At 42.7% G+C, this 72,089-nt stretch overlaps 1 protein-coding gene across 3 annotated transcripts; it reads left to right on the forward strand.

Moving 5' to 3' along the window:
- Positions 1-3,719: 3,719 nt before the first annotated feature.
- On the forward strand, positions 3,720-31,865 carry ccnd1 (cyclin D1). 3 transcript variants are annotated; one of them, XM_072272769.1, is made up of 5 exons: positions 3,720-4,025; positions 5,396-5,611; positions 7,573-7,732; positions 15,066-15,214; positions 28,267-31,865. In XM_072272769.1, the coding sequence occupies exons 1-5, from the start codon at positions 3,828-3,830 to the stop codon at positions 28,420-28,422; spliced, it is 879 nt and encodes a 292-aa protein (XP_072128870.1). In that variant the 5' UTR covers positions 3,720-3,827; the 3' UTR covers positions 28,423-31,865. The 3 variants fall into 3 exon arrangements, with proteins under 3 accessions (XP_072128870.1, XP_072128871.1, XP_072128872.1); XM_072272770.1 differs by lacking the exon at positions 28,267-31,865 and adding an exon at positions 20,160-20,440; XM_072272771.1 differs by lacking the exon at positions 3,720-4,025 and adding an exon at positions 4,662-4,852.
- Positions 31,866-72,089: the final 40,224 nt, after the last annotated feature.

Consider the following 72,089-nt stretch of genomic DNA (forward strand, 5'->3'; position numbering starts at 1 on the left):
ACACAAAAGAAATAAAGTCATTGTTGTAAACTGAGAGCAACAAATAAAGCACTGGAGGGGTGAGGCAGCCCGGATGAAGGGCCTCAATCGGAAGGCCAATTATCCATTCTCCTTCGTAGTTGCTGCCCGACCCGCAGTGTACCCCGGCAGTTTGTCGTCCAGATTTCCAGCAACTCCAATCGCTTGTGTCTCCATTGTGTAAGCCTAGGATAAGCTTGTGGAAACCACCCGCAATCTCTTTGGTTGAATATTATTAAGGATATATAAAGCAATGAACAGTGAGAAAGGTGGCAGCAAGGCAGTGTTGCAGTTAGCACAATGCTTTACAGTACCAGCGACCCAGGTTCAATTCCCACTTGCTGCCTCCCTCTAAGGAGTTTGTCCGTTCTCCCATGACCACATGAGTTTCCTCCGGGTGCTCCGATTTTTTCTCACGGTCTAAAGACGTACTAGTAGATAGGTTAATTATAAATTATAAATTATCTCATGATAAGGCTAGGATTAATTTAGGGGATCGCAGCTCACAGAGCTGGGAGGGCCCGTTCCACACTGTATCTCAATAAATAAATGAAGATTGGACTATTATGATCGACTAACAGCCTCAGTGACTTGGCTTCCAGCTTCTCCTACAGTGTTCACTGTATAGAGTTTGTACATTTTCCCTCAGGCAGGGTCGCTTTCCCCTGGCTGCTCAAGGTCCCGCCTCTGTCCCAAAAGTGTGCTCAGGAAAGATTAAAGATTAGCTTTGTTTGTCACATAGACATCAAAACTTGCAGTGAAATGTGTCATTTGCATCAAATCAGGTTATTTGTATTTGCCGGGTTAATTGGTTACTATACCAAGTGGGAATGGGATGATTAGGAGTGATGGGAATGTGAGATAGAACAGGTTACAAGGAAACAGGTTAGGAATGTGACTGATGAGGTTGCCCAGTGGGCGAGTATTGACTTGACAGGATAAATGACCCCTGCTAGAAATATAAGAGAAAAAGTCCTTAAATTGCAATTGAAATAACAGTTGTATATTTTCAAGTTAATCTCTATATTGGACTTGAATTATTCATGACTTAGTATCATAATTTTTATTTACAAAAATCTATAATTTCCATTGAAGTAGCTGATAAAAAAAATGAAAGGACTGTTCCCGTAATAGGAAAGGCCGCAGCAGATCAAAGTATGTTTTATTCCAGTAATATTTGCTATATTGAATTTTTTGGTTAGATTCCTGAGCCTAAATATCCAAATGAATCTTTCATCTTCCAATAAATGTCTCCAAATGACTCTTGGAGCCGCTTCAGTTATTTTCCATTCACCTGGAGCGATGTCTGCCTACCTGTCCGTCAAACACACCCAGTACCGTATTATCCCGAGTATCAGGCGAAGACCCTCCTCTGCCCGCTGCCACTTTACCGTATTACACGTTGTACACCGCCAGTCCCCCGGGAGAGAGAAAAATCTCACTGCCCAGGCAGTCTTCTTCGCGTTTAAGCACAAAGGTAGATAATGCATTAAAAAAGTGATTAAAACAATATAATCAGTGAATTGCAAGCAGAATTGGAGACGCATTTTAAGTGCTCGCGCTCCAACATTTTCTTATTCCGATGTTTATAATGGCGATTCTTTTTTTTTGGATTCATTTCCTGTAATAATTGGGTCACCAAACCAAAAAAAAAGTGTTGAATCCTAAACTGGACTGCTGCTCAGATGTAAACAAAACTGAATAAATCTGCAATAACTAAGCCATCCCAGCCAAGTTACCAGTTAGTTACTTGTTTAATCGCCCAGCCCGCTGCACTAAAGAATAGCCGGGGTGTAATTCACAACATCGCGGCTGTAAAAGGAAAGTTAAAGCTGTTTTCCTATTTTTTCTCGCGGGAATATCTGCATCAGACCCCAGGAGGAGGGGGCTGAACCCCAGTGAAATTCACTGACTCCCTCCCATTCCGCCTCCTAATCGACTGTGTCCATAAATACGCCGAAGTTCCGTCCCAAAGTCCGAATAATCGGTTTATTTAATTTGAAACGTTTGCTAATAATTATTCACATACAAAGGAATGCTAGGGTCAAAGCAGGACTGGCTGTCGGAATCCGAAGGCACTGGCTCCGTTTGTGTGCGTGTTAAGTAAAATACATAGATTCTTCCTCACATCCGCTTTGACAGATATCTGGGTGGCTTGGCAAGAGCCGGGTTTCTTGGGGAACAATAGCTTAGCTGTATTACGGTAATTAGATGCAAGCGGACCATGTGGACTCGTTAATGTGGGCGGCGCAGACTGGAATGTGAGGAATTTTCCGGCTCACATTAATGATCATGCGACAAGATTCACAGAGAAGGGGGGAAAATTACTTAAGACCCAAGGAGCAACTGGGGGAAAAATATCTTCTTTGCAAAATAACATATAACGGAGCAGGCACACAGTCAAAGAAAAACCCTGCCTTATTTTTTTTTATTTCGTGAAAGTGCAATCACTTACAAAAGCAAACCGGTTTATAAATAAGTCCCAGGCTTAACGTCGCTATAATAAAAAAACTGTGCTTCTATAAGAAGGCAAAAAAAAAGGTGATCCCTCTTTCCGATTGCTTCGCCCCTCAAAATAAAAGCATTAAAGTGCTTTCACATTCCAAAGAACAAAAGGGATGAATTTAGATGCCTGAGTGATCGATGAGAATCCACAGTGAGGGCTCCCTGATCTGCCTAGTAACAATCTTTCCCGTCATTGGTTATGCTAATACCTTAGCCTCTTATTTCTACCGGCATAAGGAGTTCCTCTGACAGATCGAGGAAATTTTGCCAATTTAACTTTCTTTCCTGCCCCTTCCCCTCCCCGCGAGTGAGAGAGAGAGAGAGAGAGCGAGAGAGAGAGGGGGAGAGAGGGAGGGAGAGAGAGAGCGAAACTTTCCACTTAATGTCTTAGTTTTATATATGGATTTGTACCACAGGCGGGCTAAAATGTTTCAGGAAGCCTCGGATAAACTGAGATGACCTCTTGTGAAAAGCGGCTGCAAACGGGGAACTATAGCAAAAGCAAACACGAATATAATTTCACTGCGCGGATCTTTTCGATTCGCGTGAAAATTAGTCTGCAATAAAGAGTATTTTTAACCCTATGGCAGAAAATAATTTTAAGTTTATAAATGTGTGCGTGTGTGTGTGTGTGTGTGTGTGTTGGGGAGGAGGCGGTAAGCAGAGAACCACAGGTTTTATATATACAGTATGTGGATTAAATTAACTTTGTTCCCGTTGTATCTCAAAGCTTCCACTTTCTTGCACTGTGAGTGATTACTGAGCTGTCAATCAACGCACTGTTGATTGACAACTGACTACAAGTTCCCACTGTATTAGAATAAGGGCCCTTTTGTAAAATGGAATAGTCAATTCACTTTTTAAATATAAAATTTTAAAAAGTCATTTCGTAGTCCCTATATTATTGGTTCAAGTACTGAAGAAAGCTATCGGCATTAACTTTTTTTTCGCGTCTCCGCAATCAATATAGTTGCATTTACATCGATAAAGCCTGCCTCTTTCCATGCGATTGGGGCTGGTTTATAGACTCTGCCCCTGTACTGGCCTCTCCCATTTCTCCTTTGATCTCCCAGTCCAGCTGCTCTGCATAACAACAACGAAGAGGTAATTGCGTCACTGGTGGGCACGTTATAGTTAAGTTTTTTTCTTCCCCTGAACTATAGCCTCCAGAGGCAGTAGCATCCTCCGTTTTAGTCAATGCAATAAGGAGAGAGAGAGAGAGAGAGAGAGAGAGAGAGAGAGAGAGAAAGAGAGAGAGAGTGAGAAAGAGAACGAGGGAGAGAGAAAAAGAGAAATCCATAGCAATGGAATATCAGCTATTATGCTGTGAAGAAGACACCATCAGAAGAGCGTATAAGGATCCCAACTTAATCAATGATCGCGTCCTGCATAATATGCTTAAAAGCGAAGAAAACTCTCTTCCCTCTATTAGCTACTTCAAATGCGTCCAAAAAGAAATTGTGCCTTCCATGAGAAAGATTGTTGCGACTTGGATGCTGGAGGTTTGTGCAGAGAATTATAATAATAATCTATCTATATATATATATATATTGTGTACATATATACATTTTGCACGTTGGCGGAGTTTACATCTACCAAGGGGGCTTTAATCATTTTTGCCAGATTTGGGCAGACACTGTGCAGTCTGACAGCAAACGGAGGCGGGGGAGGGAATGTCACGCTTCCCCTTGCTCGTTCCCCCCTCCCCCGGTTTCGCTCATCTTTATCCATTTCTGTTGAATTTTCCCCCCGCTTTCAATGTGAAATTCTTGCCCGACACTTCCGCTAGTGCCCCGAGCGTGCAAGTCTTGCAAATACCCTTCTTTATCTTGCTGAGACAGAAGGTGGTGTTGCATCTTGAAGGCCGGGGTTCGGAGGACTGAGAGAAGGCGGACGCTGAATTCCCCCTACCTTTTTTTGTTATTGCTAAAGTTTCCCGCAGTTTCTGGGGCTGAGAAATTAATTTTAAAACCTTAAATAACCTTGTACACGTATGCAGTTCGATGCGTGCCAGTATTATACGCCATCTTTGTTCCGTATTGCTTCACTAACTTTTAAGTTAAAACAAAGTCATTGAAATCCTAGGGACTATAACCTCTCTGATAGACTTGGCAGCGCCAGATTATAGGGGGGACGGTTGATCAATTTCAAGGCATTTTTCATTGGAACTGGCAGAAATTGATATAAATCTTTGTTGAAACTGACGGGAGCACCCACGTTCTCGTTTCAGTAGAACTTACCAGGAACGATGGTCTGGGGGAAAAATAAAGCTGAGGGGAAAACCGCGGGGCCAGTTGCTTGCAAATAGGACAGGGCGCAAGCCTGAGAGGTTTTGGCATATTTTCGTGCCCTTTTCACCCGGCTTTGCGGCTGGTTTCTATTTTTAATCATTTTTTGAAGTTGCGCATAGACCAGCCTTGGTATGATGTCGGTGCAAACCCGCACTGTAGAATCGCCAGCACCTAAAGCAACCCCTGACACCCCAGGCACCGAAATTGAGTTCTTTTGAGGGGGTTCCTGGGTTTGAAACGCCTCGCGACAAATTGCAATCGAAAAAGGATCGCACGGGGAGGGTTTTCGAATTATTTCGATCGCTCGGGCTAATTTTTAAATATTTTTAAATATTTTTTGAAAATATGACGACGTGAAAATTGAACTGCAACTCGGCTGGGGAGCGCGACTGAGCAGAGAGAGAGGGGGAATATCTTGCGAGTGTGACACTCGCTCATTTAGAATTCGTTGCTTTGGAAATGGTTTAAAATTAATAAACTAACACCAACGCTCCAAAATATTTATCTCCAATAGATTGTGTTAAGGGAGTCTTTTAGCGGTCTAACCTCGTACATCCTCCCACCTAACCTTCTTTTACTAGGTATGCGAGGAACAGAGATGTGAAGAGGAGGTTTTCCCAATCGCCATGAACTATTTGGACCGATATTTGTCGATTGAACTAACGAAAAAGACCCACTTGCAATTGCTGGGAGCGACCTGCATGTTTCTGGCATCGAAAATGAAAGAGACCATTCCATTAACAGCGGAAAAACTCTGCATTTATACCGATAACTCCATCCGACCCGAGGAATTACTGGTAAATGGCAAATTTTCCATTCCCTCCCCCCCAAGTCAATCAGGTTATCGCTGCCCTCTCCCCACTTTACTTCACATTGTCCGACAGACTGGGTACTCTTCGCTTCCCTGATCTGAGCAATCGGTAGTTGCCGAATTTTACCCCTTCTCAGCCTTCGCTCCTCTCACCAACTCTCGCGGCGAAGACCCGATATGTACACATTTTTGGAAAATTTTAGGTCATTTCTGTGGCCACCGCCTCCTTGAAGATCGTGTTGTCCACGCTGCAAGCCCATACAGCTACATCTAATATTGCTTAATCAGCGTTTTTTTCCCCCCTGTTATTATTGTGGGAATGTGCTAAGTGCCATATCGAGATCCGATTCCTACCCGCAAACCCGTCAGGGTGATTTTTGTTTGGGGTCCAGTGTTTTATTCACCTTTGCGCTTGACCTTTCACAGTCCAACAGGCAAGCACAAATATCCTCCAGACCCCCACCCCACCCCCCAAAAAAAGTGCAAATTAAAAAATATCCTGAATATTTACCATTTTAAATAATTTTTAGAAAGGTGAATTTTATGTTTTAATAGCCTCTGTATAATATTTGTTCGGTGTGGACGTTGAATGGTTCTGGGGCTTTGTATTGGAAACGAAAAATTTGCAAACTTAAAGGCTGCAAATGTACCTTTCTCGATATTTGACATTTTCCCCCAATGCCTTGTTAACATTTTCAAGGGGACTCTTCCATTTGCGGGTATTTGGCGCCCTCTGCTGGCATGTGTACCAGTAGGCAGTGACCCCCCCCCCCCCCCTCCATATTGAGATTTCTTCTCAACCAATCTATACAGCGCGATGCCTGTCATTTTGCATGATCAATGGTGGGCATAATTTCTGCAAAGAGCTATATTCTGCAAGTCTCTGGATTCAAAAACCACAATAAAATAACTTGTATTTTAATCACAATGTAGGGATTTTTTTTTATTTTGTGCAAGATTTATTGCTAGGAATTAAAATTCATCTTCCAAAAAAAAACAGCACAACTTCTTTCAGTCAATTTCTATTGACAGCCCCATGTCAGCTAATGAATTAAGGATGGAGTTGGTTCCATGTCCAAGGCTCATTGCAAAATTATAGAGCAAACAAAGGCCATTGACTCAGAGAGAGAGAAAAAAGAAAATATTTATTTAAAGAGCAGAGGAAATGAAGCTAATGATAGAAACAGCAGTAATGTCTCCCAGTGAGTGGGGCAGGTTTTCCATAAAGAATGCATTGACCAGAGGTCAGTAAGGTGCTACTTGTAATCCTGGTCACAGAGAGAAATGAGCTTCAGTTTTGATAGGCAGTGCAATTAACTAATCACCACCATTCAAGTTGTCACAGTTTGCAAACTTTGATCATTTGTGTGAATGATAATTTATCACCTGCATTATCGGACTTCACACAGTCTGCCATACACAAATAACATAGAACACGACAGCACAGTACAAGCCCTTTGCCCACAACATTGTGCCAACCTTATAATCTACTCTAAGATCAATCTAATCCTTCCCTCCTACATGGCCCTCCAGTTTTCTGTCGCCCCAGTGCATATCTAAGATTCTCTTAATGACCCTGATGTATCTACTTCTACCACATTCTCTGCAACCACCACTCTCTGTGTAGAAAGGTACTCCCCCTATACTTTCCTCCAATCAGCTAAAATTAACATTGTGTTAAAAAATTTCTGCCCTGGCCATCTACGCTATCTATGTCTCTTATTGTACACCTCCATCGAGTCACCTCTCATCCTTCAAAGAAAAGCCCTAACTCACTCGTTCTATCCTCTCTAATCCAGGTAGCATCCTGGCATATCTCCTCTGCACCCTCTGCAAAGTTTCCACATTCTTCCTGTAATGAGGTAGCCAGAACTGAACACAGTACTCCCAAGTGTGAGCTAACCAGGGTTTTACAGAGCTGCAATGTATTTATATGTTTTGTTTCAGCAAATGGAGCTACTTGTGCTCAACAAACTGAAGTGGGATCTAGCCTCTGTGACTCCTCACGACTTTATTGATCACTTCCTCAACAAGCTCCCCATCCCCAAGGACAACAAACAGATCATCCGCAAACACGCCCAGACTTTTGTGGCTCTGTGCGCTACAGGTATGGTGCCTCTGCTTGATCAGGCTTAGGAGACAGGGACGGAGGGGTGGTGGTGTGGGCTTGATGCCTGGGTAATATGCCTTGAAACTGGATGCCACACACTCATTTGGTCTCCCTTCAGCTACAGCGTTGATTTTGTGTTAATATAAATAATTTAAAATTAAATGCAAAACTACACTCTGTGGCCACTTTATTAGGTACCCTGATGGGGTCTTCAGCTGCTGTAGCCCATCCACCTGGAGGTCTGATCTGGGTGCATTCAGAGATGCTCTTCTGCAATCCACTGTTGTATTGCATGGTTATTTGAATTACTGTCACCTTCCTGTCAGCTTGAATCAGTCTGGCCTTTCCGCTCTGGCCTCTGTCGTTAACAAGGCATTTTTGTCCACAGAAGAAGAGAGAGGGGCGGGGACTGGGGCGGAGGAAGGGAAAAAGGGTCAGTCGAATGGTGGAGCAGATTTGATGGGCCAGACAGCCTAGTTCTGCTCCTATGTTTTATAGTCGAACTGCTGCTCACTGGATTTTCTTCGTTTTTCCACACCATCCTTGGTAAACTCTCAAGATGGATGTGTGTGTGTGAAAATCCCAGGGGATCAGCAGTTTCTGAGATACTGAAACCACCCCATCTGGCAGGAGCAGTTATTCGATGGTCAAAGTCACTTAGAACGCATTTCTTCCCCATTCCGATGTTTGGTCTCCATTGAATCTCTTGACCATGTCTGCATGCTTTAATGCATCGAGTTGCTGCCATATGATTGATGATTAGATATTTGCATTGAGGTGTACCTAATAAAGTGGCCACTGAGTGGATGTGTGGGAACTCACAAGAATGAAGCGTTGAGATCCCCATTACTGATTAAATGGATTACACTGTGCACAGCAAATACAATGCATTAACTTGTAGCCAAAACGGTGGATTGTAAAGGAGTTGGCAGCCTGTTGAATGTGGCTTAATGGGTTACTGTTTCAGCACCTCATTCCTGCAGGTTATTGTGTATACAGCTGACAAACAGATGAAATTTGATAGCTCTTATCCTTTGGTTTTGAGAAGATTCTGGTCAAGTCTGCCTTGTGCTCTTTGAAGACATCTGCCTTTGCCAGCAATGGTGACAGGAACTGTTAATGATACCAACACTTTGAACAGCTAGGTTCCAATTTCCCCAGTGACTGTAGGCTTCCTTTGAGTGGGCAAGTAGCTGCAAGGTCTGCCTATTCTACGACATCAACTTTGGTGTGAAACGTAGCAGGGATCGTGACGTGACGAGTGGCATCGTGCCCTCGGCAGGTCAGAGTTGGTTTTGAGGAATGCAAATGCTCGAGAGGCCACATGGTCTCCGCATTCTGCTCTGCCGCTCAAGTTTAAGGCTGATGGTCCCTGCATTCCTTTCGTTGTAATCCGTGCTAGTCTTCAAACTTGGGCAAGGCATGGCAGTATTCAAGTGATTGTTACCAAAACTACCGTTGAAATCCTGCCCAAGGATTCTCTCCTGCACGTCCATGTGCCGACTCCTGAGTGGAAGCTCATCTTAGTGAAATGTGGTACCAACAATATGTGAAGTGTGTCCCCTCCCACCTAATTTCTGCTGTATTTCTGGTCTAGATTTACATTGTCAATTCTCAATATTTGGCCTGAAGTCAATTGAAATATAGAACAGAATTGTATCTGCACTCCATCCCATTTCTCTCCCCAGTGCTGTGTGTGTACTTACTTACTAAGCCTGCTACACTGCTGGCATATGGGCAGCAATGAAGGTCCTCCATCTCTGGCAGCATTCAGGGCTTCCTTCGTCATATCCGTAGCTTCCTTTCGGATTTCAGTGCTGCCGGTCATGCAAGTCCCGGGTGGAGATCCAGGAATATTGTCACACTCAGATGTAGAAGGATGCTTAATTTGCTGTTTCCATGACAAATTTATTTTATCAGTCAGGGTTGTTAGCCCTGAGCTGAACCCCTGTGACCTGCTTGGCGTAGGTGATCCTACCAAGAGCCAAAGCATAAAGCCCTGACTCAGGCCAACATCGCTCTCCGGGAGTCATTAGGGCAGGCAAACCTCCAAACCTGACGACAAGGTTGTGGTCCTCTTGGAGGCAATGCTGCTGTAGTTCAGTATACAGCTGAATTCTTGAATAATGGCACAATCTCGCCAATCTCCCTTCAGACTGGTTTGCAGACGCACCAATACTAAAAAGGAGGCAATTCATCGACAAGATGCTCTCTCCACCGAGGTGTCCACACATGGACGTGCTGGAGAGGACCCTTGGGCAGGATTTAAGAGGGGTATTTTTGGTAACAATAATGCTCGCCAGGCCTCAGAGGTATTCTGGGACTGAACTCTGAACCTTGCTGAAAGGAAAGTGAGGTAACCCCAGGGGTTCCGAGGGAGCAGCAGGCTGAACGTAGAACATAGCGTAGTCCAGGCCCTACGGCCCACAATGTTGTGCCATTGTTTTAACCTACTCCAAGAGCAATCTAATGCTTCTGTCCCACATAGCTCTCCATTTTTTTTTCATCTTTCTGCATATCTAGAACCTCCGGAATGTCCCTCATGTATCTGCTATGAGCACCCTTGGCAGTGTGCTCCACTCTCTGTTTAAAAAAAAATTACTCTTGACATCCCCCTGATCACCTTAAAATTCCCCTGCCCCTCCTCTCTTCTTCTGTTCCTCAGTCTGGCCTCTTCTCTCTCCTCACCAGCCTATCACTTGCCTCTGGATCTCCTCCTCCTTCCCCACCTCTTGTCAGAATCCTTCCTCTTCTTCTGGGTACCTCTCCTGCACAGCTGGCTTTTCCTTTCCAGTCCTGAAGAAAGGTCTCGGCCCATGATGTCATACCTGTATTCATTTCCATAGACGCTACCCGACCTGCTGAGTTCCTCCAGCATTTTGTGTGTGTTGCTTTGGATCTCCAGCACCGGCAGAATTTCCTTGTGTTTACCTTGAAATTATTGCCCTCGCGTATCAGCCATTTCTGCCCTGGGAAAAGGCTGTCCATTCTATCTATGTCTCTTGTATACCTCTATCTTCCTCCTTCACTCCGAAGGCAGAAAGCCCCAGCTCGCTCGGCGTGCTTTGTAGATCCAGCCAGCGTCCTGGTAAACCTGCTTTGCTGGGAATTCAGCTCGTCCTTCCAGGGAGGCCCACACCTCAGGTAAAACTTGCCTTGTGCTGGGGAAGCTCGCCCCCTGGAGGAGTGTTTGAGTAAATGAAGGCAGGGAGCCGGCAGAAAGTTTTTAAATCTTGGCCCGTGCGTACCTTGCAGAAGTTCTGCTCCCTGGCTCCACTTGACCACACCTAAACCTGAGAGAGGCACTCTTGGGGAGTGCAACCCGTGTGCAATCAGAGAGAGGGAGAGAGGCATCAAAGCCAGGGATGGGGTTTGGCACTTCGCATGTTGCCTCCCGTCTGCCGCAACCTTTGGCTTAGTCCCCTCAGTTCTACTGGCACTGGCGACTTGGGTACGTATCATGTCTTGGCCTTGGCAGACCGTTGGGTTGACTGGGGAACGATGTAGGCAAAACACAGTCCAGAGAGTGGGATATTAAAAACGTGTTCTGACCATGTGTGCAAGAGGCAGTGCAGATGCCGGAAACCCAGAGTAACACAGAAAATGCTGGCGGAAGTCAGCAGATCAGACAGTCAGACAGCATCTATGGGGAGGAATCAGCAGTCGATGTTTCAGGCCGAGGCCTTTCATCCGTGCCTGCTGTCTGACTACAAGTACGTTCAGCCTGTCGAGGTTGGCTGTGGGGAGCTGCTGCCTTTTTGTATCACTGAGGGGAAAGTATTTCCTTTGGGTTAGTGCATCACCATGTAGCAATGTCCCTCAAGCTGTAATAAAAATAACTAGAGCGTTACTCACTGCACGTTAAGTTGAGGCTCTTTGCGTCTTTTCAAACCTGGATTTCATTTCCCTGTGTGCTTGTGCAGGCTAGTGTGTTGGGACGAGTTGCAGTTTAGGAATCATACCCAGGAGCTATAGAATGCAAAGATGACAGAGTCCCTTTGGCCCATCTAGTGCATGCTGATCTGTTATTGTGCCTCATTCTGTCAACCTGCACCTGGGCCATAGCCCTCCATAACCCTCCCATCTGTGTACCTATCCAAACAGTTAAGTATTGAAGGCAAACCTGCATTGCCCGCTTCAGCTGGCAGCTCATTCCGCACTCTCACCACCCTCTGAGTGAAGAAGTTTCCCCCTCATGTTAACCTTCACCTTTAACCCATGACCTCTAATTCTGGTCTCAGTGGAAAAGAGCCTGCTTGCCTTATCTATTACCCTCATAATTTTGCACACCTCAATCAAATCTCCCCTCATTCTCCTGTGCTGCAGTCCTAAACTATTCAAACTTTCCCTATAAGCTCAGGTCCTCAGGGGCCGGAAACATCTTTATAAATTGTCTCTGTGCTCTTTCAGTTTTATTGATACCTTTCCTGTAGGTAGGTGACAAGAACTGCACACATTACTCCAAGTTAGGCTTCACTAATGTTTTACATAACCTTAGCATAACATCCCCACTCCTATACTTAATACTTTGATCTATGAAGACAAATATGCCAAAAGCTTTCTTTACAACCCACTCCTCACAACCGTACCACTCACAGAGCAAGTCCTACTTTAGTTTGTCTTTCCAAAGTCAAACACCCCACTCTTGTCTGTGTTAAATTCCATCTGCCATTTTTCCAGTTGGTCCTAATCCCACTGCAAGCCGTGATAGTCTTCCTCGCTGCCCACTACACCTCCAGTTTTGGTGTCGTCCTCAAACTTGCTGGTCCAGTTAACCACATTGCCATCCTGATCGTTCACATAGATGGCAAACAATGGCGAACCCAGGCACCCGATCCCTGTGGCACACTGCCGGTCACAGAAAGGAAGTGTACAATCTCCCCGCGGGCAGTGTCTGTAATAGCTCCGCTACTGATGAAGGGCCTCATCCTGAAACGTCGACTGTGTATTCATTTCCATGGACGCTGCCTGACCTGCTGAGTTCCTCCAGCATTTTGTGTGAGCGAATGCTAATGTGCTCTGTTGTTTTACTTGCTTGAACCCTGTTTTGCTGTGCTAGCACTCCCAGTGCTGGACGGAACAGGACAGATCAAAGGTTGGGGATTGCTGACATTCCAGAGTCTTGATCAATGGTTCCCGTTACTTTTTTGTGTGGGGGGTAGGTGGGGAAAGAATAGGCGAGGCTAATTCCTGAAACACAACATTTAGCTTCCCAGCCCTGAACAGAATGCATAAATACAGCATTGAAGTAATTACCCTTTACAAAAGATTCAAGGAGAAGTGTGAAGCGGGGTGGGTTGGGGGGGGGGGGGAAGGAGATGTTGGGTGTGTGGTGGTGAGGGGGGGAGGGATGATTTAAAAGACTTTTAATGGAAGGGATTACATTCAAGGTGATGTTAAGCAGAAATCCTTTTATGCAACCTCCGAATTGTCTACTTAATAGGGCTGGATTTTGCTAAAGATCTTTTGTACTGTGGTAGAGCAAAAAATCCTTATTAGCGTTGTTTGAAGTTAGCACATAATTGCCAGCTATGAATAGCTCCTGGCGTGGACAGCTCACTGAGGGGTTCTTAAAAGAAATCTTCCATTTACCAGGAGATAGAATGGTGTTTGGGATAACAGGAAAAATCTGTAACCAGGCCAATGCAGGTTTATAATGAATTATCTCTAATAATTACATAGTTGGAAAATTTTTGACTTATTAATGATGCAAACTTGAAATCAGTTCTGTGTCGTTTCAAGAATACAGCTTGTCGAGGCCTGTCGTACCTGTGCGATTTTGTGAGCAGTTTTGATTTGGGTAAATTTAAGGCCCCACACAGTTCCTTTTCTGCAGGCAAGAATGACTTATAGTGCTAGATTAAATCCACCCCCTAAACCCTGAGCTGATCTGAAGTGCTTAGAGAAGCTTCCGCCCTGGGGGTGGCAGGGTTTGGTCCTGTAGTTCAGGAGCACAGAGTATTAGGATAGCTGAGGAGGGACACTGGATTGAATTGATTTGGGCGAGTAGTGGGGAAGGAAGAGGGGTGGGCAGCGTTCCCCACACTGACATTTTCTGCCCACCCCTCTACCGCCCAGAAAATCTGCCCTTTCTTGTCAGCGCGTCAGATGCACTAGCCCCTGCTGTGTGAAACTGTACACGTCACAGGGCAACACCAGGTTGTCAGCAATGCTGTATTCTGCACTCCGGGGCACCCAATTATAGCACGAAGGCAAACCTCCCCCCCCGCCCCACCATCCCTCCCATCACCCCTCGTTAAAATGCTGAAACCAGTGACCTCCTGTACAAATAATTCCTTGTTTCCGACACAAAAGGGCAGAACTGTGCTGCCTGCGTGGAACACCCGCGAGCATAGAAGTGGACGGGGAAACGTGTCTTTTTAAGTTTCCGTGGTGCAGTTCCGGCCCCAGTGTCGTTGGCCAAGGGGACGTACTGCCAAGGCTCACTCGCCTCGCTCTGCAGGCCCACCAACTCCTCCTCCCCGCCCGCCTTCCCCTGCTCACTGCAGAGATGGTTTCTTGCCATTGTTCAGAATATGACTGCAAAGGAGAGTAAAATGATTGTTAATCCGGATCCGATCTGAGCATTAAAAAAACTAAGAATGCAGTAAAAGAACAGCGAAAATCACAGTAAATATAAATATGAAAGCAATCCTACAGAACACAACGTACAGGTAGCTGTTACTGATCATGTGTACGTAGGGTGATCTGCATGTAGTGGTGATGGGGTGTGTTAATGAGTGGAAGTGTTGATCACCCTGATGGCTTGGGAGAAGTAACCATTTTTGAGTCTAGTGGTCCAGGCATCGATGCTACATAGCCTCTTCCCTGGTGGGATTGGGACAAAGCAGGGTGGGTGGGATCCTTCAGGTTATCGCTGGCCTTTTTTTTACTGCAGCCATGAGGCCCACGGAGGAGATGGAGGGAGTGGTCTCGAGCGCAGACCTACAGCAGTGGCGTCGCTTGCCTGTCAGGAGATGGCCCTCACTTGGGCAGAGTGCTTCTGTCCAGACAGTGCGACATTAGACTCTTGAAGCCTCTGCCCTCTGGCGTTCAGACACTGCGGCTGGGTGGGGGGGAATCGTGGGGGGAGGTGGCGTACGGTTTGTCATGAGGCCTCACTTACTTGAGCAGAGCACTGGCCTCCAAGCTTTGCGGCCTCCCTCATTTGAGTGCTCTCCCTGCTGGTGTCTGGATACTGCGACGCTGGGGGTTGGGGGGGAGCTGTTTGCAGCGGCGAGGGAGGACGGTAAGGTGCGTTTGCTACACTCTGCTCCTTTTGTCCGCGCTCACTGATAAAAAAAACCCTCGACACTTTCTCTGTCTGCAGACGTCAAGTTTATCTCGAACCCGCCCTCCATGATAGCCGCCGGGAGTGTGGCCGCCGCAGTTCACGGCCTCCACCTGGGGAACAGCAACAGCTTCCTTTCCTACCAGTCCCTCACAGAATTCCTATCACAGATCATCAAGTGTGACCCGGTAAGTGCCTCTCTACGCCTCCCCGCGCCACCAAAATGGGGAATCAATTTATTTATCTTAGAAGTGAAAGCGAGCGTGAAAAATGGATGAACTTTTGTACAGGTGGAAGGGGGGGGGGGTGCGTCCCAGGCTTCTTTTGTACTAGTTTGGGTGTTCACTCAAAAGAGCCAGCACAGGGACGACAGGCGGAGTGGCCACCTCCCTTGTCACATAGTGCTAAGACTCTGTGTCATCCTTGGTAAATTCCGCTAGTTCTGCTTCCCCTTGCCACGCCTTCTACCACAGCCCACGCTGCCTGTGTTGCTGCTACATGTTATTTTGGTGGTTTTCTGGAATTCTGATGGATTGTTTGATTAATTCACGGCACACTAGAACATAGAACAGTACAGGGCCTTTGGCCCACGATGTTGCACCAAACCAATAACCTACTCCAGATCAATCTAACCCTTCCCTCCTACATAGATCTCCATTTTGCTCTCATCCATTTGCCCATCCAGGAGACTCTTAAATAATCTCTAACATATCTGTCTCTTACACCACCCCTGACAGTGCGTTCCACACACTCATCAGTCTGTGTGTAAAGAAAGTACTACCTCTGATCCTTTCCTCTAATCACCTTAAAATAATACATTATATTAGCCATTGCCCTGGGAATAAGTCACTGGTTGCCCACTCTATCTACTCCCCTTATCGCGTCATGCGCGGTATTACTGCTGTTTGTAATAATCAGGCAAGTACTTTATGGTACCACGAGGGCATTGCTCGTTGTTTGATTGTTCTGAATGGTTGGGGTAAAATGGAACTGTAGTGATGGTGTCTGATGTATCTTTAAAAGACTTGCTTCCCTCCTGATATCCCGTAACTATTGTTTAGAATCAGAATCGGGTTTCTTATTGCTGACATGTCGTGAAATTTGTTGCTTTGTGGTAGCATTGCGGAGCAGGACAAAAATACTCTATAAGTCACAAATGAAATAAGTATATTTGATTTACGCATGGGGAGGTAATGTTCAGGGACCGTTCAGAAGGCTGACGGCAGAGTTGAGCGTGAGTCTGCCCTGTAGCTCCTGTCTGATGGCGGTAATAAAAGGACGGACGCCTCTTGAGGATGTGCTCGATGATGGGGAGGGTTGTGCCCACGATGGAACTGGCTGAGACTACTTCCTGCGATCTTGCACGTTGGAGGGGCTCCGTACCGGGCGGAGATGTGACCAGAATGCTCTCCGCGGTACAGCTGGGGAAACTTGCTGAAGTCTTTGCAAATCATAGCTCAGCTCCTGAACCTGCTCATGAAGTACGGCACTGGCGTGCCTCCTTCGTGGCTGCATCAACATTGTTGGGCCCTGGGTCGATCCTTTGAGATGTTGACATCTGGGAACTTGAAGCAGCTCACGGCCAGCATCTGAAAACAGGCAGCCTAACTAGTGATGCTGGAGTTCAGCTGTGTCAGGGGGTGCAGTTCTCACAGGAGGGGGACTTCCTGTCTGTCACAGTTAGACTGCTGCAAAACAGCAAATCACACATCCAAGTCAGTGATAAAAGTCTGATTCTGGCGAAGGTTCAGGCGTTTGGGAACAAGGGGAAGAATATTGTCTTCTATCACTTGCTACTCTTTAAGAAATCAGCTGAGGTTGTTTGCTGCTCCTTCCCGTGGCACCATAGCGTAGCAGCTGGTTTAGAATTTTACAGATCATGGCTTAGTTTCCACTGCTGTTCGTAAGGAGTTTGCATGCTCTCCCCGGCGTGGGTTTGCTCCAGGTGCTCCAGTTTCCTCCCACATTCCAAAGGTTTGTAACTTGTGCAGATGCTAAATTGGCGCTGGAAGCACGGTGACACTTTTGGGCTGGCCCCGGCAATCTCAGGTGATGTTGGTCATTGACCCAAACAAAGCATTTCACTGCATACTTGGATGTACCTGTGACAAATTATGTCCATGTTTGTAAAGGCGGGAGTCTAGGAACAGAGGACACAGACTCAGAATAGAGGGTTGTGTCTTTTTAGAATGGAAATGAGGAGGAATTTCTTTAGCCAGGGAGTGGTGAATCTGTGGAATTCATTGCCACAGGTGGTTCTGGAGGCCAAGTCATTGGGTATACTTAAGGCAGAGGTTGATAGATTATTGATTAGTCAGGGCATGAAGGGATACAGGGAGAAGATAGGAGATTGGGGCTGAGAGGGAAAATGGATCAGCCATGATGAAATGGCAGAGCAGACTCAATGGGCCGAATGGCCTAATTCTGCTTCTATGTCACATGGTCTTATGGACCAGTAAAGCTAATCTTTTTCTTTTGTGAGCTGCTTGGGAGGGCTCACCCTCTTATCCACCGATCTCTTCCCAGCACAATGGACGTGGGTCTGATAAAACAACAGGTTTGACATACAAATTGTGTTTGGTCACAGCTCCAGTTAAATGCTACAAAATCATAAATTACTTTTATATGTACTGCAGTGGTAGTGTCACTGCTTGAAGACTTGCATCAAAAACTGGGAATCGTTATGAAATGCTCTGGTGGAGAGGCCTGAAATGAAAGGGATTTCGGTAGTTCAGTAATAAGAGCCATGTTATGTACTTCAACATTCAATGGAACAATAGATGTCTGATCCTTTAGTGGCTGGCTGTCCAGCAATTAATAGTGTATCAGTAGAGACGAGCAGAGGGTTTAGCTTAAAAGGAGAGGAGGAAATAGCTCATAAGAAATGTGATAAATGGACCTCATGGTGTCTGTGACCTTTATATTCGGCCTGTAACCCAAGGCCTCTTAATGTCAAGTGGTGCCACTGTCTTTTATTCAAGACCTCCCAATGATCTCAGCCCAATTTTTATTGCACCTTGCAACTGTGCTGTGAATGTCGTTGGCTGAGCGGCATTATCTCATTGTTAAAGCGGAGGCTTCGCCTGATTTACGCCACTTCGTTCTTCAGCCTCGCTGGATGGCAGAAGATGTGCCTCAGTAGGAACGGAGCAATAAAGTAGTCAGGGATCAATTGGAGGATGAAAGAGGGGGAGGAGGCTTCCTTTAACAAGAGGAAGCTAAATGTAAATGCGCAGCAAAGCTATACATGGTCTCTGATGCAGAGATGGGCTTTTGTTTCTGCCACAATGGTGGGACAAACATTGTGTTAGGTCAAGAGTTCTACGCCCAAATTAACTTCAGCACCACTTGAAGGACCACCAGTAGAGAAGGAAAAGCAAAGATAGCCTTTCTAGTGTAAATGGAGCACTGTAAACAAAGATGTCATTGTCTCAAGTTTACAGATGAGGTGATAATTAAGACTGATTTTTAGATTTACTCGACCATACCAGAGCTGAATTTTCCTGCTTCCCTTTCTGTGATTTAGTCCTACCTAATCCAAAACAGCAAAGAACGATGATATTTATAGCTCTTGATTCTTGTGTTTGTTTTCTGATGGCATTAGCTGGAGATGCAATGCCACCTGGTGCTTGGCAGATGAGATAGCTTAGTTGCTGTAATTCACTTTTCATGAGTTAAGAGTGCTACTTTCGTCAGTCCTGGTTCTTGGAGAATGCGGGATTGGAAGAGCGACAATAATCCAGAGAGATGTTGGATTTTTGCTTTCCCCTCTTGTGGATGTGTTCACATGCTGAAGCAGCAGATTCACAAACCTTTGTTTGCCCTTCCAATCATCCAAAGTACAAAGTAAATTTATTATCAAAGTACATAGATGTTACCATGTAGAACCCTGAGATTCGTTTTCTCGTGGGCTTATTTAATAAATCCATAACAGAAAATAACCATAATAGAATCATTGTAAGACTGCACCAACTCGGGGGTTCAAAACTCGGAGGGGCAAAAGACCACAAACTGTGCAAGTACAAAAAGAAGGAAATTATAAAAATAAACAGATAACGCCATAAATATCGAGAGCATGAGATGAAGAATCCCTGAAAGTGAGTCCATAGATTGTGGGAACATCTCTAAGTAATGGGCAAGTGAAGTGAAGATGGGAACCTGGTGGTGTGACTCTTGGGTGCATCCGATTTGCTGTTATAAACGACTGGAAGTTAACACAAGATTCAAGATTATTTAATGTCATTTCCAGTACACAAGTGTAAAGGAGACAACGATTTTTACCTCGGGTCCGATGCAGCTCAAAATAAATACACAATAAGATAAAGAACCCAATAGTAAAAAAAGTAAATACATTAAATAGCTTATTTTTAAGTCTTGATTTTAAGTCCATAAAGTGACACAAAGGCACAGGTGTGTCTGCACATAAAGTGACTGCCAGGAAATGATAAAGTAGTGGTGGTGGGGTGGGTTAGTGGGGCTTGACCAGCCTTACTTCATGTGGAAAGTAACTGTTCTTGTGTTAATGGATGCTAGGTACCTGTGAGCCAATCTCATTTTCTCACCAAGGGTCTAAAGCTGAAATTTGCCTCCGCCCTTGCCCTCCTCTGCATTTTGTGGGGGGGGGGGCGGGTGAGAAGAGACGGAGGTGGGGAATAAAGATGCAAAAGATCTTAAATCGCGACTAGTAAAAGATTTAAAGGAAATTGATACTTAAAGGTGGTGGGGGGGGGGAGTGAGAAGAAACAATTTGGTCTCCACATTAATTCTCTGTTCTCAAAATCCTGAACTACAGATTGAATTCAGGCAACTTAACAAAGGTGAAATAAAACCTTCTGATTATACTAAGAAATTTGTTTGCCCATTTTCATTGAAATTTTTAAGTCTTGAGTGTGTATGGAACCTTTAGTTCCAGATCAGTCAGTTCTGGCATTGAGTTTAACTTCCTGTTTTCACTTTGATCACTGGTAATTAGAACTCAAATTAAGCATAATTGAGACCCTTGGGAAGCCGCCTGCTTTTCAAAAGGTCCTCTCTCATTGTGTGAATTTGTTAGGTGTGATCATGTTTCTAATTGTCTTTAGCTTAATCTTTCGCCTGCCCACACACCTTACATTGGGATTCTGTTTTTCTCAGGGGTTGTAGATGTGAGCACACTAAAGAGAAAACATGACCCTCTGATGATGACCACCTCACACCACTCTGCAAAACACTTGTGCTGTCGTGTGAAGAAAGTTGAGGGGAAGAGAGTTGGATTGATTGGAAAGATTGGTAGTTTTATAGGCCCTTTTACATCTTTTTTCCCGCCTATAAAAAAACACTTTGCAGCCACAGAGGTATCAGAATCAGGTTTATCATCAGTGGTATATGTTGTGAAATTTATTTTGCAGCAGCAGTAAATTGCAATACATAATAAAAGCTAAGAAACCTATAAGTTAAAATAATAATTTTATATATATAGTTATGTATGTTATATATTGTTATATATTATTGTAAATACATAAATTAAAGAGCACTAAAATAGTGAAGTTGTGTTCATGAATTCATTGTCTGTTCAATTGATAGTAGCATTGAGAAGAGGACATGTCCTGGCTGGTGATGGTCCTTAATGACGGATGCTGCCATTTTGAGGCATCGCTTTTTGAAGGTGTCCTTGTTGCTGGGGAGGCTAGTGCCTGTGATGGGGCTGGCTGATGTTTTTCTGGAGCTTGGCCATCTGTAGGAATTATGACAGCAAACTCTCTCAAATCAGAATCAGATTTCATGGCATATCAGACATGCCATGAAATCTGCAGTTTTGCAGTAGCAGTACAGTGTAGGACATAAAGCTACAGAAGTTACTATTAGCTACAAAATTAAATGGTGCAAAAGACAAATAAGAAGGTTGTGATCATGAACTGTTTAGAAATCTAATGGCAAAGGGGAAAAAGCTGTTCTTAAGACAATGAGTGTGGGTCTTCAGGCTCCTGTACCTCCTTCCTGATGGTAGTATTGTGAAGAGAAGAGAACTTGTCCTGGGTGGTGAGGGTCTTTAATGATGAGATAACTAATCTTTGAAATATTGAGATAGGAGAGAAATCTTCCCTAGATTACTGGTGACATCACTCCTGCTCTTCATGAAGTCAGAGAGGGGCTGTGGGCTCTGGTTGAAAATCTCATCTGGACAAAATACATCCTCAAACAGTGCAATGTTCCTACATTGGAGATTCTGCCTGTGGCCTTCTAAGTATTTTAATGGCTTTTAAGTAAAAGATTACTTAAAAGCTTCTTGAGAAACTTGAAAGATTATTTGAAAATCTCCCAGGCTTTTAAGTAAAGATTACTTGAGATTAATCTCTGTCAACACTGAACCCTTCTGTCCAGTCTATCATTTGGAGATGATCCTCAATTTATATAGAACAGGGGTTCCCAATCTGGGGCCTATGACCCCTGGGGTAATGGTATTGCTCCATAACGTAAAAAAGGTTGGGAACCCCTGAATGGAGTCTTAGAGACATAGAGCACTACAGCACAGAAACAGGCCCTTTGGCCCATCTAGTCCATGCCACATGTTGGATTTGGGGAGAAAGTTAAGTTTTAAAGGAGCCTGGAAACAAAATGAAATATCCCGAGAAGGAGCTGGAAGTCCGAGGGCCAGGAATGGCAGAAAGTTCTGGTTCTCCGGTGATACTCTCGCAATGGAGGCCAGGACTCTGCAATGACAATGGAGCTTGAGACCAGGCATTCCCCTTTCACCAGTCCCTATTCTTGCGCCCCCCCCCCCCCCACCCACACTTTAAAAAAATTTTTTTTTGAGTTATTCTGTGGTGTGATAGAACAGTATAGCACAGTACAGGTCCTTCGGCCCAACATGTTGTGTGAAACTCTTAACCCCTCCTTCCCACATAATCCATTATTCTTTCATCTATACTCCTATCTAAGAGTCCCTTAATTGTCCCTCATGTATCTGTCTCTGTCACCATCCCTGGCAGTGCACCTCACACACCCACCACTCCCCATTGCAAGAAACCTACCTATGGCACAAATTTAGTTTGTTGTAACATACAGAAAGTGCTGGAGGAACTCCACAAGTTAGGCAGCATCTAAAGAGAAAAGTAAAGAGCTGAGTTTCCTGACTAAGACCTAATTAAATTAGTTTGACCATTGAGGAAGGATGGAGAATAAATAGACAAAATGCCAAAGATTCTTTGTTTAATGATGCATATTTGTTTTGGAGAGGGATCTAGTGGCCTGACAATCTGATGTGATTTGACCACTTACTGAAATTTGCAAAATTTCTTCCCATGAAATCTATGTTCAATCTTTCAATTCCAATTGATATTAGAATAGATCTTTATTGTCATTGTTCAAGACAACGAGATTGTGGTGCTACTCCAGTCTGTGCAATACATATTTACAATACATGTGGTATGGCTTAATTTTTAAAAACTCCCATATTTGCATGCAAAAAGTAACTTTGCTGTTCTGTGACACTCAAAGGCCATTGGAGAGCCGGGTGTAGGTAGCTGCACAACAGCCCTCGGGAAGAAGCTGTTTTTCAGTCTTACTATCTTGGCTAAGATATTTCTGTATCTCCAACCAGATAGCAGGAGATTGAACAGTTTCCGGGATGGGATGGGTCTCTAATGATGTAACAAGCACATTGTAGGCACATTGTAGCGTTGTAGATCGTCTCCAGGTCTGGTAGTAGTAGATGTGCTGAGCCATCCTAGTTATCCACTGGAGTGCTATGAAATCTGTCTTGTTGAGCTAGAGTACCACACTGAAATTCCGTATGTCAATATGCTCTCTATCACACATCGATAAAAGTTCGCCAGCAATTTTGGGGGCAGGTTAGCTCTCCTATTGGGTCAGTTTTAAGATTACAATGTTCTACCCTTAACCAGTGTTCGCAGAAATACTTTGCAACCTCTCCATTTTGTAGGATTACGCCGGCTGTTGTATTTCCAAATGTTTCAGAAACAATTCACTGAGAAATGCTTTTGAGTTGTGAATGGAAAAACAATTCAATGGCCAAGGTTAACGTTTTCCTTTTTCTGGCTTTTGCTTGTCCTTTGCAGTAAATATTATTTTTCTGTAAGTAGCTGTTGTGTTTAATTGCCATTATTCTTTCCCAATCATGCATTATTGTTTAAATAGAATTGGAAGTTGCTTGGGGTGAATTTGTTGCAAATCTCATAGATCCTAGGTGGATTACCTTCTGCTTCGCTGCTGTTTGGTATAGGACACAAGGTCACTTTGTGTGTAAATCGTTAAGTGATATCATCAATGATGTTTGGGGAAATGGTGAGGAAGTTAATTGACAGGCATTCTTTTGTCACTCTGACTAACTAAGCCCTGGGAAAGGTTTAGAGGAATAACTGTGAGGTGACCTCTGTCCTTTTGCAGTCCTGTAGACCTTGACAAATTGTGATTGATGGCCGTGATTCTGGTGCTGCACTGACTCTCCAAAGTCAGAACTTCACTGAAAATGGATCAGATTAATATTGCTGCATAGCCCGGAGTATCTTTATCTCAAGGAAGCATTAGGCCTGGAATCTGAATCAGGTTTAATTTCACTGACATATGTCATGAAATTTGTTGTTTTGCAGCAGCAGTACAGTGCAATACACACAAAAAAAAACTAAATTACAATAAGAAATATAAATATATTTAAATAAGTATTGCAAAACACGAGCAAAAAATTGTGAGGTATTGTTCATGGGTTGGTTCATTGTCCATTCGGAAATCCAAGAGCACGAGGGAAGAAGCTGGTGCTAATACGTTGAGTGTATGTCTTCAGGCTCGTGTACCTCCTCACTGATGGTAGCAATGTGAAGAGTGCGTGTCCAGGGTGATGGGGTCCTTAATGATGGACATCACCTTTTGAAGATGCCCTCCATGCCTGGGGAGGCTAGTGCACATGATGGAACTGGCTGTGTTTGCAACTGTCTGCAGCTATTTCCGATTCTGTGCAGTAACCCCCCCCCCCCGCTATACCAGACAGTGATGCAGCAAGTTAAAATGTTCTCCACTGAATTAATAGTAAATGTGTTAGGATAAGTCATTGACTTTGTTCACTGCTTCCACTGTGTACCTGAGTTGGTATTTGATGTCACAGTTCCAAAGTTGGCCATTTCCTCTTCCCAGAGTTAACTGCAGCACTGCGTAAAGTAAAGACAATTGTTCTGACTAGTTGTAGAGTTATCTGAGAATGATACTGAGGGGGCAGAATAATACTTTATTCCTAAAAGGTACCATTTGTTCCCAGTCATGTAGATGATAACAGAAGGGGCAAATTCAGCATTTGATCCTGACTGCAAGGATTGATGTTCCCTGGGGCGGGGGCAGAGGGAAAGGTCACATGTGCCTTTTAAAATAAAAAATAAACATAAAATGGATTGACCTGAGTTTCTAAAATGAGAGTTCTGAAAGCTTTATTCCCTGGCGTGTAGGAGAATGATGAAAAATTTGATAGAGGTATACAAAATTATGCAGGGTATATATAGGATAAACACAAGCAGGCTTTTTCCACTGAGTTTGGGTGAGATTAGGACTAGAGGTCATGGATTAAGGGTGAAAGATGAAATGTTGAAGGTAAACAGTTATGTTTTGTAATTTCAAAACATTAAGCTAATTCAAATGATGACATGGGAGTCTGAAATGTGAGTCTAACTTTGTGTTTTAATTTAAGTGAGGCGCGGACGTATCATGACATATGCAATTCACATATTTTTATAATCGTAATGAATTATATAAACAACAAAAAATGCTTAATTAAACAATATATTTACAAGATTACTGAAATACACAACAGGAACATGAGAAGAAACTTTGTCAATCAGAGGGTGGTGTAAGTGCGTCAAAAGCTTCCAGCAGAAGTGGTGGATGCAGGTTCCGTTTCAACATTTAAGAGAAATTTGGATAGGTACAGGGATGGGAGGGGTATGGAGGTCTATGGTGTAGGTCAATAGGAGATTTGGATAGGTACAGGGATGGGAGGGGTATGGAGGTCTATGGTGTAGGTCAATAGGAGATTTGGATAGGTACAGGGATGGGAGGGGTATGGAGGTCTATGGTGTAGGTGTAGGTCAGTAGGAGATTTGGATAGGTACAGGGATGGGACGGGTATGGTCTCGGTGGAGGTCAATGGAGGTAGGCAGCATAATTATTTGGCATTGACTGGATAGGCCGAAGAGCCTGTTTCTCTGCTGTTGTGCTCCATGCCCCCAGTTGCAGAATTTTTTTTTGTTGAATCCAGTCGTCACTTCTCAAAGTGATGTTTGTTGGCACCAACTGCATACCAGGCACAGCCCTGGAATGTTGCATACTGCAGGACAATATAATGATTATTCAGCTTCCAGTAGAGTGGGTGGGAGGGGAGAATCTGGAGGCTTCCTGTCGTGGATGTTGGGCCTATCCTGTTTGTTTCGCTGCTGGAGGGTTACCAATTCCTGTTAATGCTTCGTTTGACTTTAAGGACATGACATGCCTCTGGCATTTGGATGGCTGCAAGGATTTTGTCAAATTCCACCATGTAGCAGGTGGAAAATAGTTTAACACACTTGTAATGATGGAAGAATTCAGCAACTATTGAGAGGAATAAACAGTCGACGTTTCAGGCCTTGACCCCTCAATTAGAAAATTGCTCTTCCTGGTCGATAGAAACTTAGAATTGAGCTCCCCAGTTATAATTGTTTCTGAAACCTTGCTCATATAACCAGACCTCTTTGTCTTTTATAAGTGTGGCCGCTTTTTAACCGCTAGGCAGTTGACCAGTGTGATCTGTAGAGAGCTCAAGTAGGCTTTCAGTGTGACTCCTGATTGTGGGCGAGTAATTTGTTGAAGTGAGCAGTTGTTTCGAATGGGATTAATCTTGGCTATGCTGGGTCTCATGTTGTGAATATCCTGCTCCCCACTAGCCCTTATTGTACTTGCCTCTGCATGTTCTCGGCTGTTATATCTTGCATAGGTTTACTTAGCACTGACAACTGGAGGAAAATTACTTGAGCTCTTTATTGCAAACCTCTCTGGTGTTCAATACACCAGAACCACAGGTGATAATTGAAATTAGTATTTGTAATCTTGACTCCAGACCTACAACTGAGATCTCCTGGCTTCCTCCTCTCCTGCGTCCTTGCACTTCCATCATTATGGGGACTAAATCTTCATCTGCCCACACTCTAAAAGTTCATTTTCCCTAAACCACACCCTCTATGGCTATGACAACAGTAGTACTTTCTTGACTGTCAGCCAGAGACTTGGATTAAGATGTACTGAGTTTAATTTTTGCCATGGGAACTAGGGAATTTAAATCTGAGGAACTAAAATCTTGGATTAAATTTTTAAAATTGTAGCACAGTAATTTTTTTTAATGTGAATGCCATGGTAGCATAGGGATTAGTGTAACAATATTACAGTGCAAAGTACCATAGTCTTAGTCATACTTTATTGATCCCGAGGGAAATTGGTTTTCATTACAGTTGCACCATAAATAATTAAATAGTAATAAAACCATATATAGTTAAATAGTGATATGTAAATTATGCCAGGAAATAAGTCCAGGACCAGCCTATTGGCTCAGGGTGTCTGACCCTCCAAGGGAGGAGTTGTAAAGTTTGATGGCCACAGGTAGGAATGACTTCCTATGACTCTCTGTGTTGCATCTCGGTGGAATGAGTCTCTGGCTGAATGTACTGCAGTGCCAAACCAGTACATTATGTAGTGGATGGGAGACATTGTTCAAGGTGGCATGCAACTTGGACAGCATCCTCTTTTCAGACACCACCGTCAGAGAGTCCAGTTCCATCCCCACAATATCACTGGCCTTACGAATGAGTTTGTTGATTCTGTTGGTGTCTGCTACCCTCAGCCTGCTGCCCCAGCACACAACAGCAAACATGATAGCACTGGCCACCACAGACCCGTAGAACATCCTCAGCATCGTCCGGCAGATGCTAAAGGACCTCAGTCTCCTCAGGAAATAGAGACGGCTCTGACCCTTCTTGGGGACAGCCTCAGTGTACCCTAGGGGTTAGTGTAACAGTATTACAGTGCAAGGTACCCGGGTTCCATACCATCGCTGTCTGTAAGGAGTTTTTATGTTCTCCTTGTGACGGTGTGAGTTTCCTCTGGGGGCTCCGTTCTCTTCCCACATTTCAAAGAAGCATGGACTAGGGTTGGTAAGCCATCGACATGCTGTGTTGGTGCCCCAAGCAAGGTGTCACCTGCCGGCTGCCCCATCTTACCCTCGGACTGTGCTCATCGTTGACGCAAATGGCGCATTTCACTATGTTTTGATATACACGTGATAAAGCTAATCTTTCATCTTTAATTTTTACAAAAATCTCCCAGTTAACTGAAATCCTAAACACAAGGGGTTCTGCAGATGCTAGAAATCCAGAGTAACACACACAAAATGCTGGGGGAACTCAGCAGGTCAGGCAGCATCTGTGGGGAGAAATAGACAATTCCAAAGAAGGGCCTTGGGTCCGAGATGACAACTATTTATTCCGCTCCATAGATGCTGCCTGACCTGTTGAGTTTCTTCAGCAATTTGTGTGTGTTCACTGATATCCTTCAGGGAATAAAAGTGGCTGCCTTTTGTCTGGCTTGGCCTGCATGTACATGAACTCCTTAGCCAAGCCTTCAATGTGATTCTCTCAGCTTGGGGAGGATTTAGTAATGATCGTCTTAACTGCTGCCATAGGATGTGCTGACATATTCACTTGGATTCAGATGAACGAGGGGGTGACCTCATTGAAACCTCTATCAAATGTTGAAAGGCGTCGATAGAGTGGATATGGAGAGAATGTTTCCTCTGCTGGGTGAGTCTAAGACCAGAGGACACAGCCTCAGAATAGAGGGGTGTCCTTCTAGAAGAGATGAGGAGGAATTTCTTTAGCCAGAGAGCAGTGAATCAGTGAAATTCGTTGCCACAGGTGGCTGTGGAGGCCAAGTCATTGGGTATATTTAAGGCGGAGGTTGATAGATTCTTGATTGGTCAAGGCATGAAGGGAAGAAGGTAGGAGAGATTGGGGCTGAGAGAGTAAATGGATCAGCCATGATGAAATGGTGGAGCAGACTGGATGGGTCAAATGGCCTAATTCTGTTCCTAAATCTAATGGGCTTACAGCCAGTGAGATCCACATCCTTGAAGTTAACATGAGAAGGAAAAAAAAAATCACAAGCTATACTTTCTGACCCTTGGGCCACTATTTTGAATTTTAACAGTTACCTTTCCCTTTTGGTTGCCTTTCCACAGGATTGTTTACGGGCCTGTCAGGAACAGATAGAGTCTCTTCTGGAGTCGAGCCTGCGCCAGGTACAAAACACCAGCATATCCCCAGAAACAAAAACTATTGAGGATGAACTGGACCTCTCCTGCACACCGACCGACGTGCGGGATGTGAACCTATGATGATTAACACCAGATCACATGCAACTTGCAAGGAAATGCTCGCTATATATATTATATAAAAAAACATCATGACCTCCCCTCCAAAACCTCCAGCACATTGTAAAAAGAAGGGAACTGCTTCCTTTTTTTGCTTTCAGTGCTCATGTCCCTTCACCATGCATTTATGTATGACATAGTCTGAAACTGATAAAAGGCAAAGAAGGCATTTGCGATGCTGAACACGTGATATGCCACAAAACACATGCAGATTATATAAGACATTAATGAAATAGTGTTTTTTATATACAAAAAAAATAAAATCAAGTGTTTATGCTTTTGCATTTTATAATAATAGGTAATAGGAAATGTCATTAGGGGAGCTATTAGATTTGATTTTTTTTGAGTGTGAATGAACCATTTTTAATGTAGAAGAGGGTTTTAGGTAGTAACAATTTAATCATTTTTTTCTTTTTTTTAAAAAAAAGAGAAATAAAATGTCAGGAAACGATGTATAGCTTTTACAGCAGTCTAGGCTTTTCTATACCTGCTTGCATATGTGTCTAGTCACTTTATAATCAGTTTGTCCCAATGTTAATTTGATTTCTTTGTGCTTATCCTCTTCACCTTATAAATGGTTGATGTAATCCATTAGTGTATTTTAGTTATCAGCATTATTATATGTATTTGGAGTCTGTGGATTGCCTGTACACGTGGCTTGCAGGATACCAGCTTATTATTATTATTCGTACAGGTCCATTTTACTACCCGTGGCTAAGTACCTAATTATACACACACTTACTAATGCTATAATACCTTTTTAAAGTCTTTGTCTTTTAATTTTATTTTTTTTTGACAGAAGAAACGTATGTAAATAGAGTGCTAGCTGGAGTCGGCCCTTTCTGGCCAACTAACGACAGGTTTAATCCATGGTCTTTCTTTCTCAAACCATTCCATTTCAAAGCACTTTCAGTCAGTAGATTTTTTTTTTAAAGTCCTTTTTTGTGTGGAAATTTAAAAATAAAAAATGGAATGGTTTAGAAATATTAAATGCTTGTGTTTTTGCAAAGCAAGTTAAGTTGACTATGGTGTTTGAGAGGGAAATTAAACTTGGATTGTGACATTCCAATGAACGATGATTACATTCCAAAAACTGCTGGCATCGCTGACCTTTAATGTTAAAAATAATAGAAAGAACAGTGTTTAGAAATCTTTCATGTGCCAACTAATTTAGAAATGGGGGCTGTGTAGATGAGTACTTCAGGGTTTATCAGCACGCATAGAATGTAACCATAATTGTTCTGGAAGCTATTTACTTAATTATCCACAATGAAAGGAACTTCATGTAATTTATTTATAAGGTAACATAGATCTATTTATTGTAAGACTGAAGTAGAGGAAGCTTCCAGTGGAGAGACATCAAAGTTCAAGGCTTGTGGCGCAGTTGTAGGATCTTAGTCCTTAAGCAAAAGTGACTTCATCCACACAATGAATTAAGTTTTCAACAAAGAAATTCAAGTGCCACAAGGCATTCTGCTTTTCTTTTTTAAAAAAAAAATGAAGATTCTCAGAACAGGGATTTCTAAGTGGTTGAGGAGCATTTATCGTTGTGACTGACCCCCACCCCACCCCCATGCAGATTTAGGTTTCTGCACCTGTATGCAATGGAAAACTCTGTTCCTCGCCAGATACACAACCTCGCAAAACTCACAAAGGAGGGTGAGGGGACAGGCTTGAGCCTGAACTCTCAAAATGAGCTATGGTTAACCGGCAAGTTGGGGGAAATTTTAACCTGTTTTTATTTTAAATGGCATTGCAAGTGTTTGTTGAGATTGGAAGAATATATAGGTAGTGATGACTGCTCTGTCCCCATCACCCTCTCCACCACCATTGACAATAGCTTGGTGGTGTTATCTTTTTTCAGCCAAAGTGAAATTGTCACGTGTTCAGAAGCTACAGCTTGGCCAGATCATTGGCATTTTCACTTAACGGGACTAATTTTCCAAAGCAAGTTTTGGCTTATTCTTCTGTGCTGCACCCGATGCTCTTGATAGTTCCTCAATTTGAAACCGGCTGGGAAGGAAACTTTGAGCTGCCCTTTTTGGAGATGCAAGCCACAGTCTCTCAAGGCCAGGTTCTCTATTCTCTCTTGTTCAGTTCAGTGTCCTGATGGATGCATGAGGCAATATTGGTGCTTCTAGAGGGCTAGGGCCCAGACAAGTGTGAAGAGGCAGGAAACCTGGATAAAGCTGCTGCTATTATACGCCCCATATTAAGAGTGCTGGTGGATTGGATTCATTGTCATATGTTCTTTTTGTTTAAATCTTCAGGCCCCATTTAAGCATCGATCTTTTCCCTGTTGCGACCGCAAACGAGAAACACCATAGTTTTTGTTTTTTGTAGAATCGGTCTTGGAGAAGAAAGAAATATTGTTGTTCCAGTGTCTTGCACCCCAGCTTCTAGATATTGATAGAAAATTTGCACATCTTGGTATGTACTGATGCTAGAAAGTAGTAGAGGGGAGGAGGAGAAACTAAACTCAGTTTGATGATGCGGTGTGAGGAGTATGTGATGGAGATATGTTTGTGTGATACTGCCATTTATGGTGTTGATTGTAAGCAATGGAGTGGATACTCCTTTTGAGCTGCTACAGAAAAGTTCCCAGCTTGGTTTGAAATTAACATTTTTTTTTGCTTTTTCCTCTTTTTAAAAATTAAAAATCCTTTTTGTCATTGTGTTTTGCTGCTATTTTTGGATCAGTTTTTATTAATGCCATATACTGCCATGTTATAGGTTTTAATTTTCACATAGAAAATTATGTTATTAACATCAGTTTTTGTAGATTTTTTTTGTTAATGTGATCAGTTCTACTTAATGTGATTACTGCTCTATTCCAAAAAGAAAGGTTCCTGTTCACATTACCTCAAACTACAGTTAACCAGACCTTTATACACCGGGGTTTTTGTTTCACATTTTGCCTCATAGTCCTGTTTTACTGAAAACTGAAATACGTTGTACATTTATCTGAAAGGGTTCTGACTGAAAGAAAATGCATTCGGGATCCAAGATAGTTCTGATGTATGATGTCTGAATATCAGGAACATTTGCTTACCTCAAATCATTTCTGTATTTGGCATCTCTGTTCTGAACCTTCCAGTTTATAACCATAATGCTGCACAGACAACGGATGTTGGTTGTACAAGGTTGTGTACCGAAAAGGCAGTGTACTGTATTTTTATATTAAAGAAGATAATCTGTACTGAAAGGCCAAAGGCTGAATAGGGGTTTCACGTACCGACAATTATGTCTGTTTTTAAAAAACAATGTTTCACATATTTTCAGATGGTCACAATCTATATAAAGCATTCAATTACAGATTTGTACTTTTATATTTTACAAAATGTCACTGTTCATGGTCTGAAATGCACATTTTCACAAACAGACCTGTACTAGACAAGTTTCCAACAGAATAGAAATAAAAAAAATGTTTTGAAAAATTCTTTGTGCTTTTGTTTTTCATTTTTATTTTGGTTGGTTGGAGTGTGGCATGCAAGAACCAGAGTAGCATGGGATGTAGAATGCAAGTATTGTATATATAGTGGATATAGTCAAAACTTATTCCCGAGTCCGGTTCTGGATGAGCACATCAATGTTGTAATGTGAACTAAGTCACAGGACAGACACAGCTGGTAGATATAAAATAGTCTTTTATTGAACAAAATGAGACGCTCTCTGGAGGAAGAGGCCTGTTCAACCCAATATTATATGACATTTTATATGCTAAAACTGAAAGGGCAATTCTATATTTACAACATATCTACAATGTTTCCATTGAATTACATTTAATTGTCACACCTTCGCACCCACACTTCCAGACACCCAAAATGAATGTTAGTCAGCATTGCCTGGTTTTCAATTAATTGGCATCCACAGCCTGAGGGATCTTTTGTCCAGGGCTGCATTTTAAATTTAATCTGCAATCCACATTCAGGTCTGAAGATTGCTTGCTGAAGTTAATCTTTTGCTATACCTTGTAACTCCAGAATACACTCTGTAATAATGAGTTCCAAGACGCCATCACAAGGAATTCTGCTGATGCTGGAAATCCAAGCAACACACATCAAAGTTGCTGGTGAACGTAGCAGGCCAGGCAGCATCTCCCTGGCCTGCTGCGTTCACCAGCAACTTTGATGTGTGTTCCAAGACGCCATCCCTCTTTTGTAGGCCAGTAATTCACATTCACAAAGTTTGTGATTAACAGTCTTATCACCAGCTGTAAAGAATCTCTTCATTCATAATTCAGGATGTAGGTACTAATGGCAAAGTTACACTCGTGGCTCCTTCGTTACAAATAAAGTGGCCACTGAGTGTGTGTGCATGATCTTCAGCTGCTGTAGTCCGTCCACTTCAAGCTTTGTCATTTTGTGCATTCAGAGATGATCTTCCGCACACCACTGTTGTAACACATGGTTATTTGAGTTACTGTTGCCTGCCTATCAAGTTGAACCACTTTGGCCATTCTCTTCTGACCTTTCCCATTATCAAGCTATTTTTGCCAACAGAACTGCCGCTCACTGGATGTTTTTCTTTCGCACCATCCTCTGCCAACTCTAGTGTGAAAATTCCAGGAGATCATTTTCTGACATCTCAAACCATCCCATCTGGCACCAACAATCATTCCATGGTCAAAGTCACAGATCACATTTCTTCCTTTTCAGTTGGTCTGAATAACAATTGAATCTCTTGACCAGGTCTGCATGCTTTTATGCATTGAGTTGCTGCCACATCATTGGCTGATTAGATATTTGCATAAATGAGCAGGTGTACAGGTGTTCCTAATAAAGTATCCATGAGTATATGTGTATATTTAGGTGAGCAGCTACCTCTTTAATCAACTGTAACCTGGGTGCTGAAGGTATTTACAGTCCTCTTTAAATTGGGTTTCAAACCAAATGATAAATTAGCAATAATGTTTTTCCAAGCCAGCATGAATTGCTGTGCTGTGGAGAGCTTGCCCTCTGCCTCCAGGAGGGTTTGTTGGGGAGCTGCTTTCAAAGCCTCGATGAAATACCGCAGATTGTTTTTGTTGTTGATGGTGCACTGGTGGTGAATCGAGTGACATGGGTTACATTGCTCTTTATTAACTGAAAATTCTTGAGTGTTCACAGAATGCTTATTGCAGAGGTGGTGGCCATTTAACCCACTGAGGCTTAGAAAACTATGCCAGATCCACCTGGACTTGTTCTACTTCCCTACAATCCTGCAAGTTCCTTCTTAGCCAGAATTGTTTTTAGAGCCCTTAGTAATGTCCATTCTATTTCTCCCATTTTTTACTCTCAACTAGATCCCCATTCTCAGCATCAGGATAGGATTACAGATGCAAACTGCTGGAGGAACTCATCAGGTTGGGCAGCATCTATGGAAATGAATAAATAGTTGACGAGTCTCGGCCCAAAATGTTGACTGTTAATTCCTTTCCATTGATGCTGCCTGACCTGCCAAGTTCCTCCCGCATTTTGTGTGTGTTTTTCTGAATTTCCAGCATCTGCAGAACCTTTTACATTTATGAACAGGATAAGGTTACTTGTGTCCTTTGACATCCTACCCACATTCATGTTGTCAATACCACCAATGCCTCTTACCCTCACCCATCTAAAAGGGATCTCTTCTTTCCTCACCTATATCCACCAGTAGCTATTTCCTTTCTCATGAAAACTTTCTTTGCAGCTGCAGGAGATTAACTATCTGCCCTTCTATCTTCGTTCTTCCAGCTATATAGAGGACAAGACTTTTTTGTGTTATTGATTTTTTTTGTGATTGATTTTTTTTGTTATTGAGCTATAGCATGGAATAGACCCTTCAAGCCACACCAACCAGCGATCCCCCTATTTACTCCTAGCCTAATCATGGGACAATTTACGACGACCAATTAGCCTACCAGCCAGTACATTTTTGGATTATGGGAGGAAACCGGGGAGAACACCCTTACAGGCAGCGGTGGGAATTGAACCCAGGTCACCTGTACTGTTAAGCATTGTGCGAATCACTACGCTACCACGTCAGGTGAAGCACTGTATCATTTCTTTAAATTTAGTGTAATCTGTTTGCTGCTCATGATATTTTGTCTATATTGGGAACCAGCTGGAAGTTGGCTGACAACTTTGTAGAGCACCATTGTTCATTCCACAAGGGTCACCTCAGCTTCTAGTTGTCTGTCATTTTAACTCCCTGTCCCACTCCCATTCTAATCTTCCTCTCTTTGGTCTCCCATGAGGAACAGCACCTCATCTTCCAACCAGGTTAAATGTAGCCCTTTCAGAATCAGTATCACTGACATATGCCATGAAGTTGGCTGTTCTGTGGCAGAAGTACAGTGCAATACATGAAAAATATTACAAGTTATGATAATCAGCATCAGGTTTATTATTGCTGACATAGTTTGTAAAATCGGAATCAGATTTAATGTCACTGGCATATGTCATGAAATTTGTTAGCTTTATTGCAGCAGGACAATGAAATACATGATAAATAATATAGAGTTAAAAAAAGCTGAGTAACATTAACTATATATATTATTTAGTAAGTAGTTAGTTAAAATAAGTAGTGCAAATTACAGAAATAAAAAAAAGTAGTGAGACTGTGTTTATGGGTTCAATGTCCGCGTAGAAATCGAATGGCAGAGGGGAAGAAATTGTTCCTGAATCACTGAGTGTGTGTCTTCAGGCCTCTGTATCTCATTTCTGATGGCAACAGAGTGAAGAGCCCATGTCTGGGTGGTGGGGATCCTTAATGAAGGATGCCGCCTTCCTAAGGCACAGCTCCTCGAAGATGCCTTGGATACTACGGAGGCCGGTACCCGTGATGGAGCTGACTAATTTTACAACTTTCTGTAACTTATTTTAATCTTGTGCAGTAGCCCTTTCAGCGCCCCCCCCCCCCCCCATACCAGACGGTGATGCAGCCAGCCAGAATACTCTCCATGGCACATTTGTAGAAGTTTTTGACTGTTTTACTTGACAAACCAAATCTCCTGAAACCCCTAATGAAATATAGCCACTGTCTTGCCTTCTTTATAGATGCATCAATATGTTGCGTCCAGGTTAGGTCCTCAGTGAAGTTGAGAGATTGACACCCAGGAACTTGAAATTGCTCACTCTCTCTACTTCTGATCCCTCTATGAGGAATGGTTTGTGTTCTGTCTTCTTACCCTTCCTGAAGTACACAATCAGCTCTTTGGTCTTGCTAACGTTGAGTGTAAGGTTGTTGCTGTGACACCACTCATCTAACTGGTCTATCTCTCTTGACACCATCTGAGATTCTGATAACAATGGTTGTATCATCAGCAAATTTATTGATGCTGTCTGAGCTATGCCCAGCCACACAGTCATGGGTGTAGAAAAAGTAGAGCAGTCTTTGTTTTGAGGTAGCAGAAAAAATAAATAGCACAAAAGAGGAATAGCAAGAAAGAGCAAATCGCAGAAATTTGATGGAAGAGGGGAAGAAACTGATCCTAAAACATTGAGTGTGTGCCCTGAGGTTCCTGCGCTTCTTCCCTGATGATAACAAGTCAACAACAAGAGATAATCAGGTTTTTCTAGTATTCACTTGACATCCCTCTGGAAATTTGGACAATTATTTTGCATATGCATTTCCTGCAGGCTGCCCTTAAGTTGCCGATTTCTACCTTCCTCACTGTGTACAACAATCTTATTTATTGCATGCCCTCCTTCCCTCACCTCCATTTTTTTCCTCCTCTGCTCTCTCCAACCTCAGCCTCTTAAAACTTACTTATTTTTAGTCCTGCCCAAAGGTCGTCAACATTTCCTCTGTATCCCATTGAGATATCCGAATTCTTCTAATTCTAGCCTTTTGCATGGTTCTGATTCAACCACACTTCCAATGTCAGCTGCCAAGGCCCACAGCTCTGAAATGCCTTCCCCAAGTATCTATGCGTCACTATCTCTTTCCTCCTTTCTCAATACCAGCATATTTGACAAAAAAGTGGGCACTTACCTTCTGTGGAGCTCAGCATTTGTTTAATGTCAGGTAACACATGCCGCACGTGGCTTTGGGATTTTTCTTTATCAATGCAAGAGATTCTGCTGGAAATCTGGAGCAACATGACATTTCAGGCCAAGACCCTTCACCAGGACTGGAAATGAAGCCCAGAATGTCTTCTGTTTATTCTTTTCCACAGATGCTGCCTGACCTGCTGGGTTTCTTCAGCATTGTGTGTGCTTTACTTTGATTGGGATGTCCTTGCTGTGTTGAGCTATCACAAAAATTGTGTTTTTTTTCAGAATCATATGAAAATTCCCAGTATTGATAGAGTTTTGATTTTCTTTCATAATGTATCATCAAGAACAAAACACGTGGAACAGCCTACTGGCACCACTTTCTCTACAGCTGCAACACTATATTATATATTATGCTTTAGAATCATAGAATCATTAAAAAGTACAGCTCAGAAATGAGCCCTTCAGCCCATCTAGTCCATGGCAAACCATTTAAACTGCCTGGTCCCATTGACCTAAACTCGAACCATAGTCCTCCATTCCCCTCCCATCCATGTACCTATCCCAACTTCTCTTAAATGTTGAAATCAAGCTCGCGTGTATAACTTGTACTGACAGCTCATCCCACACTCTCACCACTCCCTTCTTAGTACCTTGCTACATGCTTGTTTCTGCAGAAACATGGCTCCAGGTCAACATCCATGCCTCATCAACTTTCTGGCCCTGGCACTCAAGGACTTGTCCCTTGTGACTCTCTGTGCTATTGATCTATACGAGCTCTGTGTGACTGTATGTACTGTGTTTACGTCTTAGCCCCGGAGGAACAATGTTTCATTTAGCTGTATAAATGTGTGTGGTTGAATGACAATTAAATTTGAACTTGAACTGCGCTTATATATGTCTGGATGGCCGACAAACAAAAGCCTTTGATTGTATCTCAGTACTCATAACAACAATATTCCAACATCAAACAGAAAAATATAAGCAACCAAACCAGAACTTATACAGGAGGGAAGGCATGAAGCTTGGTGAGTGGCAGAGATTTAGGGAGGAGATTATAGATATTATAGATCAAGGAGTTTAGGGTAATGAAGATGCAGCTGTTAAAGGAAGGTCGAAGGGAAGAGGATTCAAGGATTCAAGATTATTTAATGTAATTTCCAGTACACAAGTGTAATGGAGAATGAAGCTGATAACCATCTCTTTTGACTCGATGACATTGAGAAAGAGATTATTTGACTGGCACTAGGCCTCAAGCACTTCCAGTTCCTCTCTGCAAGCCATCTCATCGTTGTTGGTGATGAAGGTGGAGGTCACACTTTAGGCAAAATTGTGCTGTACGTAATCAATAAAACGAATGAGTTCCACAAAATACATTGTAAAGTTGTTCCCCTGGTTTGTCAGTTAACATTTCCACTAAAGATGATTCTTCGAAGGCTCAGTCCAGAAGCTGAAATGTTAAACACGTTTTTTTTTCTTGTACAACTTGTTTTCATATATAATCAAGCAGTCTGAGAGCATGTGGATTGTTGAATTCCCCAACCTGCATTCTAACCACAGTCAAAGAACATATGTGTGGAGTCTGACAACCTCTCTTTGCTTTCATATTCATCAAAAGACCTTGAAAGAAACAGGAAAGTGAATTTTAAAAGCCATTACTTCAGGCAAGCAATAATGTATTATGTGCCTTTCTGTCATGAGCTTTCCATGAAAGGCAGCACATGTATACAAATACTATGGGCCTTTTGTTAACAATTCAGAAAGAAAAGAGAGAGATTAGGACAGATCCTCAAGTTCCTGCACCTAAGGCAATGTATGCACGAGAAGTTTGTTATCAATCACAAGGCTGCGTAGAACAGCGAGGAATCCTTTTGAAACATCTTTCCCTTGATTGTTGTTGGTTAGAATGCATGTTAAAATAAAGAGCTGTACTTTTCATTGCATATTGAATGGATTTCTATCTTCATCCCTCGTGCATAAGACTGTGCAAATTTTATTTTAGAACATAGAACATAGAAATCTACAGCACATTACAGGCCTTTCGTCCCACAATGTTGTGCGGACCATGTAATCTATTCTAGAAACTGCCTAGAATTTCCCTACCGCATAGCCCTCTATTTTTCTAAGCTCCATGTACCTATCTAAGAGGCTCTTAAAAGACCCTAATGTATCCACTTCCACCACCGCTGCTAGCAGTGCATTCCATGCACCCACCACTCTCTGTGTGAAAAACTTTTTTTTTCAATCTTTTTTATTGAGTTTCAACTTGATAAACATAACAATGATAATGATACAAAGAGATCGGGATTACATTAATAACGGTTAACATATACAGACACAGACTCCGAGTAACATATTTAATTTAAACCTCTCAATCTCTTAATAATTGAACATGAAAAAGATTCAAACAGAAGTTTTTACCCCCTACACTAAAAAAAACAAAACAAAACAGAAACTGGGCTGCCATATTTCATCGGTTAGATGTGTGAAAAACTTAACCCTGACATCCCCTCTGTACCTATTTCCAAGCACCTTAAAACTATGCCCCCTCGTGTTAGCCATTTCAGCCTCGGGAAAAAGCCTCCTGCTATCCACACCATCAATGCCCCTCATCATATTATAGACCTCTATCAGGTCACCTCTCATCCTCCGTTGCTCTACAGAGAAAAGGCCAAGTTCTCTCAACCAATTCTCATAAGGTACACCCTCCAATCCAGGCAATATCCTTGTAAATCTCCTCTGCACTGTCTGTATGGTATCCACATCCTTCCTATAGTGAGGTGATCAGAACTGAACACAGTACACCAAGTGGGGTCTGACCAAGGTCTTATATAGCCATAACATTACTTCACGGCTCTTGAACTCAATCCCATGGTTGATGAATGCCAACACACCATATGCCTTCCTAACAACACTGTCAATCTGCGCAGTAGCTTTGAGTGTCCTATGGACACAGACCCCAAGATCTCTCAGATCCACCAGACTGCCAAGAATCTTATCATTAATATTATAGTCTGTCTTCAAATTTGACCTACCAAAATGAACCACTTCACACTTAACTGGGTTGAAGTCTATCTGCCACATCTCAGCCCAGTTCTGGATCCGATCGATGTCCCGCTGTAACCTCTGACAGCCCTCCACACTATCCACAACACCTCCAACATTTGTGTCATCAGCAAATGTACTAACCCACCTTTCTACTTCTTCATCCAGGTCATTTATAAAAATCACAAAAAGGAGGGCTCCCAGAACATATCCCTGCAGAACACCACTGGTCACCGACCTCCATGTAGAAGATGAACACAATCACCCTTTGCCTTCTGTGGGCAAGCCAATCTTGGATCCACAAAGCAAAGTCTCCTTGGATCCCACGTCTCCTTACTTTCTGAATGAGCCTTGCATGGGGAACCTTATCAAATGCCTTACTGAAATTCATATACACTACATCTACTGCTCTACCATCGTCAATATGTTTTGTTACAATGTGATTTTATTTATTTATTTAGAGATACAGTGCAGAACAGGCTCTTCCATCCTAATGAGCTGTACCGCCCAGCAATCCAATCTTTTTAACCCTAGCCTAATCACAGGGCAATTTACAAAGTTCAAAGTAAATTTATTATCAAAGTACAGACTATATATGTCACCATATACAACCATGAGATTCGGTTTCTTGTGTGCATACTCAATAAAGGCAATAACCATAATGGAATCAACAAAAGGCACCATCAACAGGGTGGACAACCAATGTGCAAAGGCAACAAACTGTGTAAATACAAAGAGAAAGAAGAAAAGTAATAATAATATTAATAATTATTATTATCAAAAATACATAATAAAATACCAACAAATTCAAGATGATAAGTGCAGAAAATGCCAAGAGAAACCAGCAACAATCAATTACATTACATGATCCTGTAGCAGTTTAACTCAATCTATTACTTACACTGGCAGAATCAAGTGGCAAACATCATTCATCAAAAACTTGCTTTAAAATACAAACTCATAAAAGAAAAGTTACATTAGTATAAATACAAGCCTGATCTAGTTTTAGGGTCAGTGTCCCACAAATTATATTATGACAGATTCATTATTACAGATAGGAAAATCCATAATAATCATCTGGATATAATAATATGGATAAACAAGCAAGAACAACTTACTTAATAGATATAGCCATTCCAAGCATGCGTAACATATGAAAATCAATTAGTGAAAAGCACCATAATTATGTGGAATTAAAAGAAGAAATTGAAATACTATGGAATATAAACAGGGAATACACAATTGCATTAAACAATTAGACTGACATTGCAATATTTATGTAAATATCCAGAAAGCCACAATACTGAACATCACTGTCCGAAAGCTCCTAGCAATTGACAAATGAATGTGCTTGGCTCTGCCTGTATCTCAGGTTTTACCAGCTTGAACTGAGAAAAAAGTAAAAATAATAATAAATAGTCAATATATTTTACTTTATACTTTATTGTCGCCGAACAATTGATAGTAGAACATACAATCATCACAGCGATATTTGATTCTGTGCTTCCCGCTCCCTGGATTACAAATCAGTAGTAAATATTAAAAATTTAAATTATAAATCATAAATAGAAAATAGGAAAATGGAAAGTAAGGTAGTGCAAAAAAACCAAGTGGCAGGTCCGGATATTTGGAGGGTACGACCCAGATCCGGGTCAGGATCCGTTCAGCAGTCTTATCACAGTTGGATAGAAGCTGTTTTCAAATCTTGCCGTACGAGTCTTCAAGCTCCTGAGCCTTCTCCCGGAGGGAAGAGGGACGAAAAGTGTGTTGGCTAGGTGGGTCGTGTCTTTGATTATCCCGACAGCACTGCTCCGACAGCATGCGGTGTAAAGTGAGTACAAGGACGGAAGATTGGTTTGTGTGATGTGCTGCGCCGTGTTCACGATCTTCTGCAGCTTCTTCTGGTCTTGGACAGGACAACTTCCATACCAGGTTGTGATGCACCCTAGAAGAATGCTTTCTATGGTGCATCTATAAAAATTAGTGAGGGTTTTAGGGGACAGGCCAAATTTCTTTAGTTTTCTCAGGAAGTAAAGGCACTGGTGGGCCTTCTTGGCAGTGGACTGTACTTGGTTGGACCAAGTCAGGTCGTTTGTGATATTGACCCTGAGGAACTTAAAGCTTTTGACCTGTTCCACTTGTGCACCACTGATGTAAATTGGGTCGTGCGGTCTGCTACTCCTTCTGAAGTCAACAACTAATTCCTTCGTCTTGCTGACGTTGAGGGATAGGTTATTGTCTTCACATCATGCCACCAGCTTCTTAATTTCCTCTGTGTACTCAAACTCATCATGACCCGAGATACGGCCTACAATTGTTGTGTCATCAGCAAACTTATATATTGAGTTTGATGGAAACTTGGCTACATAATCATGGGTGTACAGTGAGTACAGCAGGGGGCTGAGTACACAGCCTTGTGGGGCACCGGTGCTCAGAGTGATTGTAGAGGAGAGCTTGTCCCCTATTTTTACAGCCTGGGTCCTGTCTGTGAGGAAGTTGAAGATCCAGCTGCAGATCTGAGTGCTGAGGCCCAGGTTCCGGAGCTTAGGAATCAGTTTATTTGGAAAGATGGTATTAAAGGCAGAGCTGTAGTCAATGAAAAGGAACCTTACGTATGCGTCTTTATTCTCCAGGTGTTCTAAGGAGGAATGTAGAGCCAGAGAGATGGCATCTGCCGTTGATCTGTTGCTCCGGTGGGCGAATTGCAAAGCGTCGAGGTTGACCGGTAGGCTGTGGTTGATGTGTGCCATAACCAATCACTCGAAGCACTTCATAGCAATTGATGTCAGAGCCACAGGTCAATAGTCATTCAGGCATGCTTCCTTGCTCTTCTTTGGCACTGGGATTATCGTTGCCTTCTTAAAACACGAGGGGATCTTAGACTGAAGTAAGGAGCAGTTGAAGATGTCAGCAAGCACTCCAGCTAGCTCGCTTGCACAGGCCCGGAGAACCCATCCCGGGACGTCATCTGGGCCCATCGCCTTCCTTGGATTTATCTTCAGGATTTAGGATTGAAAGATAAAAGATGAGGAGTCAGAGTTAGACCATAAAACATAGGAGCAGAATTAGGCCTTTCAGCCCATTGAGTCTGCTCCGCCATTCCATCATGGCTGATACCGGATCCCACTCAACCTCATAGACCTGCCTTCTTGCCATATCCTTTGATGCCCTGACCAATCAGGGAACTATCAGCCTCTGCCTTAAATATACCCACGGACTTGGCCTCCACCACAGTCTGTGGCAGAGCATTTGACAGATTCACTACTCTCTGGCTAAAAAAGACTCCTCTTCACTGTATTCTAAAAGGTCGCCCCTCAATTTTGAGGCTGTACCCTCTAGTTCTGGATATCCCCACCATATGGTTAGAAGGTGGGGAGAGGGGAGGAAGAAACACAAGGTGATAGGTGAAACTGGAAGGGGGGAAGGGGTGAAGTAAGGAGCTGGGAATTTGATTGATGAAGGAGATACAGGGCTGAAGAAGGGGGAATTTGATAGGAGAGGACAGAAGGCCATGAAAGAAAGAAGAAGGGTCAGGAGCACCAGAGGGAGATGATGGATAGGTAAGGAGATAAGACAAGAGAGGGAAAAGGAAATGGGAATGGTGAAGGGGGGCATTACTGGAAGGGTGGAGACAGCTTATCTACTGATATCTCTGGAGTTAGCTTATCTACTGATGTGTCCAGAGACAGCCTATCTACTGATGTCTGTTCCAAGCCTACACAGGTGTCACTCCCCAACTTTTCCTATGCTACATCAATGACTGCATTGGTGCTGCTTCCTGCACCCATGCAGAGCTCATTGACTTCATCAACTTTGCCTTTAACTTCCACCCTGCCCTCAAATTTACCTAGTCCATTTCCAACACCTCCCTCCCCTTTCTTGATCTTTCTGAGTCTGTCTCTGGAGACAGCTTATCTACTGTTTATCTATTATAAACCCACTAACTCTCACAGCTACCTGGGCTATACATCTTCCCACCCTGTTACTTGTAAAAATGCCATCCCCTTCTCTCATTTCCTCTGTCTCCACCGCATCTGCTCTCAGGATGAGGCTATTCATTCAAGAATGAAGAAGATGTTCTCCTTCTTCAAAGAAAGGGGTTTCCCTTCCTCCACCAACCACATCTCTTCCATTTCATACTCCTTTGTCCTCACCCCATCCTCCCGCCACCCTACCCAGCACCAAGCACATCTTTCCCTCCCCACCCCGCCACTTTCAGTTTTCTGCAAGGATCGCTCTGTACATGACTCCCTTGTCCATTTGTCCCTCCCCACTGATCTCCCTTCTGGCATTTATCCTTGCAAGCAGAACAAGTGCTACACCTGTCCCTACACTTCCTCCCTCACTACCATTCAGGGTTTCAAACAGTCCTTCCAGGGGAGGCAACACTTCACCTGTGAGTCTGTTGGGGGTCACATACTGTATCTGGTGCTCCCAGTGTGGCTTCCTGCCTATCAGTGAGACCTGACAGAGATCGGGAGACCACTTCGCTGAGTACCTACACTCCATCCACCAGAAAAACGGCCACCCATTTTAATTCCACTTTCCGTTCCCATTCTGACATGTCAGTCCAAGGCCTGCTCTACTGTCGCGATGAGGCCACATTCAGATTGGAGGAACAACGCCTTATATTCCAGTTGGGTAGCCTCCAACCTGATGCATGAACATCGATTTCTCAAACTTCTGGCAATGCCACCCCACCCCACTTCATCATTCCCCATTCCCTTTTCCCTCTCTCACCTTATCTCTTTACCTGCCCATCACCTCCCTCTGGTGCTCCTCCCCCTTTTCTTACTTCCTTCTGTCCTCTCCTATCAGATTCCCCCTTCACCAGCCCTGTATCTCAGATTCCTCTTTCTCCAGCCCTGTATCTCTTTCACCAATCAACTTCCCAGCTCTTATGGTCTTATGGTCTCTTTACATCACCCCTCCCCCCATTTCACCTACCACCTTGCGTTTCTTCCCCACCCCCCACCCCCATCTTCTAACTCTAACTTCTCATCTTTTTTTCTCAGGTCCTGATGAAAGGTCTTGGCCTGAAACATCAACTGTTTACTCTTTGCCATAGGAGCTGCCTGGCCTGCTGAGTTCCTCCAGCATTTTGTGTGTATTGATTGAGGGGTGATAGCTGGTCATGGATATGGTAGTATGAGTTCTGAGGCTTCTGTACCTTCTTCCTGATGGCAGCAGGGAGAAGACAGCATGACCTGGGTGGTGGGGGTCCCTGATGACGGATGCTGCTTTCCTGCAACAACAATTCTCTGTGTAGAAGTGCTCAGTCGTGGGAAGGCTTTACCATTGATAGACTGGCCCACATCCACTACGTTTTGCAGGATTTTCTGTTTAAGGGCATTGGTATTTCCATACCAGGCTGTGATACCGGCAGTAAATATACTCTCCACTACACATCTATAGAAGTTTGTCAAAGTTTTAGATGTCATGCTGAAACTTTGCAAACTTCTAAAGAAGTAGAGGCTCTGCCATGCTTTCTTACATTCTGGGCCCAGGACAGGTCCTCTGAAATGATAACCCTAAGGACATTAAATTTACTGGCCCTCTCCACCTCTGATCCCCTGATGATTATTGGCTCATTAACCTCTGGTTTCCTTCTCCTGAAGTTAATAATCAGCTCCTTAGTCTTGCTGACTGAGCGAGAGGGTGTTTTTGCGGCACCATTCATCCAGATTTTCAATCTCCCTCCTGTATGCTGATTTGTCACCACCTTTGATTCGGACTACCACAGTGGTATCATCAGCTAAATTAATGCAATGTCAAATTAACCTACTAACTTTTATTCCCCACTTTAATCTATTATTTCTTCTCATCTGCCTATTACTTCCCACTGGGTCCCTTCCTCCTTCCCTTTCTTCTTTGGTCCACTCGACTCTCCTATCAGATTCCCTCTTCGCCAGCCCTTGACTTTTCCCACCCACCTGGCTTCACCTATCACCTTCCAGCTAGCCTCTTACCCTTCTCCCCACATTTTTATTCTGGCATCTTTCCCTTCATTCTCAGTCCTGAAGAAGCACCTCGGCCCGAAATGTCAACTATCTACTCACTTTCGTAGATGCTGCCTGACCTGATGAGTTCCTCCAGTATTTTGTGTGTGTTGCTTTGGATTTCCACCATCTACAGACTTTCCCCTGTTTGTGAACCTACTAACTGGTCTGTCTTTGGACTGTGGAAGGAAACGAGCATGTGGATGAAACCCACGCGCTCACGGGAAGGGTGTAACCTTATAAATTCAATTGGAGGAAGTGAGTTTATCTTAAAGGCATCTCTATCAAATTTTTATCAATGCAGGAGGTGATGGACCAATACAAACTGTTTGATACATTTACAGCACGAATAGGCAGAGGAAGCAATTAATTCACTGCTTCGATGTCAAGTGTCACATTGCCCATGTCTTGTTCAGCTATGCTTTAGGATTGCCCATGTCATTCAAAGCTGGTTAGATCCAGGGAGACTTTCCACCAGGTCCTGAGTGGGTTCCTCATTTTGGACAGTATTTTCTGTCCAGTCCTCATTCCATTTATAGACATAGTCGAAATGTCTGAACTTATATACATACAAATAAGGAGTATGAATAGGCCACTAAGTCTGTCAAGCCTGCTCTACTATTTAATAAGATCACAGCTGGTCTCAGCTTTTTATTCCCTCCTACACCCGTAACCTCTCAAGTATCTACATCTGCCATAAAAATATTCAAATACCCTTCTTCCATTGCCCTTTAAGGAAAAGAATTCCAAACACTCACAGTCCTCTGAGAGAAAATAATTTGATAATTCCCTGTGCTAATTGGGCAATGCTTAATTATAAAGCAGCAGACCCTAGTTCCACATTATCGCACAGGAGGAAGCTACTTCATCTGCGTTATCATAGAGCAATCATCACCATCATCATGTGCCATGCTGTATGGTGTGGTTGATCATGGTTTATCCATGACCATGATTGTTCTTGGCAAATCTTTCTCCAGAAGTTGTTTGCCATTGCCTTCTTCTGGGTAGTGTCGGCACAGTAGGGTAGTGGGTAGCACACCGTTTTATAGCACAGGCGACCCGGGTTCAATTCCACTGCTGCCTGTAAGGAGTTTGTACATTCTCCCCTTGACCCCATGGGTTTCCTCCGGATGTTCCACTTTCCTCCAACAGTCCAAAGATGTACCAGTTGGTAGGCTAATTCGTCATTGTAAATTGTCCCATGTTTAGTCTAAGATTAAATTGGGGGATTATGGGTGGCATGGCTCGAAGGGCCAGAAGGGCCTATTCCATGCTGTATCTCAATCAATCAATCAATAAAGGCAGGTGAGTGACCCAGCCATTGTCACTGCTTTTCAGAGATTGTCTGCCTAATGTCAGTGATCGCATAACCAGGATTTGTGATCTGTGCCAGCAGCTCATATGACCATCTACCACCTGCTTCCGTGGCTTCATGTGACTCCTATCAGGGGGGTTTAGCGGGTGCTATGCCTTGCCCTAACCTGCAGGCTAGCGGAGGGAAGGAGGGCCTTACGCTTCCTTTGGTAGAGATGTATCTCCACCCCGCCACCCAACATCGAGCAATACAGGATGGAAAACAGTCCCAACAACACAACTTGTCTTACACATGACAAGAACAAGTTACAATAAGTTACAATGAGAGGTAAAATTAATAAATAGTGTAAAATCGAAAAGTGAGGTCATGTTCTTGGTTTCATGAACTGTTCAAAAGCTGACTGCAAAGAGGAAGAAGCTGCTTATAAAATGTTGAGTGTGGGTTATCTGGATCCTGTATGTAATAATGAACAGAGGGCACATTGGGTGTGGGTTATCCGACTCCTGTATGTAGTGATGAACAGAGGGCATGTTGAGTGTGGGTTATCTGGATTCTGTATGTAGTAATGAGGTATCGCCTTTTGAAGATATACTCAATTAACAGCTGAAGTAGTGGGATCGGAGGGTGTTCCTTTTGACCAGACTTAGCGGGGAGGCCGAAACGTGGTCAGACTGGTCTCTATTGGTTGGTGGGTTCAGACAAATGATGCCTCCAACAATCTGTCTATGGCACTCGTGTCATTACATGTTACCAGATCGCATCAGGTGTGGTGAACAAAGGCTGATGTTCAGGAGGCATCAAGTTGGGAAAAAGCTCTTCATCATTCGGTCAACAGAGCACCCTGAGGTGGCTTCAGTAAGTAAGAGTAGAACCAAAAAATGGTGGCATTAACTCAGTAGATCAGGGGGCATCTCTGAAGCAAGAATGAGAATTAAAGCCAGAGAACTTACAAAAGATAGCATTGTTCTCCGAATAAATACTAATCACCAATCAATAGGCTCTCTGGTGCCTGTCATGATGTCTTCAATGTTATGACCATGGTTACACATCACAAGCACTCTATAGAAATTTTTACAGCCGTCCAAGGACATGAAAACCCTGACTGATAAAACAAAATTGTTGTGGAAATGAAGAATCCTTTTATATCTGTGTGTGACGATATTCCTGAGTCTCCACCTGGGATTTGCATGACTCACAGTTGTATAAACTGAGAGGAAACTACTGGCACAATGTGTGGGGCAGTCCCAATCCACATGGCCTACCTCACCACACCGGTAGCAGAGATTGCTCCGTGGCATGCGGTGGGGCTGGCACAGCACGGGTTGGACCTGTCTCACAGGCTCCTCCTTGTCAGTTTCCTCCTCCGCCTCGTTGACACAAGGCTGGGCTTACGGCATGCAGGTGACACTGGAATGCCTTGGGAGGATAAAATTGCTTCTGCCTCTTTGCCTCTGCCAGTGCTTCGTCCGGCGATGATGGTGTGTCAGGTAAACATGCTGCCGAAGGCGTACAGGTATCAACACATTTAGCAAAGGCATGGAGGGCAAGCTCCTCCTGGGCTGTGGGAGGGAACTGGAAGGTAGCCATATCAAGCACAGTGGTGGAGATCTGCTGCGAACCATATGGTGCTGTCTGCTGCCCGGTTCTATCCTCATTGCTTCCTCCAATGGCCTCTCCCCTCCAGCACTGTTATGAGGGCCCCGTAGTCACGCTGCTCCACTGGCATTAGGTCAAGGGGGGGCCTGCAGGCATCTCCTGCAGCACCAGGGCAAGGTGCACCCCTGTCTTGGTGGGGCTCTGTCCATTGTACCATGCGGCAAGTTTGACTTGCGCCAGGTAAGGCTCCAAGTGGCTGGTACCATTGTATATGGGGAGCTTCAAAGTGGACCTTATAGTGTTAATTGCAGAGGCCTGTAGATCTTCCTTTTGCTCCAGCGGCATTGGTAGTTCCTGCTATGTTGCCCGTCCTCCCATGAATGTACTGTCTTGTTTTCCCCGGTGCGGGCCGCGAGGGAGGCAGGTGATATGATCCGCCGTATCCCCCGGGTTTGCTCACCCCGTCAGGGTTCCCTAGGAAGGCACTATGCTTGGTTCCCTGGTCCTCCCTCCGGGTCCTATCTTCAGGAGCCCAGCCCAGGGTGCGGGGGAGGCATACTGCTCGACCCCTTGACATAGTCCCTGGGTCTGAAGATACTCTGTCCAACGTTGTAGTTCTTCAATCTCGCTGTCAATTTCTAATCCCACTCCTGACACCAATGTAGCGAGCATTTGGTCCATGATAACAGATGAGAAAGCTCATTTAACTCAACCGTGTTTATTGTGGCAAGGACTAAAACAGATTGAGTGCTGTGAACCGGGGAGAGAACCCACTCAGACACATATTGACGGCGGAGGTGATTACCACAAACCCCAGTTACAGTCAGGGTGACTCACAAACACACAAGTGAATAACTATATAACCCAGGCTAAAATGAAACAGCATGTGAACTGGATCAACCCACCATAATCCCGCAAAAGCATTTTAACACAAGGACAATAAATAGTTCTGGTCATTAGAAATACTGGGGCAATATATCGACCACGCCCCTCCCCTACTGGAGCACCACAATATATATCGCTAGGGTGCATAAGACTTTTGTGCAGTACTGTATTTGTCAATGTGGAGCAGAGAGTGAGTTTGTAAATCTGGCGGGAGCAAATGATTTTGGGAATGGCGAGGGTGGTGTGCCACGGGAGGCGTGTGGGACAGGTGGCAGAGAAGGAGTGTCAGGGGTGGGGTGGGTGGCACGGGTGCAGGCAGACCCATCCCTGAGACAGCAAGAAAGATCATTTGATTCCAAACAATTGATTTATTGATCATTGCAGAACGTCTCTCTTGTGCTTCCCTCTCCCTCCCCTCCCTCTTTCCCTTTACGCAACCATGATTCCCCTCCCCCTGTCCCCTTCCCTCCCTCAGTCCACAATAGAGACCCATATCAGAATCAAGTTTATCATCACTCACATAAGTCATAAGATTGTTTTCTTTATGGCAGCAGTAAAGAGCAATACATAAAATTATGACAGTACTCTGCAGAAGTCTTAGGCCCCCTAGCTACATGTATGAGCCTAAGACTTTTGCACAGTACTGTAGCTTTTTATTTCACGGCACTAAACATTTTTTTCTGATTTTGTGCTATTTTGCTAACTGTGTAATCAAGATTCAAGATTGTTAATTGACATACTACAGCACACAAGTCTAACGGAGAATAAAATGATTGTTAATCTAGATCCAATGCATCAGAATAAAAGCACAGCAAGCATGAAGAACACATATATCACAATAAATATAACTATGAAAATCAAAAGTTTTTCAGAAGATTATAATGTATTAAAAGCATTGGAAATGGACATGATGAGAAGAGAGGCAAACTTCATGATCAATCAGTTTTTTCATTCGACTCTTGAAGAGCAGAAGAATCACGGGAGACCAAAGTCAACCAGGCACCGTATCACTGAAGTAAAAATGATGACCCTCTACCATACCTGGAGCACAATAGAGAAGACAGCCAAGCACAGACAGAGATGGAGGACCTTCATTGCTGGCCTTAGCACCAGTGGCGTACCAGGCAGTAAACAACAAGCATTGAAGCCTACGTCATCAAGAACCAACTAAGGTGGAGCGGTCATGTCGTTCGGGTGAAAGACGAACGTCTGCCGAAACAAATCTTACACTCCCAGCTTAAAGAAGGCAAACGTAAAAGAGGCGGACAACAGAAGAGATTCAAAGACGTCTTGAAAGCCAACATGAAGAAGTAACATTGACATCAGCAATTGGGAAACCAATGCCAAAGACAGGAAACTCTGGCAAGCCATCATCTGAGGAGGAATAGCAACTTTTGAAGCCAACAGATGTGCAGCATTAGAGGAAAAGAGAAGAAAATTGAAAGAGAGGCAGCAACAACCAAAGCCCGATCTGCAATCTGGAACTACCTGTCCTGAATGCGGAAGGACTTTCAAAGCCAACATTGGACTCATAAGCCACTTTAGAGCCCATAAGTAGATCAACAGAACGAAGACCATCATCCTCGACCTCGAGGGATAGCCACGATGACGCAAGAAGAGTGATGTGTTAGTCTTACACTTTGATGAAAGTGGTTACAAAAAGTCATCCTACAAAAGTCAACACAACCTATGTGTGCGTGCATAAACATATTTTATGAGGGAAAATTCAAATTTTTGAAGGCCTACATGAAGTGAACGTTGAGAGGATGTTTCCAATAGTCGGGGAATCTTGGACCAGTGGGCACAGCCTCAGGATACATGGATGTCCATTTAGAACAGAGATGAAGAGGAATCTCTTTAGCCAGGGAGTGGTGAATCTGTGGAATTCATTGCTATAGACAGCTGGGGAGGCAAAGCCATTGAGTATATTTAAAGTGGAGGTTGATAGATTCTTGATCAGGAAGGATGTCAAAGGTTAGGGAGGAGGCAGGAGAAAGGGATTAAGAGGATACAAAAATCAGCATGATTAAAGGGTAGAGCAGACCTGTTGGCTGAATAACCTAATTTTGCTCCTAAGTCTTACGGTTTTATGGTCATATGCATGTAAACAAGGAACCCACACATTCAGTGCTGATGAAGGAACACTACTTGCAGGAAATCTGTGGCAATTTATCTGAGATTTATAGATTTTTCCTATTGCTTTCTCTTGTTACTTGCTTTTCAAAACAGAAAGTGTGCTGGAAGGTTTGATTTTATTTTCAGTTTTGTCTGCTTTTTAAGGGGGGGGAGCAGGTAGGGGTGGTTGAGAATGGGAATGAGGCCATTTAGGAAATACTAAAAGAGAACCAAGTGCATGTTTTTAAAATATGCCCTAAAATTCCTTCTGTTTGATCTGAGTGGTTATTAATAACCCTAAATACAGGAAGAGAAAAAATTATTTTTTTGTATTTATTTTTCAAGATCATCTTCAATGCACAACTGAGAGGTTCTTTGAAGTCATTAAGAGTCTCCATGATTTACTCATATTAGCTTTTACCTGAAGGTCAATAAGTCACACTTTCAAAGAACCTTTCACTCTGAGGTTTGTTGAATTAGCTCTCAGTCACATTGCATGGGTTACAAACTGGCCGACTTATACTAGAGCCAGGCGGCTGTCGGCTGTCATTCAAGTTGATTCAGCATGTTAATATCTTGGATATGAGTCCTCAGCTTGCTTCATTCTTTCTATATTGGTTAAAGGCATTTATGATTTGGCCCTTTCTCATGAAAACAGTTGTCACAGTAGTGAATGAAGGCTGATCTCCAGATACAGTGCATCTTTCCAACAATGAGCAAGTGGAAACAGCATCAAACAGTATTGATGCGTCCTATCTTCTGTGATGTATGCGTGCCTTCCAATTTCACTCTGACATCACTGAGGTGTGACGAGACTTGGTTTAAGGAATATAACAGTAAAATGTAGACCATATTTCCTTTTCCTGAATGATTTGTATTGCAATTAAATCCACACTTACCAAGAAAACATTGAAAAATATCATTTAGCACTTCAAATCTACTCTACATTCAGTAAACCATAAAATGTAAGTTATACGAACAGAATTAGGCCATTCAGCCCATCAAGTATGCTCTACCATTCCATATTGGCTGGTTTAAGATCCCTCTCAACCCCATTCAGCAGTCTTCTCCCCGGTAAGGCTACAGCTGAACTGTGATCTCTGTTCCATATCCATCAATACATATTGATTAATAATCTATCAGTCTGAAACTTTAATCATTGGCCTTTAACAGCTGAGGAAGAGAATTCTCAATTTCTATTGCTGTTGGTGTTTGGAGTCATCTCTAAATGGGATCGAGGTCCATGTGAACATAGTTTCTTTCCAATTACCCTGATGGTTCTAAAGATCTTAAAATCGCCAAACAAATCTTCCAGGAACCTTTAAAATTGCATGGAATACATCCTAGATTCTGTAATCCTCACAGTTTTTCCTTGGATATTAGGTTAATCCAACTCACACCCACTCCAAGACCTTTTTGTTCTTTCTGAATTGTGGTGCCCAGAACTGCTCACTGTACTTCCTGAGTAGTCTAACCAGGACCTTATATAGCTGTGGTATAATCATGCTCTTGTATTCCAAATCTCTAGATAAACATGGCTTTCCGATTACTTTTTGCACACAGCTATTACATTTCTTTGACCTTTACGCAATGGCACTTTTTCTTAGACCCGCTGAGCATATAGCTTTTCCCAGTTAAAACAAATCATATATTCTACCCTTTTTCTGGTCCAATTTATCAACAATGGAATTTGTTTCACCATTTCACCCATTCACTCTGTCAGTATATTCTTTGGCCGTTCTCTTGTTGGTTCTGGAGCTTACTCTTGGAGAAAACCTTCCTGAAGAAAAATTTATGACAACTCATGTGAGTTTATCAGCTTATCCCAACCTGTATGAAAATTAAATCGATCATTAAAAAGTTATTATATGCCAGTTTAATTTCTATATATATTTTTAACTGTCTTCCTCTTCACAACTGTTAGCAGGGAACCTGTGAACAATTCCCATAGGAGTCTTAAATGCTTTTGAATTCCCTAATTCTTCCATAAAGTTTTCACTGCCTCCTTGCTCCCCGTTGCATCCTTTCCCACTATTGATATGACTTCACCATTATTCACCAAAACTAATTTTCCCAGCTGCATCTTTCCCTATTTTTCCTACAAACTTCATAACTATTGTATATTGTTCCTGATCTTGCTACGTTACAGGCATGTCTCAGTAACTCTAGCAAACCACCCAAGGAGAATTAATGCCAGCAATTCATCCAAATGACTCCCTTTGTGTATTGAATTGACTTCATTTCTTACATCCTTCACACACGAGGAGTAAAAATCTTTACGTAACGTCTCCGTCTAAATGTGCAATGTGCAATCATAGTAATTCATAATAATTTATAATAAATAGAACAGTCAATGTAACATAGAAATACACTAAAATCAGTGTGAGTTAATCGGTCTGATTGTCTGGTGGGAGACGCTGTCCCGGAGCCTGTTGGTCCTGGCTTTTATGCTGCACCACCATTTCCCAGATGGCAGCAGCTGGAATAGACTGTGGTTGGGGTGACTCGGGACCCCAATGATCCTTCAGGCTCTTTTTTCACACTGTCTTTGTAAATGTTCTGAATTATGGGAAGTTCACAACTACAGATGCGCTGGGCTGTCTACACCACTCTTCGCAGAATCCTGCGATTAAGGGAGGTACAATTCCAATACCAGGCAGTGATGCAGCCAGTCAGGATGCTCTCAGTTGTGCCCCTGTAGAAAGTTCTTAGGACTTGGGGGCCCATATCAAACTTCCTCAACCGTCTGAGATGTAAGAGGCTCTGTTGTGCCTTTTTCACCACACAGCTGGTGTGTACAGACCACGTGAGGTCCTCGGTGATGTGGATGCTGAGGAACTTAAAGCCGTTTACCCTCTCAACCCCAGATCCATTGATGTCAAAAGGGGTTAGCCTATCTCCATACCTCCTGTAATCCACAACCGGCTCCCTTGTTTTTGTGACATTGAGGGAAAGGTTGTTTTCCCAACACCACTGTGTCAGAGAGATGACTTCTTCCCTGTAGGCCACCTCATTGTTGTTTGAGATTAGGCCAGTCAATGTACTGTCGTTGGCAAATTTAATTAGTGGATTAGAGCTGTGGGTGGCGACACATTGGTATACAGGGAGTAAAGGAGGGGACTTAATACACAGCCCTGAGGGGCTCTTGTGTTGAGAGTTAGAGGGGTGAAGGTGAGGGAGCCCACTCTTACCACCTGCCAGCAATCTGTCAGGAAGTCCAGGATCCAGCTGCACAAGGCAGGAACACGCCCAAAGTCTCTGAGCTTCCTGCCGATCCTGGATGGAATGATAGTATTGAATGCTATCCTTCGTCTCCAGATGTGTAAGGACAGTATGTAGAGCAGTGGCTATTGCGTTGTCTCTCAATCAGTATCTATATAAAATACAAACGTACATTTTCCTGAAGAACTACAAGCTATCCTGCTATTGGAAAGAAATCATTAAGCTGTAAAGAGTCTTGGGAATGTTGCCAGGGCTGAGAAGTCTGAGTTGTAGGAAGAAATTGGGCAGGCTAGGACTTTATTCACTGGAATGTAGGAGAAAAAGAGGCGACCCATAAAATCACATGGGCATAGATCATGGAGCTCGACAGCACAGAAACAGGCCCTCTGGCCCTTCTAGGCCACCTGAACTGTTACTCTGCCTAGTCCCATCAACCACAGCTGGACAAAGCTCGCTATAACCCTCCTATCCATGTATTTATCCAAACTTCTCCTAAATATTGCAATCGAACCCACAGCAAACAATTCTTGTTCAAAATTCTCTTAAATGTTGCAATCAAACCCACCTTGAACACTTCCATTGACGAGTGAAGAAGCTCCCCCTCAGTTTCCTCTCAAATATTTTACCTTTCATCCCTAACCCCTATCAGTACTATGTAAAAGTCTTAGGCACCCTTGATTTTTTAATATAATTTTTTTTTAGATGTTTATTTTTTGTCTTCTGCATTAGTGTTTCAGAAGAAGAAAACCAATTTTGGATTTGAATACACTCGTTTTCCAAAAAATTAAATGTGACGAGAAATTTTTGTATTTTGTTGAAGAAAGTAACATATTAAATAATACAAACACAAACAAGAGAAAATCTGCAGATGCTGGAAACTTGAGCAACACACACAAAATGCTGGAGGAACTCAGCAGGCCAGGCAGCTGCTATGGAAGAGAGCACGGTAGATGTTTCAGGCCGAAACCCTTTGGCAGGACTGGAGAAAAAAGCTAGGGAGTATATTTAAAAGTTGGGGAAGAGGAGGGAGAACCACCAGGTGATAGGTGAACCTGGAGGGGGAGAGATGAAGTAAAGAACTGGGAAGTTGATTGATGAAAGAGACAGAAGGCCATGGAGGGAAGAACAGGGGCACCAGAGGGAGGTGATGGGCGGGCAAGGAGATAAGGTAAGAGAGGGAAAAGAGGATGAAATGGTGAAGTGGGGGGGGAGCATTTCCAGAAGTTTGAGAAATCGATGTTCATGCCATCAGGTTAGAGGTTACCCAAACAGAATTAGAGATGTTGTTCCTCCAACCTAAGTGTGGCATCGTCACGACGGTGGAGGAGGCCATGGATGGACATATCGGAATGGGAATGGAAAGTAGAATTAAAATAGATGGCTGCTGGGAGATCTCACTTTTTCTGGGGGACAGAGTGTAGGTGCACCGTGAAGCGGTTTCCCAACCTACGTCGGGTCTCACTGATCTACAGGAGGCCATGCCAGGAGCACTGAACACAGTATATACCCAACAGACTCACAGGTGAAGAGTCACCTCACCTGGAAGGACTGTTTAGGGCTTTGAATGGTGGTGAGGGAGGAGGTGTAAGGGCAGGTGATAGACCACTTTTTAAATACAAACTTGATTACTTTGTAGGTACGTAACCCAGTGCATGATTAAAGAAAGATAACAAACAGGTGCTAATGATCAATGACATAATGAGTTCAATAAACTAAACTGATTAACTGAAAGAGAAATGGGTGTAGAAGGAATCAAACTGGGTGAAGAACAATCTAACTAAAAGGTTGGGGTATGGTAGATATGATAGCTTAAACTTCAAATCATCATTCTTACACCATGGCAAAAAGTGAGCATATCAACAAGACACAAAGTGGTCATCCTGTATCAGCAAGGTCTCTCCCAAGCAGAAATTTCATGGCAGCCAGGAGTTTCAAGATATACTGTCAAAGCCCTTCTGAAGAAACACAAAGAAATGGATAAGATTGAGGATAAGAATCACCATGGTTGGCTATGGAAACAGAGTGCTACAGGTAAGATATACTATGCATAAAATTGATGTCCCTTCCAAATCAGAAGGCCAGCACTGCTCATCAGCTCTGAACTCCCAGAAACCATTGGAACCAAAGTACATTCCTCAATGGTCCAGAGAAGTTTTGTCAGAAGTGGTTTTCATAGAAGAGTTGCTGCCAAAAATGGTTCCTCTGAAGTGGAAACAAAGCCTAGAAAATCACCTATGCACAAAGACACAAGGACTGGGTTGATGAACAATGGCAGCAAGTGGTCTGGACTGACCAATCAAAATTTGAATTTTTTGGCTCAAACAGGAGGCAGTTTGTCTGTAGAAGAGCTGAAGAGCACAACATGGATGAGTGTCTGTAGCCAACAGTGAAGCACAGCAGAGGTTCCCTGCAAGGTTGGGACTGCATTTCTGCAAATGGAGTTGGTGATTTGGTCAGAATTAATGGAATCCTCAATGCTGAGAGGTACAAGCTGATTCTCTTCCACCAGCCTCATTCTGCAGCAGGACAATGACCCCAACACATGGCCAAGGTCATAAAGAACTACCTTCAGTGAAAAGAAGAACAAGGAGTTCTGCAACAGATGGTATAGCCTGCACAGAGCCCGGATCTCAACATCATCGAGGCTGCCTGGGATTACTTGCAGAAACAGAAGAAAGTGAGACAGCCAAGGTCTGCAGAAGAACAATGGCAAGTTCTCCAAGATACTTGGAACAAACAATCTACCAGCCGATTTTCTTTTAAAACTGTACTACAATGTACCTAAGAGAATTAATGCAGTTTTAAAGGCAAAGGGTGGTCACACTAAGTATAGATTTGATTTGTTTTTTTTTTACTGTTAACTGCTCTCTATAGTTTCTTTTGGAATTTAGAAACATTTCATTTCATTATTTTTGAAAGCATCTTTGCTTTGCAGAATTTTTTTACGTTTGCCTAAGACTTTTGCACAGTACCATATGACTAGTTCTAGTGCAAACACAAGGAAATCTGCAGATGCTGAAAATTCAAGCACCATACACAATAAAGGCCCTTGGGTCTCGACCCGAAACGTCGACTGTACCTCTTCCTATAGATGCTGCTTGGTCTGATGCGTTCACCAGCATTTTTTGTGTGTGTGACTAGTTCTAGTCTCACCCAACCTCAGTGGAAAAAGTCTGCTTCCAATGACTCATAATTTTGTATACCTTTATCAAATCTCCCCTCATTCTCCTATGCTCCAAGGAATAACTTCCTCACCTATTCAACCCTTCCCTATAATTCAGGTCTTCAAGTCCTGACAACATCCTTGTAAATGTTCTCTGCGCTCCTTCAATCTTCAGAATCAAAATCAGGTTTAATATCACCGGCATATGTTGTGAAATTTGTTAAATTAGCAACAGTATAATACAATGCATGATAATATAGAAAGAAAAAAATAAGTGAATCAATTGCAGTATGTGTGTATGTACTGTATGTATATACAGTGGCACGCAAAAGTTTGGGCACACCTGGTCAAAATTTCTGTTACTGTGAATAGCTAAGCAAGTAAAAGATGACCTGATTTCCAAAAGGCATAAAGTTAAAGATAACACATTTCTTTAATATTTTAAGCAAGAAAACTTTTTTTATTTCCATCTTTTACAGTTTCAAAATAACAAAAAAGGAAAAGGGCCCAAAGCAAAAGTTTGGGCACCCTGCATGGTCAGTACTTAGTAACATCCCCTTCGGCAAGTATCACAGCTTGTAAACGCTTTTTGTAGCCAGCTAAGAGTCTTTCAATTCTTGTTTGGGGGATTTTCGCCCATTCTTCCTTGCAAGAGACTTCTAGTGCTGTGAGATTCTTGGGCTGTCTTGCATGCACTGCTCTTTTGAGGTCTACCCACAGATTCTGGATGATGTTTAGGTCAGTGGACTGTGAAGGCCATGGCAAAACCTTTAGTTTGCACCTCTTGAGGTAGTCCATTGTGGACCTTGAGGTGTGTTTAGGATCATTATCCTGTTGTAGAAGTCATCCGCTTTTCATCTTCAGCTTCTTCACAGACGGTGTGATGTTTGCTTCCAGAATTTGCTGGTATTTAATTGAATTCATTCTTCCCTCTACCAGTACATTTTCCCTGTGCCACTGGCTGCAACACAAGCCCAAAGGGTTTATTTTGTTGAAGAAAATGGGCAAAGGAGATTAGTGGACAAAATTAGGGCACATGGTATTGGGGGCAGAGTACAGACATGGATTGAAAATTGGCTGGCTGACAGAAAACAAAGAGTAGCGATTAACAGGTCTCTTTCGGAATGGCAGGTGGTGACCAGTGGGGTACCGCAGGGTTCAGTGCTGGGACCGCAGCTGTTTACAATATATATTAATGATTTAGATGAGGGAATTAAAAGTAACATTAGCAAATTTGCCAATGACACAAAGCTGGGTGGCAGTGTGAAATGTGAGGAGGATGTTATGAGAATGCAGGGTGACTTGAACAGGCTGGATGAGTGGGCAGATGCATAGCAGGCCACACTTAGGTTGGATCCACCCCCTGTGCTTAACAGTTGGAGAGGGATTTTCATGAAATTCTGCACCCTTTTTTCTCCAAACATACCTTTGCTCATTGTGGCCAAAAAGTTCTATTTTCACTTCATCAGTCCACAGGATTTGTTTCCAAAATGCATCAGGCTTGTTTAGATGTTCCTTTGAACCTTTTGAGTAGAACACCTACAGTATTGACTTCTCAGCTCTTTTCTTCACCCCTCCCGCTCCAGGTTTCACCTGTCACCTTGTGCACTTCTCTCTCCCCTCCCCTCCAGGTTTCACCTATCACCTTGCGTTTCTCTCTCCTGTCCCCCCCAGCTTTTAAATCTATTCCTCATTTTTTTTCTCCAATTCTGCCGAAGGGTCTTGGCTCGAAAGATCGACTGTACTTTTTTCTGTAGATGCTTCCTGGCCGCCTGTACTCTTCTCCAAAGATGCTCCTGACCTGCTGCATTCCTCCAGCACTTTGTGTGTGTGTGTGTGTGTGTGTGTGTGTTGCTTGAACAACTTTTTCTCCTCTGCCTGCAGATTTCTATATGGTCCATGAATCTATGGACACTACCTCATTAACACAAGAGATTCTGCAAATGCTGGAAATGCAGAGTAACACACAGAAAAGAACTCGGCAGGCCAGGCAGCACCTGTGGAGAGGAATAAGCTGTTGATGATTTTTTTTTGTGTGTTGCTTTGTACTGCTGCGTAAACCTGATTTTGCTTCTACACTCCAGCTCAGATTATGGTATGGCCACCAACTATTGCCCTTCCCTCATTGCATTAAGAATGTAATTGTGGTATATGTTCCAGTTTGTGTGGTGTTCTTTGTTCTGTTTTCACAGAACCAAGTAATTTGCTAGCCTGTTTTAAAAGAAAGTTAAGAATCAACCACAAGGTTATTGAAAACACTGCTGGCAGCTTCTCAGGCAGTATGTTCCAGTTTCTAACAACTGTTGGGGAAAAAAAAACTCCTCATCATATTTCTGGTTCTGTTACTAGTTACACCAGTGTCCTAGTTAATACTTATTCTACAATCAATATGAATGAAAAAGAAAATTATCTAGTCATCCTCAGATCACAGTTTGTCAGGGTTTTCACACAAATACTTTCTTACAATAGTAACTGCATTTCAGAAAAATACTTTAATGGTTGTAAAGAGCTTTGGGACAATCTGAGGCTGCGAAAGACTCTATATATGTCTGTAACTCTTTATTTCTTTATTTGGGCCACACCAGCAAAAAACAACAGATTTTTTTGCCTCTAAAGGACCTTACTGAGTTCCTTTAGAGGCAAAAAGGAATTCAATAAGCTATTGGACACACTTAAAGATATGAGAAATATTTTCAGATTTAGATTCTCAAATAGCACTGTTTGGGTTTGACTTCTGGTTCATAAAATAAACTTCTACTTGTATTGACCCAACCGTAATCTCAAGACATTTTGAAACCCTTTTAGAGTCTTGACTGTGCAATCATAATACTGCAAGCACTGAAGACATTCAACTCATCTTTTCAGTGGCAGTTCTTTGAATGAACTTCTCAATTAGTTCCACTCTGTTGCACTTTCTTCATAAGCCTGATATTTTTTTTCTCCTACTCAAGTGTCATTCCAATTTTCAGCAGAAAGCTTTGTACCCTCAGACATACCCTTTCAAAGTGCATCCCACTTGTTGTGGGAAAAGTATTCCCCTCATCACACTTCCTAAAAATGTAGACTGTAAACTTTAGTCCCTCTATACTGCAATCAATTTGTCATTATTTACTTTTTCAAACCCTTCATGATTTTAAACAATTTCACTAAATATCTCTACGTTCCTTTCTATGCTGAAATAGCTCCTAATTTCTCCTTGGAACACAATGTAGAATATTACAATACCGTATAGGACCTTCAGCCCACAATGTTGTGCTGACCTTTTAACCTATTCTAAATCAGTCTACCCGTTCCCTCCTATAAAACCCTCCATTTTGCTATCGTCCATGTGCATTTTTGAGCTTCTTAAAATGCCCATAATGTATCGGCCTCAACCAGCACCTGTGGCAGTGCATTCCACTCACCCACCACTCTCTGTGTAAAGAACTTGGCTCTGACATTAGCCCTATACTTTCCTCAAATCATCTTAAAATTATGCTTCCTTGTATTAGCCATTTCTACCCTGAGAAAAGGTCTCTAGCTGTCTATTCGATCTATGCCACTAATTAAACTATTTTATCTCCTAACAAAATACCCTCTAGTAAAGCTCCTTTGCACCCTTGCCAAGACTTTCACTATTCCAAAAATTTGATGCCCATAATTGGCAAGCTGAGTGCTAACCAGTAGTTCATTAAGATTTCAGCATAACATTCTTGTGTTTGTCCTCTGGGCATCTACTTACAAAACTAAGGACATTGTATGTCTTCTTAACAAGCTTCTCAACTTGCTTTACCATCTTGAAATACTCAGACATTTTCCTAAGGTATCGCTATTCTTACATCTCCTTACAAATGAATCTGCTTCCACCAGCATGTCATTCCAAATCATAAGGATTTACTGCGTAAAGTACAGCATATGAACAAGTTTCTTGTTCGTGTATCAAGTATTTTAAACCCAATATGTAGATAGTCCAACTAGAAATAGGGAGTAGTATACCTTATATTGGAGAATGAGACTGATCAGTGGGGGAGCAGTTTGGGAATAGTGACCATAATTCAGCAAGTTATGGATAAGGATAAGACTGTTGGTGAAATCGATTAAATTGTGAGAAGTTTAATTACAGCAGTGTTAAACAGGAACTGGAAAAATGAATTGAAAGAGGCTGGTTGATGATAAGTACGTTTCTGACATGTGGGAGTCTTTTAAAGCGTTGCTTGGAGTTCATGTTCCTGTGAGGATGAGCGATAAGGATGAAAAGGTTCAGAAACCTTGGATGACAAGAGACATCAAAAAGGAAAATAAAGTGTATGTCAGGTTTAAGATGCTGGTATCAAAGATCTTGATGAATATGAAGAAACCTTGAGAGAACCTAAGAAAGAAATTAAGGAAGTTGAAAAGGGCTATGAAACATCCTTGGTGAGTACAATTTAGAAGAACTCCAACCATTTTATGATTACGTTAGAAGCAAGAGAGTAACTATAGAAAGGGTAAGTCCACTCAAGGAGAAAGGAAGAAACCTTTGCATGAAGGCAAAAGTGGATGATGTCCTCCCTGAATTCTTCACATTGGTATTCATGAAGGAGGATCTTCTAGAGCATGTTGTTATTCAGAAGAAGGAAATGTTGTGTGTCTTTATAAACATTAAGGTGCATAAATACCCAGAGCTGGATCTTCTTTATAAAGTGTCTGACAAAGTCCCTCAGGATTAGCTGTTACAGAAGATAAATCACATAGGATCTACAGTGAGTTGGTAAATTGGATCCAAAGTTGAAATGGATAGTTGTAGAGAGGCTTTTATTCTGACTGGAGGGATGTGACCAGTAGTGTTCCACATGGAAGAGTGCTGGGACCACTGTGTATTTAGATGGAAATATAGATGGTCTGAGTATGAAATTTTCTGATGACCAATATCCTTTCAGGGAGGTTTGTTAGTGCTATTGGGGAGGCTTTAAACTAGATTTGTAGGGGGATGGGAACCAGAATGCCAGAGCTGACAGTGTGGCTGGGGTGAAAATAAATGATGTTGAAAGTTTAAGCAAATCCGCTGATAAAGGTTGTGAGTGGTGGTAAAAATCTTCTGAGGTGTATATATTTCAATGCTAGGAGTATTGCGGGGAAGACGGATGAGTTGAGAGCATGGATTGACACATGGAATTATGATGTTGTAGCAATTAGTGAAACTTGGCTACAGGAGGGGCAGGACTGGCAGCTTAATATTCCAGGGTTCCGATGTTTCAGATGTGATCGAGGCAGAGGAATGAAAGGTGGGGGAGTAGCATTGCTTGTTAGGGAAAATATTACAGCAGTGCTCAGGCAGGTCAGATTAGAGGGCTTGTCTACTGAGTCCTTATGGGTGGAGCTGAGAAACAGGAAAGGAATGGCCACATTAGTGGGATTGTATTACAGACCACCCAATAGTCAACGAGACTTGGAAGAGCAAATCTGCAGAGAGATAGCAGGCAACTGCAGGAAACATAAAGTTGTGGTGGTAGGGGATTTTAATTTTCCATACATTGATTGGGACTCCCATACTGTTAGGGGTCTAGATGGTTTAGAGTTTGTAAAATGTGTTCAGGAAAGTTTTCTAAATCAGTATATAGAGGGACCAACTAGAGGGGATGCAATAGGAAATGAATTAGGGCAAGTGACAGAAGTCTGTGTAGGGGAGCACTTTGGTTCCAGTGATCATAACACCATTAGTTTCCATTTGATCATGGACAAGGATAGATCTGGCCCTAGGGTTGAGGTTCTGAACTGGAAGAAGGCCAAATTTGAAGAAATGAGAAAGGATCTAAAAAGCATGGATTGAGACAGGTTGTTCTCTGGCAAAGATGTGATTGGTAGGTGGGAAGCCTTCAAAGGGGAAATTTTGAGTGTGCAGAGTTTGTATGTTCCTGTCAGGATTATTGGCAAATTGAATAGGAATAAGGAACCTTTGTTCTCAAGGGATATTGCAACTCTGATAAAGAAGAGGGAGTTGTATGAAATGTATAGGAAACAGGGGGTAAATCAGGTGCTTGAGGAGTATAAGAAGTGCAAGAAAATACTTAAGAAAGAAATCAGGAGGGCTAAAAGAAGACATGAGGTTGCCTTGGCAGTCAAAGTGAAGGATAATCCAAAGAGCTTTTACAAGTATATTAAGAGCAAAAGGATTGTAAGGGATAAAATTTGTCCTCTTGCAGGTCAGAGTGGTTGGCTTTGTGCGGAACCAAAGGAAATGGGGGAGATCTTAAATAGGTTTTTTGCGTCTGTATTTACTAAGGAAGCTGGCATGAAATCTATGGAATTGAGGGAATCAAGTAGTGAGACCATGGAAACTGTACAGATTGAAAAGGAGGAGGTGCTTGCTGTCTTGAGGAAAATTAAAGTGGATAAACCCCCGGGACCTGACAGAGTGTTCCCTCGGACCTTGAAGGAGACTAGTCTTGAAATTGCGGGAGCCCTGGCAGAAATATTTAAAATGTCGCTGTCTACGGGTGAAGTGCCGGAGGATTGGAGAGTGGCTCATGTTGTTCCGTTGTTTAAAAAAGGATCAAAAAGTAATCGGGGAAATTATAGGCCGGTGAGTTTAACGTCAGTAGCAGGTAAGTTATTGGAGGGAGTACTAAGAGACAGAATCTACAAGCATTTGGATAGACAGGGGCTTATTAGGGAGAGTCAACATGGCTTTGTGCGTGGTAGGTCATGTTTGACCAATCTGTTGGAGTTTTTCGAGGAGGTTACCAGGAAAGTGGATGAAGGGAAGGCAATGGATATTGTCTACATGGACTTCAGTAAGGCCTTTGACAAGGTCCCGCATGGGAGGTTAGTTAGGAAAATTCAGTCGCTAGGTATACATGGAGAGGTGGTAAATTGGATTAGACATTGGCTTGATGGAAGAAGCCAGAGAGTGGTGGTAGAGAATTGCTTCTCTGAGTGGAGGCCTGTGACTAGTGGTCTGCCACAGGGATCAGTGCTGAGTCCATTGTTATTTGTCATCTATATCAATGATCTGGATGATAATGTGGTAAATTGGATCAGCAAGTTTGCTGATGATACAAAGATTGGAGGTGTAGCAGACAGTGAGGAAGGTTTTCAGAGCCTGCAGAGGGACTTGGACCAGCTGGAAAAATGGGCTGAAAAATGGCAGATGGAGTACTGACAAGTGTGAGGTATTGCACGTTGGAAGGACAAACCAACGTAGAACATACAGGGTTAATGGTAAGGCACTGAGGAGTGCAGTGGAACAGAGGGATCTGGGAATACAGATACAAAACTCCCTAAAAGTGTCGTCACAGGTAGATAGGGTCGTAAAGAGAGCTTTTGGTACATTGGCTTTTATTAATCGAAGTATTGAGTATAAGAGCTGGAATGTTTTGATGAGGTTGTATAAGGCATTGGTGAGGCTAAATCTGGAGTATTGTGTTCAGTTTTGGTCACCAAATTACAGGAAGGATATAAATAAGGTTGAAAGAGTGCAGAGAAGGTTTACAAGGATGTTGCCGGGATTTGAGAAACTCAGTTACAGAGAAAGGTTGAATAGGTTAGGACTTTATTCCCTGGAGCGTAGAAGAATGAGGGGAGATTTGATAGAGGTATATAAAATTATGATGGGTATAGATAGAGTGAATGCAAGCAGGCTTTTTCCACTGAGGCAACGGGAGAAAAAAAACCAGAGGACATAGGGTGAGGGGGGAAAAGTTTAAAGGGAGCATTAGGGGGGGCTTCACACAGAGTGGTGGGAGTGTGGAATGAGCTGCCAGACGAGGTGGTAAATGCGGGTTCTTTTTTAACATTTAAGAATAAATTGGACAGATACATGGATGGGAGGTATATGGAGGGATATGGTCCGTGTGCAGGTCAGTGGGATTAGGCAGAAAATGGTTCGGCACAGCCAAGAAGGGCCAAAGGGCCTGTTTCTGTGCTGTAGTTTCTATGGTTCTATGAAAATTGGTGGAGGTGTGGATAGTGAGGCAAGTTGTCAAAAATACAGCAGGTGGTAGATGGGTGGAGAAATAGTGGTTGAAATTTAATCCAGAGCTGTGTGAAGTGATGCATCTTGGAGGTCAAATGTAAGGGGGGAGTACACAATAAATGGCAAGACCCTGTGGAGCACACAGTCCATTGGTTCCTGAAAGTGGGTAGGGTGTTAAAGAAGGCATATAGTACATTGCCTTCATCAGTTAAGGCATTGGGTATAAAAGCTGGGAACTCATGTTGTAGATGTACAGTATAAAACTTTGGTTAGGCCACAGGTGGGGTGTTGTGTGCAGTTCTGATTGCCACACTATAGGAAGTCTTTGGAGAGGGTGCAGGAAATATTCACCAGATGCTACCTGGCTTATAGGGCGTGAGCCTTAAGGTGAGGATGGGCAAACTCAGACTGTTTTCTCTGGAGTCGTAGATGCCAAGGGGAGACCTGAACAAAGTTTATAAAATTGAGACAGGGTAGGTAATCAGTATTTCTCTCAGGGTAGAAATGTCAAAATGTAAATGGCATAGTTTTAAGCTGGGGTTGGTGGCATGAAAGAGATTTGCAAGGCAAGTTTTTTTACACAGAGTGTGGTATGTGGTGGAAAAAAAGCAGATAGGATAGAAATATTTAGGAGGCATTTAGACAGACATATGAACATGTCGGGACTATATACAGACGGATGAGATCACTTTAGAATGGCATCTTGGTCAGTGCAGATCTGGTGGGCTGAAGTGCCTGTTCCTGTGCTGTACCATTGTTGTCTTCTGACTACCAGCCGAACCACTGAGACAATTTTCCTTTATTAATTCAGTCAAACCTTTCATGATTTTGAGCACTTTTCGTTTTCCTTAACCTCAAAGTTAGAACGAGGGAAAATGTGTCGACCATCTTGCACACACCAAGTCTCTGTGAGGTATTTGGCTGGATAATCTGATATATATGTGTGTGTGTTTGGCTGTTGAATCTTCTATGGGCCAGGGTTAGATTGAAAGCTTTCAGGGAGAACTGACACAGGAATAATGGCTGGAAGGACTTTCCTGTGCATAGTAACTGTCCATGGTTACATGAAATGGCTCTCATTGTCTAAGTAGATGAAACCTAATCCATAAGGCAATAAGATTTAGGAGTAGAATTAAGCCATTTGGCCCATTGAGTCTGTTACATCATTCCACCATGGCTGATTTATTATCCCTCTCAACCTCATTCTCCTGCCTTCTCTCCAGAACTTTTAACACCTTTGCTCATCAAGAGCCTATCAATCTCCTCTTTAAGTATACCCAATGACCTGGCCTCTGCAGTTGTCTATGACAACAATTTTCACAGGTTCACCACACCCTGGCTCATCTCTGTTCTAACTGGAGGTTCCTCTATTTTGAACCTGTGCCCTCCTATACTCCCCCACCAAAGGAAGCACACTCTCTATCTAGGCCTTCCAAAATTCTGTAGGTTTTAGTGAGATCCCCCCACATTCTTCTAAATTCCAGTGAGCACAGATCCAGAACCTTCAATCGCAGCTCTTATGATAAGCCTTTCGTTCCTGGAATCATTCTCTTGAACCTCTTCTGAACACTCCAATGTCAGCACATCCTTCCTTAAGTAAGGGGCCCAATATGCTCACAATACTCCAAGTGAGGCCTCACAAGAGCCTTATACAGTCTCAGCATTACATCCTTGCTTTTATGTTCAAGTTCTCTTGAAATGAATGCTAACATTCCTCACCACTGATCATTTGAAAGGAATACCAGAGACCTAGAAATCCTTTGGAACAGTAGCTTGATATGAGTGGGTGCAATGATGAAAATAGGAGGGGAAGCTTCAAAGAAAGTGACGCAGATCCATAACTGCTGCATAGTATTAATGAGAGGAAGAAGCCTTCAGCTTGTGTACCTTCAGAAATGTAAAACCTCTCTTAATTTTTAAGCTGCACAAAAGGCAGCGAACGTCAACATGAAACTTCATGGTGGATTGGTTACACATGAAGGGAACGGGCCACAGAAGTCGTTAAAGGATTTGCTTTTCCATTTTCTTATTTTGCTGACACCTGTGTAAGTGATCATTTGAAAGGTCACATGTCAGTGGTTTCCTATGTCTACTGATGTTTATGGGTCTGTTAGGCGGCGGCATGTGGCCCAAGTTTCACTACGTTACCGAGAACTCAATCCCATTGTTTGTTCCATCAAAGATAATATGAGCTCATGTCAGTTTTTTTTTCTGGTATGTTACTTTATAGGACATTCCTCATTAGATTGTTGTTATGCCCTTCTTCGTACAATTATCAGCAGATGTGAGTCTCAACCCAAGTCCCAGTGGAAATAAGTCCACTGGATAAAAGAGCCTCTGCATATGGCGATTCTTATTATTAATAGTAATTAAAAAGTGAATGGGGGGAAATGGAACTTTTTAACAGCTTGCCTGGCATATCAAGGGAAGAAGGAGGAATTGTTGGGGGAAATTTATACTGCCAAATAACTTGTGTCCCATTGTCTCATTTAGTGAAAGGTTTAAAATGAGCTGAATAAATTTGACTAATATGGAAATCAGATTATTTCAAAGTGCACCAAATACAAGGAGACTGGCCAGATGGGATGCTTTCACCAGGTGGAGTCAGCCTGTCTTCCTTCTCGCTTAATGGAAGAAATGGAGAGCTGGGTTTATGAGGCACTGAATCTGCGATCTGGAACACATTGCTCCATTCCGTTCAGCATATTGGGGCTCCATTTAGTCAAGGACACTATGGTAGCAATCCCATTAATGGCCAGTAACAGTTCCTGAAAGAGTTATAACCCTTCAGTCATCAGACTCCTGAACCAGAGTGGATAACTTTGCTCACCTCAACACTGATCTGATTCCACAACCTATGGAGTCACTTTCAAGTACTCTACAACTCATGTTCTCAGTATTTATTATTATAATTTGCTCAGATTGTCTTCTTTTGCACATTGATTTTTATATTATTTATTGAAATGCAGCTCAGATTAGGCCCTTCGAGCCGCGCTTCCCAGCAATCCCCCGATTTAACCCTCGTGTAATCAAGAGACAATTTACAATAACCAATTAACCTAGCAACCGGTAGACCATGGGAGGAAACCGGAACACCCGGAGGAAACCCATGTGGTCACAGGGAGAACATACAAACTACTTACAGGCAGCGGCACGAATTGAACCTTGGTACAGTAAAGCTTTGTGGTACTGCGCCCTGTTTGTCAGTGTTTGTTTTCTGTGTTATTTTTCATTGATCCTATTGTATTTCTTCGTTGTACTGTGAATTGCTACAGGAAAAGGAATCTGAGTAGTATATGCTGATTTATGTGTACTTTGAATAATAGATAATAGATGTGTAAATGTCTACTTTGATAATAGATTTAATCTGAATTTTGATTGATTTACATACTCTGGATCTTGGGCATAATACGGAAATGAATTTGGAGTACTTTGATAATAAATTTGCTTTGAATTTTGACTTTGACATTGACTTTGTGTATGCATGGACTGGCAGTTTGAAGTTTTTCTCCACCTTCTCCAGTAATGAAGAGTCTTCATGAGCTGGTACAATAGGTCTCATAAAGTGCCAGCCGTGGTGGTAGTGTGTGAGGGTATGGTTGGATGTACAAACGTGAAGTTGAAGACATGATGAATGGTGATTGTTGTTAAGTGACTGAAGATGTATACTACATGGACTAATGGATGAGTGTAGTTGTGCAGATATTGAGAGATGGAATTTATTGATGTGTTTGTGGACATTGTGTACTTAAAAATCATTACATTCCCTGGAAATTAAACTTTATTTCTGGCATTGTTCACCAATAATACACCACCGAATAAGAGCTGACTATGCCTTTGGGTGAAGAAGACCTGTTTCTTCTTTTCCATCTCTTCAGGGAATTCATTGAGAGTAGCATCTATAAGTCAGGGACATGAATGTCAACATCTCTGAAAATCTTCCCTGTGCCCAACATCTTGATGCAATTACAAAGAAAGCATATCAGCAGCTATATTTCATTAGGAGCTTGAGGACATTTGGTATGTCACCAAAGACTAGCAAATTTCTACAGACCTACCTTGGAGAGCATTCTAACTGGTTACCTCACTCTGGTATGGAGGGGCCACTACACAAGACTAGAAAAAGCTGCAGAAGTTTTTTGAGTCTCAGCTCACTCCATCATGGGCTCCAGCCTCCCCACCATCAAGGACACCTTCAGAAAGTGATACCTCAATAAGTCAACATCTATTATTAAGGATCGCCACCTATCCCACTACCTCACTAATTCTCTCCCTTTTTGCACAATTTATCTATATACGCATTTCATATTACTGTAACTTACATTTCTTTATGCATTGCACCATACGGTGCCACAAAGCAACAAATTTCATGACATTGTTGAAATATTAGGTACACAACAGAATCAATGATAATAAATCTAATTCTGGCTTTGATTTTCATTTGGCCTGCTTTAGCTGGTTTGAATGTTTCCAAGGATGAGAAGTATCTTCTACCAGTGTCAGTAGTGCTAAATTGATTTGGCATGAAACTATACATGTATTCGGATGCTAGCCTGCTAGAGTATAGAGGCACACAAAAACTCATGGCTGCATTGTGCCTAGTCACCTTGGGAAGACTTATGATTCATCATGGACTCATTCATCCATGGACTCACTTTACACCGCACGCTGTCGGAGCAGTGCTTCCGGGATAATCAAGGACAGGACCCACCCAGCCAACAGACTTTTCGTCCCTCTTCCCTCCGGGAGAAGGTTCAGGAGCTTGAAGACTCGTACAGCCAGATTTGGGAACAGCTTCTTTCCAACTGTGATAAGACTGCTGAATGGATCCTGACCCGGATCTGGGCCGTACCCTCCAAATATCCAGACCTACCTCTCGGTTTTTTTTGCACTACCTTACTTCCCATTTTTCTATTTTCTATTTATGATTTATAATTTAAATTTTTAATATTTACTAATTTTAACTATTTTTAATATTTATATTTAATATTTGTAATCCAGGGAGTGTGAAGTGCAGAATCAAATATCGCTGTGATAATTGTACGTTCTAGTACCAATTGTTTGGCGACAATGAAGTATAAAGTATGATCAAGATACATTTTACCAGCTTGATCAGATTTCTAGACCACAGTTTTCTCTGACCTAGTCTCTACATTGACTGTACCTAAAGTGATCCATGTGTCCCAGACATAGGAGTAGGAAGGTCTGCCCAATTCACTTTTAAGTATAGGAATGGGACCATTTGATCATGTTGAAAACACTGCACAATTTATGGTTTTGAACAGCAGCTTGTTTCATAACAACCTTCGTGTGAGACACTATTCTGGCTGTGCCCTCTGGTCCTAGACTTTCCCACTATAGAAAACATCCTCTCCACATCCACTCTATCTTGGCCTTTCAATATTCAATAAGTTTTATATTGCTCTGTACCAAGACACTGTGGAAAAACTTAGTTTAAACAAAGTTAGTTCAATCAAGGTCCCATATCAAGAGTCTATCCAGGATCCCCCATATGAAAATCTAGCTTCTGATACAAATGTATATGGGATTAAAGATCACCTTAACTGAATAAACCAGCTTATTTTTACAAGGTTATGTTTTTCAACATAATAAAATTAAGTCCAAGCAACACACATGAAATGCTAGAGGAACTCAGCAGGCCAGGCGGCTATGGAATAGAGTCAATGTTTCGGGCCGAGACCCTTCAGGAGGAATGAAGGAAAAACAGATGAGGAGTCAGAGTTAGAAGGTGGGGGTAGGGGAGGGGGAAATACTAGGTGAAACCAGGGGGGAGGGAGGGGTGAAATAAAGAGCTGGGAAGTTGATTGGTGAAAGAAACGCAGAGTTGGAGAAGGGAGAATTTAATAGTAGAGGACAGAAGGCCATAGAAAAAAAGGGGGGAGGAGCACCAGAGAGAGGCGATGGCAGGCAAAGAAATAAGCTGAGAGAGGGAAAAGGAGATGGGAATGGTGAAGGGGTGGGGGAAATTACCGGAAGTTTGAGAAATCGATGTTTATGCCATCAGGTTGGAGGCTACCCAGATGGAATATAAGGTGTTGCTCCTCCAGCCAGAATGTGGCCTTATTGCAACAGTAGAGGAGGCCTTGGATTGAGTCCAGTTGTGTTCAGTGTCTTGCGTTTATTGTCATTGTACCTATTCAATGAGGCAATGTACAATAAAATCTTACTTGCAGCAGCATCACGGACAATGCACAGAATATAAATTATACATGAATTATACAAGACAATAAAGAGAGAACAAGTCCCTAGTGCAAAAAAAGACATAAATAACAGTAATGAAAGAGCTGGTGTTAGAATACGTAGAGGAGGCTTGATCCTAATGCGGAGCAGCGTGGACAGTCCAGTGGTGAATGATAATCGTTTGAGGCTGGCTAGTTCAATG

Source organism: Mobula birostris, chromosome 11 (genome assembly GCF_030028105.1).
Source record: "Mobula birostris isolate sMobBir1 chromosome 11, sMobBir1.hap1, whole genome shotgun sequence".
Taxonomy (NCBI): domain Eukaryota; kingdom Metazoa; phylum Chordata; class Chondrichthyes; order Myliobatiformes; family Myliobatidae; genus Mobula; species Mobula birostris.

Excerpts from the sequence above, each read along its gene's own strand:
- ccnd1 (XM_072272769.1), top strand. The coding sequence starts at position 3,828 with ATGGAATATCAGCTATTATGCTGTGAAGAAGACACCATCAGAAGAGCG. Across the intron at positions 4,026-5,395 it reads TTGCGACTTGGATGCTGGAG|GTATGCGAGGAACAGAGATG; the intron begins GTTTGTGCAGAG and ends TTCTTTTACTAG. Across the intron at positions 15,215-28,266 it reads AGATCATCAAGTGTGACCCG|GATTGTTTACGGGCCTGTCA; the intron begins GTAAGTGCCTCT and ends GCCTTTCCACAG.